The following is a 71,569-nucleotide window of genomic DNA, read 5'->3' on the forward strand; positions in this document are numbered from 1 at the left end:
CATACCAGGTATGTTCAGAGTTGAAAGGATCATTTGTTATACATCTTGGTCAGTCAAGTATATTGGAATTACTAAGTGCCTCTCAGTGTGAATAAAAGCAAACATTTTTGCTTATCATGCCATTGAGGCTGGCATGATACCTGTCATGTAAAAAAGACCACAGATGAAGTCATTCATTTGTCCTGGGAAACAGTTGCCATGAATGTTTGATGAGACAATATTTGTCCTGTTCGCTGTTAAAGGAAAGTGTATTCTCTCACTAATCAGGTGTATTATGTTGTTTAAATATGAAATGATGCTAGTGAGGTCACTGAGGAAACTGGGAGTGTGACAGGGGATTGAATAGACAACTACATGTAAGTAAGTGTGCTTGCTAAACATGCAAGTGGCATGGAGGCAGGCTACCAGCTTGCCAGTGGACAGCAGTCAAATTCATAATGGTTTTAACAAGCCAAATAAGTTCTCTAAAAAAAACCTATGATGTGATTGAGTTGACATACATGTATCATTCCCCTAAAAAATGTAGCAGAAATCATCTGTATCAAATGTAGAGATGCAGAGCAGGAAATGCCAGGGTTGGCAACAGTATGATGGATAAGTGTTTAGGGCAGTAAATGAACATAACCCTGGGTAAGTGTTTGTATAGGAATTTTATGCCTAAATCACATGAGCTAACATTCTGCTCTGTCAGATGCCTCTATTTGAATACTAAGTCATAAAAAACAAAATCTGTTGGTCCTCTATGCAAATTTCCCTTACAGTGTTGAAGCTATTTATTTTCATGTGAGGCAGGATTTTACTGTCTTTGCTGTTTTTACATACCTGATGTTCATTAACACTGTTCTACTGTTTTTCCTATTTCCTCCCAAACTTTTATGGACTAATCCATCTACAAATTGTCTTTTGTTTAAAACTTTATAGTCATCACTGTTACCAGGATAACTGTGATGTCTATAAAGGTATAGGTTAAAAACCTCTTTTATCCACTGCCTATTAGTAGTGATAGAGCAGATTACTATGTATAAATAAGATGTAGCCAGACATTTCTGTTTAATAAGTATTAAATAATACTAGAACTTGATTTTAATAATTATAAATGAAACCTAAATCCTTTAAAAATACTGGATCATTGTTTTCACTTTTGTCTTGAGAAGTCATAGCTTCTTGTTATTGCTGCTATCACATTTTTATAAAAAAAATTTAGTAAGGGCCTGAAGACTTGTTGAAGTGTTCTGTGGAATAAAGCTTGACTGAGTATTCATTTACAGTAGAAGATATGCTTTCATTTACAATAAATGTATTTTGCTTCCTGAGAGCCAGAAAATCCAGCATACCTTCTTTGTATCTCAGAAGTTCATGTCAAAAATATAAATCCTTCAGGGGAATAAGTCTGGGTGATTGCAATCCACTGAATTACTGCATTTCCAGTTGTCTTAACAGGAAAAACATATCACTTTTGACAGTGGAACAAGAAAGGGTGACTTGGACTGATCACGTTTCTCCACTTTAGCCATCTTTGACACCCATCGACTGTCTATGCTATGAGATTAAACAGTGTGCAGGGACAGGCACCAGAAAACAATTGCCTGTGCTGTTGAAGAGTTGGAATAGGCCAAATTGCTCTCTGCTAATTCAAATGCAAATGCAATCCAAGGCAGTAGAATGTTCCAGGGACCATTTAGAAGAGGCAGTTTATATGCAAGACCTTTTGAGGCCACCACTGTTTCCCAGGGTAGCTGTAGGCCATTCCAAGCTAATCTCTATGCTCAGGATTATTGCTTTGTGTTAGTTTACTAGTATTAGTGTACCTAAAACTCCAGACTATTCTCCTGCCAAAGCTTGTAGTATAAATTGTCTAAAACAAAGACCAGCACTGGTTTGTGTGTGCATGGGACCTAGCAAAGTGTGGTTTCTGGTTCCTCATTTGAGTTTGGTGCTGTTCTAAGGTGTCTGTAGCTAATAATGATTTCTTTTTTTTCCATAACAGTAATATGGGAGGAGAAGCACCACCTCATAGTAGCTGGAAAGGAAGTTTGAATGTATCTTACAACGTTGGTCCTGGTTTCGCAGGAAATTATTCTACAAGGTCAGTTTTGTTTCCTAAGGAGAGTGTGCTTGGGATAGAGGAAAAAAAGGTAGAGCAATAGAATTTGACCAAAGATAGAGTAGCTGGCTTTATTTACATAACTCCTTTAATTTTGGCTATTTCCTTGGCTCAGATACGCTCAGTGCAAAGAATTAGTAAACTATGTCTTGATTTTATGGATATGACCTACTTCTTTAGTTTCCAGCTAGTCCTGAACCAGTTTCATTTGACAAGCATCTAGCCTTTGAAAAACTATTTGTTGAGAGTGAATTAGTGATTTTTTTTTTTAATTTTTGTTGTCTTTTTTAAATTCATGTGAGTCTAGCTTCTTGTCTTAGCTATTGACTTATATAAAGCAATATTAAACTGCTTTATATAAGCAGTTTTTCCAGTCATCAGGTTTTCCAGAAAAAGAGCTTAAACTACAATGTCAATTTATTGCTTCAGATTGTTTTTAAACTGAATTAGTAATTACAGTTTAGGACTAAAGTCTATGTGTTTCAATGTTGTCTGAGTGCAATGTACTGACTTCATATGAACTGTTTAACTTCATATTCAATTGTTCGTACTTTTTGAACTTTATATGAACCCTTGGGGCTGAGTTGTTACACCTTCAGCTGTGGCACAGATAAACAACTCTTGATGTTATAGAAAAAATCTCTTGATGCACCTCAGGTTGTCTGATTTTATGCTGCCTGAGATGCTGCAGTAGTATTGATTGTGCTGGAGTGTTCTTGTTTTGGCTGGGGTAGAGTTTATTTTCTTCACTGGTGGCTGGTATGAGCCTGTTTTTCGTTGGTCATGAACACAGGGTTGATAATACAGAAATGTTTTTGTTATTGCTGAGCAGGGCTTACGCAGAGCCAAGGCCTTTTCTGCTTTTTGTGCTGCCACACTGGCAAGGATGCTGGGGGTGGCTGGGAGGAGACACAGCCAGGAGAAGCTACCCCAACTGCCCAAAGGGACGTTCCAGACCATATGACATCATGCTCACTACATAAAGTGGGGGAAAGAAGGAGGAAAGGGAGACATCTGGAGCGATGGTGTTTGTCTTCCCAAGTAACCATTACACATGATGGGGTTCTGCTCTTTTAGAGATGGCTGAACACTGGCCTGCTCATGGGAAACAGTGAATTAGTTCCCTGTTTTGGTCTGCTTGTGTGCATGGCTTTTGCTTTATGTATAAAATTGTCTTTATCTCAACCCATGAGTTTTCTACCTTTTACCCTTCTGATTCTCTCGCTGCTGGTGAGGGGGTGAGCAAGTGGCTGTGTGGGGCTTGGATGCTGGCTGGGGTGAAACCGGGACATGGAGTCAGTTCTGATATGCACCAAACTGGAGAAAATTAGAACTATTTACCTTTTTAACATTAGATGTTTTCCATTTTTCTTGCACTGTTTAAAAAGTAGCTGCTAGCAAAAGATCTTTGGAGTTCTGATCCCGTTATCTATATAAATATTGTTGACATCAGAAATATTACATAGCTGTCGTGGGCTAAATGCTATTCTCATTTGCACAAGTATGAATCCAGAAAAAACTACACTGTAATATTTTCAGGTTTACTTTGGTTTAATAGGAGATAAATTTGGTCAAAATGCTTTCCTTATCATTTATTTTGTACACTTTTGAAAGGCGTCAAGATGTTTGATTATCTAATCTGGCGGACTTTCTTTTTGTATTTTCTTCCCAATACACTAGAAAGGTGAAAATGCACATTCATAACAACAATGAAGTAAGAAGGATTTACAATGTGATTGGTGCCATCAGAGGCATGGTGGAACCAGGTAAAACCATTTGCCTTCAGCATAATGTGAGTGAGCAGTGACCTTCATGGTTAGAAGGGGGACATGAAGAATATAGTTTTCTCTGAAATACTGCACTGCATGATCTTTGGTGTTGAAATATTTATTGCACTGGCTTTCATGTGGTTCAGGGTATGTCAGTACTTTCACTGTAAATGCTAATTTTCAAAGGGGAGTCATAACCAAGATGGAAATACTTGTCTTCAGGCAAGTAACTTTGCAATTGAAAGAATATTCTTAAGTGGATATTGTTCCTTAATAAACATGGCAATGGATTTTGCATTCCATTGGAAGACACTAGATCCACCACAATTGACTTTTTGTCTGTCTTACAGTCTCTTGTAACCAGTGTGATTTTATACTCCAAAAAACCAGATATATAGACACCCCTATGAATGATGATAACAACTTTTATCTTCTAACTGCAGCACTTTCCTTTTGCCTAAACCACAACTATTAACCATATTATAGTAGAACAGAGACCTAGTCTGAATTTTATCTCAATAAGCGTATCTCTGCCATGATTTGGACAACCCTTTTTGTGATTGATTATATAGATCCAGAGAGAAATACTGCATTCAGCACACCCTAATGTTGTGAATTTGTGTGCTGTACAGATACAATTAGTGTGTCAGCTTCTCCGTGAAACATACTATTGTGAAGTATGGAAAGATGCTTGTATCTTTAGAGTAAACCTGTAGTATGTTTAATAATAGAAGTAACAATACAGAGTTTGAGGTTTTAAGTCGTGTGGGATCCAGTTATTGGGTTTGACAAATTCTTCAGCACTGACCGAAAATACAGAGAAATGTCTTCAGAAATTTAAAACGTTTTTTACCTTTCTATCCTGTATTTTATAAACTTTTAATCTCTGTTGCCTGATACATAGGTGGAAAATTAGAAATTACTTCAAGTTAACATCTCTATGTCAGGAAAAAGTTTTCCTAAGTAAACCTCCAAAATTAATTTCTCTAGACAGGTATGTCATCCTGGGAGGCCACCGTGACTCATGGGTATTTGGTGGCATTGATCCTCAGAGTGGGGCAGCTGTGGTTCACGAGATTGTGAGGAGCTTTGGAAAACTGAAAGAGAAAGGTAATGTAATGAAAGAATAAAGCACATCAAAGTAGCTGCTCTCAGCTGTGCCCATTGATTTCTGTGAGATTTAAATATGCTTGAAATTAAAAATGTGTTATTTCACTGATGTCTTGAATAAACACACTGCTGTGCACCTTGGTACATGTGAAGTACTTCTGCTCAAGAGATAGTACACCTAGAGGGAAACAAAACACACAATGGGGGATGCTGAAATAAACACAGCATTTAGGTACAATTGACTGCTGTGTGTTTGAGGCTGTTCAGACTGGATATGTCAGTGGTGTTATAAAGGTGACACGGTGGTAGACTGATAAAGGCTTCATCAGGGCAACACTGAGAGCCTTTTCAGCACTTGACTGTTGCTGGGAGGCATACTCAAGAATAAGTGAAGGATGTCAGTGTAATGCAGAAAATGAGCTGTGCAAACGTAGTAGGAGGTAGTGGTTAAAAATACCTCATGCCTAGTTGCATTAGAATAGGAACAAATGTCAACTGCACCAAGTTTCTGTTCCTGTCAGAGCAAATGCTGTCTCCCTATCTGACATTTCATGGAGAGAAGCTCTGACATAAACACTATGCTAGAGAAGTGTTCTTTGCCTGCCTATTACACATAAAACCTATTGACATTTAGTGTTATTTCCATTTCCTCCTGGTAACTGAATATCAGGGGAAGCTGTCTCTGGAATGCAAATGGGAAAAAAGTTAAAAGTTAAAAAAGAAAGGGAATAAAAGATGAAAAAGTTCCTGTAGCTTCAAAGAAAACTTTGGGCTGAGACACAGCAGAAGGGCAATAGAGCCTGTTCCATTTGGCTTGGGTTTAAATTGAATGGAGGACTTCAAGTGAAAGATTTTTCTTTTGAAGGTGATCTGTCAAAGTTACAGGGAATCTCTTAGGTTTTGAAATCTGTCATTTGAAAGACAGGTCAAAGAATTTCTGTAATAGATATGAAAATATGCCACTTTTCAGTCAGAGTAGACACTGGTATACAATGTATACTAAACAGAACCGACCAATAGTATTAGAAAAGCCTTCTTTCAAGAATTTGTGCACAGCACATTATTTTTCCTTGATCAGTTTTAGATTCTAGAAAATTTTCTTGCATTTAAAGGTCAGAGATGCAAAGGAATACATTATTTGGCACAATATTGAAGTAGAGGTGAGATTGCCACAACAACAAATCATTTCTTAAATTAGGTTACTGAAGTTGATGCTAAAGTTCCTTATAAATATCTCATTCCCCACAGATCATGGTAAAAGATGAGCCCCCCAAAAATGCCATATGTTTTCACATTAGTCATGTAACAAGCATCCTTTATTTTTGTAATACAATTTTCATGGTCTCTCACTGCAGGATGGAGACCAAGGAGAACAGTGATATTTGCAAGCTGGGATGCAGAGGAATTTGGCTTGTTAGGATCAACAGAGTGGGCTGAGGTAAACCAATAGTGTTCAAAAAGAAATTTCCATGGTAGCTGCTCTTTGAGAAATCTGCACTAGAAAGCAGCACTTCTTCCCTCCCTCCCCCTCTTTTCCTCACACACCACATTCTCTCTCTCCCTTGAGTTTCCTTTTGAACTACCAAGAATCTCTAGCTCCTTGCAGTATATCTTTGAAACATCTGTTTCTTTCGTGAATGGGAAAGTAGTTCTGAGGGAAAAAAAGTTTATCAGCATTTTCTTCCTTTTTCTCTTTCTCACAGGAAAATGCCAAAGTATTGCAAGCACGGGGAGTGGCTTATATCAATGCAGATTCTTCCGTCGAAGGTACATGGATTTGACTTGTGTTTTACAGGAATAGTGATGGTATGACTGGGAGGGATTTTGGCTGGGAGATTTATAAGACCTTAAGTGTGATAATTTTTGTTGCATTAATTCAGAAATGGATATGGGAAGAAACTGTGACCTGGAATCATAAAGTATCCTTCAGATATTCCTGTTGTGTCAGGGAAAAAGTCCTTTACAGTAGCTACACTATTTGGGAGGTCATAGGAGAGGCAGGAAGTGTTATGCCATGAGTTCTGTGGCTTTAGAGTCAGCTTTTTCTCTTATAACATGCATAATAATCATGGGGCATAAGAAAAGCTCTTAAGACTTGCTTCAAAAGCTGGGCTGTAATTTATCCCAGCCAACAGAAATGCACTGAGAAGATCACAGGAAGGCTCTTGTCAGCTTGCTTCTCATAAAGAGTGTAGCTCCTTAATCCCTTTCTTGTTACTAAACAATGGCATGAAATTTCAGCTGAGGGAACTTCCTTCTTCAAATAAATAGCTTTTCATGTTTTTTCAGGAAACTACACACTGAGAGTGGATTGCACACCACTGATGTACAGTCTGGTGTACAGTCTGACTAAAAAGGTAATATCACTTGAAACTTTTAGCCAGTATGTTCAGTGCTCACTTACTTGATGGGGCTCTGTCTGTAAAATATGGTGTGAGATCTTTATTTTCTGACCCCTTCTAGGTCAATAGCTAAGGAACTGGAGTTTTTTCCCAGGAGGGATAAGGGGATTTCCAGCTTATACCTTTAAATTATTAGCTATTCAGGATTAGGGGATTTTTCCACTCCTCCTGTGAAAGCATTACTTCTAAGAACAAAAGAATAAGGGAATGCTGTGAACTAGAGGACAGAAACAAGCACAAACCTGGCTGCCCAGATCAACTACTAGAATGCCCATGGTGGTGGGAGACTCTGACTCCCTTTAGGCAGGGGAAGAAAGAAGGGTGGCTACCATGTTGCTTTTGTGTGATGTGACAGGCTTGGTCAATGTGCTCAGCTTCAGTGTACCCTGTTAGTAATTCATTGTCTCTGACCATGATGCTCTCACACATTCGTGTGGAACACGAAATTAAGAGGTAGGGACCTTTCTCAGGAAATAGCCACAACATCCTAGATGTAAGATGTTCCTTGCTCTGGGAGTGGGTCTTAGAGGCTGGCATTTTATTTCTGAGGGTTTTTTTTCCTTTCAATTGTATCAAACAATGAACATTTAATTAGTTTTTGTGTATGTTTTAGATGCCAATGTAATGTATATTCAACTACTGTGTATATTCTGTGATCTGCTTTATGTATTCAGTCATCTGTCTTTTCTTGGGTTGATAATTTATTATCGCTTGGAGGCTGGCATTAGACTGGTGCAAAAGTAAAGGAAAAGTAGTAAATCAGTATAGCAATTTTCTGGCAATTAAAAGACAGCAAATAAAATGTAACTCTGTTAAAAGTAGGTACCCAGATAAAGATATTTCTGTCCTGAACTCCAGAAGAGTTGATCACCTGCAGTTTCCATGGTAACCTGTGCTAAGTGAAGGTGTTCAGAACTGTCAGGAAATCAGGTCAGCAGAGCCTCAGTTTGGACACCAAAGAGCTGTCATTAAAATGTTGACCTAAATACCAGTAAAAATGCTTGTGTAACCCTTCTTCGAGCTGGGAAGCAAAGGCTGATGAATGCATGTAACAACAGCTTGATGGTGGCTGATGTCTGAAGAGAATGCTGATCACGAAGCATGTCTCATGTGGTCCCATCCAAAGTTAATCTGTGGTTAAAAGTCTTCATGGTGATAATTCTGTTCTATGAACAAGTTCCTTCATGGACAAAAACCCAAATAAATTAGTTTTAATTTGATTCCTATTGTGGAGTAATTTTTAGATAGAAGATAGGTATATTAATAATAGAATGTATATTAATAATCTTTAATAGATTCAAAATAGTAAAACCTCAGCAGTCCATCAATATAAAGATGAAAAACCATCCACAGTGTTTAAGCTGCTCAGTTACCTGCAAATTAGCCAGTGATAGGAATGAACTTTAGAATGATCATGATTTGTATGCCCCTCTAGCAGCTATGATGACATAAACACCAGGTACTGTGCACTTAGCCCTTCTAAGGTGCTTCTGCATCCATAAACATATTTTTTGTGAATTGAAACAAGGTAGAAACAGTTCTGGATTTAAGTAAGACAAAATTGAAATTTCCTGCCAAAGGAAAGCAGATTGTTTTGGTTTTGTTAAGAGGTTTCTCTGCTGAATATTTAAATTAAATGGCTGAAAATCTCATAAAGAAATATCAGAATGTAAATATTGACTTGAAATGTTTTGCTTTCCTTGTGTTTTCTTCCCTCTAAAGTTACCTACTTTTTAGCAAATAAACTATTTTTCTGGAAAATGCTATGCATTTGAAGTGTTAAAATGGAAATGCAGAAAGGTTGAGGGACTTAAGATGATTTGCTCATTGCCTAAGCCATAGGCTTGGTGTGATAACAGGTTGCTTGGTAACATTTAAAATTGTACTTTTTGTCTTTTTCTAGATACCAAGTCCTGATAAAGGGTTTGAAGGAAAATCTCTTTATGAGAGCTGGTATAAAAAAAATCCATCAAGTGAATATAAAGAGGTCCCCAGGTCAGTGAAAAAAGGAAACAAATTATATACCAAACATTATTATAACTTGTGGATTGTGGGTTTTAAAGAAATACTCCTATGAAATGCTGAGTGCTGAAAAGAAATGGTATGATTCTCAGCTGGTATAAATTTCAGAGTTGCAATGATTGCAGCTGATACCCTATTGTAACACAGTTTTGTGAACATGCCTTTGTAGATGAACAGGAGGCTTTATATACGAAAGTTTATAGAGATTTAGACAAATAACGGTAGTATGCAAAAGCCAGTGGCAGGTGCACAAGATGTTAACTCAACAGCTTTCCTTTGCACTTTTTTCCTGTCTCCTGGAAGGCCTCTGAGTTCAGGTGGCTGGGGAGCACACCAGGCAGGATTTTGCAAAATTGTCCTTCAAATTTACCAGGGTGTTTCTACAGAATCTCAAAAACTGATATTATTTCACGAAGCCATGCTGGTACTGCTGTGATTTCTCTGAGTTGAGAGCTTGGGATAGTGGAAGTTCAGCAGAAGGAAGGTCATTGGTTCTTGTCAGTGATAAACGACAGTGAGGTGAATTCTCCTCCTGAGAACTGGGTGTCTCTGGCCTGGAGAAAGGAGACTGCCCCTCTGAGAATGCAACTGATGAGGTGCAGGTAATGTAGGAGTCAGAGGCAGTTCATGGTGTATTGACTAAAAAGAGCACACTAGGAAAAGTGTGTAGTGACTGACTCCTGAATAAATAACTGCCATGGTATACTTGAAAGCAAACTAAAATTATACTTTAAGTATTGTCACTCAAGACATTTTCCTCTTTCTTTAAAGAATAAATAAACTGGGTTCTGGCAATGACTTTGAAGCCTTTTTTCAACGTCTTGGCATCGCTTCAGGCAGAGCACGTTACAGTAAAAATTGGGTAAGTCTGTGTCTTTGGAGTTTGGTTTCCCTTGTAACTGCCTGAATAACATCACCTGTAAAGGACCCTTTTAGACTTCCAGCTTTTTAGGATAGTTCAGTTCAGTGTGTCAGAGTGGTGTTAATTACTACAATTGTATGTGCTACCTCAACACAAATATGTAATAAATAAGAATGATTAACTTGATGTTAATCAGATAAAAGACTTTTGCTCAGGACTAATGAATGTGCTCAAAATTATCTATGGTTGATGAAGGCTTCTGAGTAGCTTATGGTGACTTTTGAATGATTTGTAACACTTTACAAAGCTTTGAGTTCAAAATGGTTTGTATTTTATTGAAAATATGGGTTGGGCTCTGGAGCTTATTGTGAGAAGAGATTAACTGAGAAATGTTCAAGGAGCAAACTATTCAGTGTGGTCATTTCCTCTGAAAAGGAAGAAATATCCAAAGACACAAATGATTGTTGAATCCAGCAAGAGAGGAAGTCCAATCTCACCTGGATTTAGCCAACTGAGAGTTACGTGTCTGTGCTTAGCTACCTTCTTGGGGCTGTGTATGTGGTCAGTGGAGAGAGATTTCTCCAAATGACCATTCATCACATCATAGGTTAGTGTCTAAGAGAACCACCACTGACCAGTTTTTCTCCTTCGACTGTCTATAGTGACTACATAGGATTAGTATGACCTGAACACATAAACTTTACTGTGCCTTGAATCCCACAGCAAAGGTTTTCAAGCCACACTGAAATATTCATAGCTGAAGAATGGTTTTGTTTTGGTTTGGTTTCTTCTGTTCCAGAACGTAGAAAAATACAGCAGCTATCCAGTTTACCACAGTGTCTATGAAACCTATGAAATTGTGGAACAGTTTTATGATCCCACTTTCAAGAATCATCTGACAGTAGCTCAGGTACGGGGAGGGCTGGTGTTCGAATTGGCCGACTCTGTTGTGCTTCCTTTTGACTGTAGAGATTATGCCTCAGCTGTGAGCAGCTATGCTCACATCATCTATAATTTGTCAAGGAATCATGAAGAGGAGCTGGCAACATACAATGTATCCTTTGGTACGTACAGTCTTTCATCACATCCTTCCTCTGTTAATGCTAACAGTGCCTTATATTAATGGATGTCTTAGTCACAACCTGGTATTTACCTGGTGCTGTATGAACAGTAAATAAAACAAGAGCAACACCCTCCATTAATTTGAGATGGGAATTATTTGGTCACTAGAATGCCTATGTAGGGACTATGCCACCACTAAATAGAGCTAACACTGATAGTTGCATGTGTTTTGACCTGCGTGTAATTTGCCAGTGTTGACAACAATATATCATTGCCATGTTTCCTTAAAAAAAAAAAATCACACAGCTTTGCAGCTTATAGTGTTGGGTAATTCTGTGCCTGAGAAGCGTTTTTTTAATTAGCAACATTATAGAGTATTCAGTTTAGGATTTGGCTGCTAATGACGAAGATCAGGTACACGTGCATGCGTGTGGACACACACGCATGTTCTCAGTCTTTCTCAAAACTCTGTGTGGAGGGATGTAACAGTAACACACAGGTTGCTGGGATTTATAAAATCTACACAGTCTGGTTCTCATTCCATGATCCAGTTTTTGATATTTCTGTATATTCTTCAAGTAGCAAATAGTAAACAATATTCACAAAAATACTTATTTCTATTGTTTCTAAGAGAGGTTTTCACACAGAATTACATATTTTTAATGTAGGAATATGGGGTCACCTTCTTTTCCTTCAGTGAGACTCCTTAAGTGAGACTTTTAACAGTTCATGATCATGATCACAGTGGAAGATAAAGCTTTAATTGAAGAATTTGATTTGTTAAATGATATCTTCAGAATCTGAAGTTAAATGCTTTCTTCCTGCTCCCTCCAGATGCTCTGTTTTCAGCTGTGAAGAATTTTACAGAACTTGCTGCTAGCTTTCATGAGAGACTGCAACAAATAGATACCAACAAGTAAGTTTAACTCATTTTTTCTTCCAGTCAAATACTCCATGTAGTTCTCTGTGCTCAGGAGGGCTTAGTCTTGACTTGGTGCCACTTAATTGAAAAAAAGAAAAAAAATGAAGCTGCAGTTGTGGCAAGCGTTTTGATGAGCTTTCAAGAAATTCTATGCACCACCTATGCCAAAAGGCCTAGTTTGCACCTGACTTAATTCTTAATGTATTCTTTGTAGGCCATGCCCAGAACGACAAGCCAAACTTCCTTTTGTATATACATATATGTATGTTCCATTTCTTGGGAAGAATCTACTTTAGCCATATGCCTACCCTTAGGGAACACTAACTGAGAATAAAAGCCATCTTTTTAATGGCAGCAACTTTCAGATAAAGGAGATAACAGTAACCTCTTATGCAAAAGACAACATTTATGACGTATGACCTGTATGTGATATTTTCAAAATGGCTTTATTGATGGATGGCCAAAATCTATGCTTTAATTCAACCAACCAGTTTCAGTTTCTGCTTGCACCACTGTAAACTTGAAGCAATTTCCTTAGTGATAGTAGAATTAATCCAGGTTTACTGTGATATAAATTTTAACATTTTTTATTGTTGAATGCCTTTGAAGGTCTACAAGTTACTTTGGATGTAAACCACCAAGCCCACATATACTCTGTATAACCTTCTTCACAGTTCTTTTATTTGTTAAGCATCGACAGTATGCTCAGGGCTATTCAAAGCACACAGACACAGATGGTCTATGCTCTAGGGAATTTAAAATCTACCATCAGAAAAACTCAATCTCAGATGGCTCAAAAGATGATTGTACCATCACAGGGTTCCTTTTTCTGAGATGTTGTGATTTTACATAAAAAGAAATGCAACTTTATTGAAGTAGTTTGTGGCTGGCTGGCTTTGTGGAAAAGAGGTTCCTTAGAAAACTGTTGTACAAAAGAAGAGAATGCTCTGCCTAAGCATCCTCATGAAAAGGAAATAAAGGAATAAGAGGCAACATGAGACAAAATACCTGAAATGCTGTCTTCTTCAACACTATCACTTGGCCTTTAAAAACAGCTTTAAGAGACTTTCCAGTTACGAACCAGACCCTGTCACAGGATAGATCAGCATAATTCTGTTGTGCAGGTTGGCTGACACGGGCTATCTTTTGTGGGCTACACTTAAAGTTCAACATCACAGATCTGCTGTCCTTCATAAATACCAATGTGTATGCCAGGATAAGAGTAGGTCAAACACACTGTAGTTAATGTATTCAACATATTGCGTTTTTTTTTTTTTAGCCTGCTTGCTGTCAGATCACTAAATGATCAGCTCATGTTTCTAGAAAGGGCTTTCATCGACCCTCTTGGATTACCTGGCAGGCCATTCTATAGGTGAGAAAGGCTTACTTTTCTCATGGAGTATGCTATGAGAATTCCTTTAAGATTTACAGGTCTCTAAATGGAGTTACAATGATTTTATTCACCACACTAAAAGTAGATGAGACAGGAGGAATAAGACTGAAAAGGGGAAACGACATTGGGGGAAACTTCAGTGTGACACACTCTACAGAATGAGGAAGAGTCTTGTAGGAAGCCCATTCAGATAATTCCTCTTGGTTTCATGTGACTTCTAAACAGATGTAAAAGTTTCGCCCTGGAGTCATTTTAAGTAATTTTTGTTGTAGGGACTTCAGGAAGTTGTTCTTATTATTTGAAAGTGAAATAGAGTATAATTGAAGTACCTACAATTTAAATAATTTTAAGAGCACAGTCATGGTAGCAAATGTAGTGTGGAGAGCAGTACTGAAACAGCTGGGAAGGAATTCAGTGGTCCTCTCATCCAGTTCAAGAAGTAAATCTTATTTAAGAGGCAGTGAATTAAGTCTAGCTTTTTGGTCCTTTTACCAGTCTGCATAATTAAGAACAGTAATCTCTCCACTAAAAACTAACTGCAGAAGGAGAAATTAAGATCTACAATCTTTGTACCTCTCATAGCTCATGGTTAAAAATCTACTGAGAACAGTCTCTTGTTAAAAGTCTTTCCTACCTCAAAGCCTGCCTGTATCTGATGGATACTGTGTATAGCTCTGAGAAAAAAAGTTGGCTTTTTTAAAATCTTTTAATTTCATCTAAGTTGAGGGAAAGGAAAATACTTTAGTTAACTTTATCTCAAGTAGCTAAAAGGCTGTGGAATTCATATGGCTTAATGTAGCTTATGTTATTTTCTTGCTTCATGGACTTTAGCTACTATTGCTGCAATAATCTTATTTATTTACATCTTCAGTGTCAAGAGTTTACAGCTGGTATAGAAACAGACTAGTTTTATCCATAAAATAGTATGTTTTATTTTCCTAATGCATAATACTGTTATTTTTTTTCCCTCAACTTCCCCACAGACATGTTATCTTTGCTCCAAGCAGCCACAACAAATATGCAGGAGAATCCTTCCCAGGAATCTATGATGCCATGTTTGATATTGAAAGCAAAGCTGATCAACATGAAGCCTGGGAAGAAGTGAAGAGGCAGATTTCCATTGCAGCCTTCACTGTGCAGGCAGCAGCAGAAACACTGAAAGAAGTAGCATAAATATGAACAATATAGTTGTCAATGAACACTAAATGTGACAGTTTGCAGAAGCCTTAAAAGTGGAGCATTTGAAAACACTAGGAGGATTATGACAAAGAATAAAAAATCAAAAAAGTCTTGGTCTTTGCAAATAATATACCCAAGTGGAATGCATTTAGTAATGTTAACAAGGTAATGTACTCCATTCTGAGAGCTCAGGATTTAGATGTCTTCTGAAGTGAGAGTGAAAATGTTTCAGGTTTTCTCTCAGCTTTGTATTTTAATAGTTGCTAACCACTGGATTTATTTTCAGAATTCTGAATTTTTCTAGCTTGATTATTATAGTGAGCTTCATAGTTCTTCAGGAAAAAAGAACTCATTTCATGTTTCTATCAGTTACTAATTTTGTTGTTGCCTTTTTGTTATTTACCCTGGGATTGCATAATTATACTTCAAGACAGACCTTTCAGCCCTCCTTTTACACAAAGATTCATGGATGGAGATGGGAAAACTGTCACATACCATGTGCGGGATGTATAATAATCATAACAAGTTTTGGGCAGCCAGCCCAGAATACTCATCCATGACATTCTTTTCCTCACATGCTGAACCTTGCAGCTGTTTGCAAATAAATTTAAGCAAGAAGCTTTTAGTCACTGGAATTAAAACAAGGCAGTACATCTTGTCAGACATATAGTCATCTCACAAAATGTCTTTCGAGATGAAGACCCTATTGTTACTCTTTTACCCAAATTCCACCCATGCTATGCCTTGCCCATATAAAGGTGTTTTTAATATGAAGACAGAAGCAAAGAAAATTCATCATGTCCTTAGTTTGAAAGGATATCAAATTATTACCATTTTTGTAGAGTCTGTATGTCAGGTTATCATGTGCTGCTTGCTCTTATGATGGACCGTGGGACATCCAAGATCAGACAGAGAAGACTCAGAAAATCAGATCCCTTCATCTGACATTTTGCCACTGGAGGATTACTAACCTCTTGCAGAGCTAATATTTTGTGTGATTTGATGTGCCATGCTAGCTGAGGACTCTACCATGTCTTAAAAAAACCATGATCTGATGGTTTTCAGTATAATGGTAGATTATTTTATTTTCCATGAGGCTTCATTTATTCATAAATATTTCTATACTTCACATTAAAACCTTTTAGACAAGTTATTACAATTAAGTCATTATCTTGCTTAACTGTTGGTCTTTCTGATAAAATAATCTAGTTTGCCAGATAATGGGAAATGCTCTTATAGTTATTGCCCAGTTATTTTCACATTTTTTATTAAACTGATAGGAGTAAAACCATAGAGATATCTTCCCCCAAATCTAGTGCTGATGGGAGACATTGCTGACTCTGTTTTGTCACTGATGGCTGCTCCACTGCCCCACTTTTACCAGTGGAGAATTCATTATGAATGTCTATAATCCACCTCTGAAAAAAATTAGCCAGGTTAGTTTAGTTATCTTAACCTAGAGGATTTCGTTTGCAGCAGTCAGGAGATTGATAAGCAGAGGGAGGCAACAATAAACAGCTCCTGTTGACCAGCTGGACACAATCACAGTATTTTTCTATTGCTAAGGAGGCTGAACTGAAGTGCCAAACTCCAAAATTGTGGAGATCTTTCCACATGTGTGACCTGTATGCTGCTTCAGGAACTTTTTATTTCAGTCAAGAAGACATAATTTTTTAACCTCTGGCCTAAACACAGCATTGTTTCATTTGAGTTTAATTAGGGCCCTTTTTGTTAATAGTTAGCAGATAATATACAATGTCAGGGCCCAGGACCACACAAAATAGAGAAGTAGTCACACTTAAACTACAGCAATATTCATGAAAAAAAAATCTGTTGCCTGTTCCCTAATCACTGCAAGGAACAAGATACAGGAATAGAAGTTCTCTCTCTCCTGTTGAGTACAAGCTGGAGACATAGGCTTGTGTGAACCTTACAAACTTCAGTGGGGCTGAGGGCCAGGTGCTGCTGTGTCAGGGAAATTCCAAGCACAGATCCAAGGTGGGCATAAAATGGATCAAAACTAGCCCTAGGGAGAAAGATCTGGAGGTGTTTGTGGATGAGAAGCTCATCATGACCTGGAAAAGTGCACTTGTGGTCCAGAAAGCCAGCTGCATCCTGGGCTTCACCAAGAGAAGTTGAAGTTCACCATCAGGTTGAGGGAGGGGATTCTGTCCCTCTGGTCTGCTCTTGTGAGACCTCACCTGCAGTGCTGTGTCCAGCTCTGGGGTCTCAATGTAAGAAAGGCCTTTTGTAAGGAGTCTAGAGAAAAACCACTAAATCACAGGGCTGGAGCACCTCTGCCATGGAGCCAGGCTGAGAGAGCTGGTGCTGTTCAGCCTGGAGAGAAGAAAGCTCCATGGAGACCTCAGAGCACCTTCCAGTACCTAAAGGGCCTAAAGGAGGCTAGAGGGGGATATTTTATAAGGATATGCTCAATAGGACAAGGATGAATTGCCTTAAGGTAAAGTGCACTGTCCTTCTATTCAGTGCACAGTCCTTTACTCTCTCTGCCTCACTGGGTACATTCCTCCTGTGGAAGAAAGGGTCAAAGTTTGCAAGCTGCACTTGTCAGCAGTCAGCAGTGTAAACTTTATTTTAGTTGGAATCTGATAATGGTCTCCTGAAGCTCAAAATAACAAAGACTCCAACTCAAGGCATCAACATCTACTACCATTTTAATCTGATAGAAAGACAGCAGAGGCCGTGAGAGAGTTCAGGAGACTGTGCAACTGGCAGAGTCAGAAGGAAACTACTGATTTGAAACTGCGATTGAGCATTCCCCTGTTGCCATTTTTCCTGCCAGAGCTGTCTTTCCCACAGACCAGGGTCCCTTGATCTCTCAAGCCACAAGTTCAACCCTTAGTCAAACAGTAGGTCAAGCAGCACAACCGTAGTGTATCTTTCTTGCTGCAGATATTAAGCTTTAGGGCCCACTTGCTGAGCAGCTACAACCTACAAGCCCTGGCATCCGTCCTGTGTTTCATGTACCATTACTGGCTTTACTAATTGGCTGAATAGCATAATTATGCATTCAACACAAAAATGCATGCTAGTTTTGCATTTGGCATGTGTATCCTTGCCATTCTTTGAGCTTTTTTAGTTTACCAGGGAGTTCTGCATTTTAAGTGAGTAGAGGGTATGTAGCTCCCTGCAAGTGCTCCTAGCTTCAGCTGAGCTTCATTCTTGTTTTCACTATCAGAATGAGCAAGTCTCACCACTCCTGAACTCAGTATGAGGCATATGTGGTAACTGATAATTTTCCTCATAATTCTAAAAGTGATATTAATTTAAAGAAGTACTGTGCATTCAGGAGTTTATGGTTTGGATCTTTTTTCTCATCTGCGCTAAGAAAAGGAATCCTTTTACCCTGTAATCTTTTCACAATTTGTTTTGCATAATTTCTCTGACTACTTTGGGTTGGTTTTTATCTCCTTCCAGCTTCAAACCTTTGATTAAAATTAGATCAAAGTGTGTGTTTTCAAAATTGAGTAAAATACTCAGCTATTATCAGCAATGCCCTTGTAGAAGTATCTCACACTGGTAATACCTTAGTTCTAGCTGGAAAAGCCCAGTGTAAAAGAACAGGGTGGCTGATGGATGTGGCTTTGATTTCGCCAGGGAAGGACTTAAAGGAAGATGAGTCTTTTGGGCTACTGATCATCTCAAGAGCTCTGAGGTCACTCTTTGGGTAGGAAATGAGATGATCAGTAACAGCTAAGACTGAGATGAGGTTTGGGTTGGAGCAGCTTCTTCCACCTTCTCACATATGTGACTTTGCATTCCTGACATGCTTTACTTTGGATCTCGCATGTCAGGCCCATTTTTCTCTTGACTCCAGGTATTCTGAGGAACATTTGTAAGACTTCATACGATGCCTTTGGCTTTGTGGTTGAGTTGTGTGTGTGTGTGTGTATGTATGTATGCATGCAACCACACCTCATCTCGCTTCTGTTTCACCCGGATGAATGGTAATTACTCAGCCTTCATATGCTGGTTTTCTTCCAAGGAGTTTGTAGGTGAGATAACTCAGGGATGCTTTTGCAACCTGTCAGCAAGCAATTTCAAAATGTTTGTATATAAAACAGATATGATCCAAGGGGAACAACTAAAATTCTTGTGTAGTAATGTCACTCTTTTCAGCGGCCTCCACAGCACACAAAGCTGATTCATAGAATAGAATAGAACAGTTTGGGTTGGAAGGGTCCTCCAAATACCATCTAGTCCTTTGTTGCTGCCTGTTCTGAGCTTCCCTTCCCCCCCCCCGAGACAAGCCAGCACTTGCCTCTGCCATGTGCTCTGAACTCCTTTGTTCCAAGCGTGGGCAAAACCAAATGTAACTCAAACTCGTCAGCAGTGTCTGATTGGCCGGTCACCCCGGGTCTGGCCCCAGTCCTCCCCTTTCCCCTTCTCCGAATAAAGAAGGGCCCAAGAGGGGGCCCACCCTCTTTGGCTTTGCACCCCTTCTGCAAACACCTTGTCTCTGTTTGAAAGCTTCTAATTGCAGGAATTGGCAACGGAAGGCTGTATTTCTGCCTCTTTGCTTCTGCTGGTGGTATCAGCTTTGCAGCTACCATTTTGCCGCTTTCAGAGCTACTGAAATGCTGGATTGCCCGTGCTACCTCTCTAGGCTGCCCGACGCTTTCTAAGGCATTGAACTACAAGCATAGCTGGTAAAAAGCTGTGAGTATTTCCACAGTCCTTTCCCTCCCTGCAGTGAGCAGGGACATCTTCAAGTGGACTGTGGTGGCCGGTTGACCTGTGGTTCAAGAGACAGAGAGAGTTCTTGGTAAGACAGTCGCTGGTGCCAAAGACCTACCGGTTATGGTGATGGAAAGGAGCCTCTCCCAGGATGCCTTGTTTGGTTATGGTAATGTATCCCAGCTATGCTTCCCCGGTTGGCTCCTGGTGTTAGCCACACCCCTGTACTTAAGCTCGAGCTGTCACGTGTTCAGGGTCATTTGCCTCTAGAACCCTTCACAAGTTGTAGCAATAAACTGCTTTCGTGGAACTCTACACAAGGACCCTTCTCAACTCCTTGCCATCGGCTTAATATTACTGAAGCCATCCCTGTGTCTGTGTGCTTATGCATGGGAGTCACAGAACCCTAGGGGACTCAGTAATAGTGGACCAGGTGGGTCACAGCCCTGTCCAACATGACAGTGAATGTTTCCAGGGATGGGGCATCTACCACCTCCCTGGGAAACTTGTGCCAGTGGCTCACCACCCACATTGTAAAAAATTTCTTCTTTATATCTAGTCTGAATCCACCCTTTTTTAGTTTAAAACCATGTGTTGACCTATTGCAACAGGCCCTACTAAAAAGTCTGTCCCCATCAGTACTGGGTTTGTGTGGCAAGGCTTTGGTAGCAAGGGGCTACAGTGATGGCTTCTGTGATGAGCCCTGGAAGCTTCCACTGTGTCTGACAGAGCCAATGCCAACCAGCTCCGAGATGGACCCACTGCTGGGCAAGGCTGAGCCCACCAGTAATTGCAGCAGCACCTCTGGGACAGCAGATTTTAGAAGGGGAAGAAAGTTACTGTGCAAAAGCAATTAGAGCCAGACTAGAGAGGAGTGAAAAATGTGTGATACGAACAGCCCTGCAGACCCCAAGGTCAGTGCAGAAGGGTGGAAGGAGGTGCTCCAAGTGTCAGCAGAGATTCATCTGCAGCCCGTGGTGCAGGCCATGGTGAGCACCCTGGCTGCCCAGAACAGTATTCAGTTGTCTGAAAACAGGCTCTGCAGTTTCACTTCAGGTGTTGGGAGAAGTCTCACCTGTCCTGCAGCTCTTACGTCAGAGCTGGACACAAGTGCTGCCCTGTACTGGTTTGCTCTGTCTAGAGGTTTTGGACACTCCATGAACTCCCAAATGGCACTGGCTGTTTTTCTGTTAGGAAACAAACACCCTCAGTACAGAATAATTCAAGTGCTTAAAGTTAGGTGCTTATCACACTTTAGGATGTCTGGCCTGATCCCAGGATGGCCTCTGTGTTGCATATGGTAATCCTATGGCAGTGAAATCGGCAATGAAGAAGGTTAAACTGAAAAAAATAGTTGCATTGTGGGAGAAGATGTCAATTTTTGGCTTTGTTTCTCACTATCCAAGTCTATTTTAATTTGTAATAAATTATTTTTCCCTAAGTGGAATCTGTTTTCAGATTGCCATATGATGGTAAAGGGCAGATAATATCTCTGTCTTCACTTCAACCCATGAGCTTTTTCGTCTTATTTCCTGCCTCAGTCTTGTTGTGGAGAGCATGTGATTGAAGACAGATTTACACTGTATGTTACACTTGCATTTAATTGTAACATAATATACTCCACCTGTGGCCAATCCATGGCGTGTAAGAACATGTCACAACTAACAACTTACAGTAATAGGACTGTATTTTAAGTGGTAGAAGCCACTTGGCTGCTGCTCGTTGTTCAACCTCAGCATTGCTAGTGCCCTTGTCACTTTAAAAAGACGTACGCATAGAAATAAATGCATTTCATACATTCTTGCTGTTGCTATTCTTGCCTTCTTCCTCCACTGATGTTATTATCATGTGAGGTCTAATTTTGATAGTAATCTCCAAAAGCCCTTGTCACTTTGCTGTCTATTATGTGCCAGTCCTACACCTGTGGTGCTATATAAATGCTAATAATACATCAATATGCTCATTCTTTTTGAATTCTGTAGGTGGAATTCCATCTGGTTTGTATATGTCAATTCAGATGCTGGTGTGAAATGTCATTGCTGTTCAGAATTTGTGATGGCTTATGAGCAGTTGGGAAATGACAGGAAAAAATCACAAAACTGGACGTGTTTATCATTTGAACAAAGACATCCAGCCCTATGCTTAAAACAGTGGCTGTGACTGGTGCAGAATACCCAAGTGGTGTAATTTTTCTCTGAAAAGCCTTAGTTTAAGTAATTGGGACATTAACCAGTCTTTTCTGCTTTTTCTGAATATTTTCAGCTCATCAAAATGTATTTAAGAAAATTTTGATACTCGGAGTACTGACGTTTCTTTCACAAAATGTATCTACTTTGTCCTTTGGGAGTGAGTGGTAGGAATTTGGAGCAATCCCAGGCTCCCAGAAAAGCGTTCCTGCCTTCAGCCATATAACTGGTCTCAAATGGGTGAGTCCTCCGTTCCAGAAAGGTCAGTCTTGGCTTCTGTGTCCCCATGAAGGGACTCAGCAGCAGGGAGTGATGTGCAAGGTCAGAGCAAGTTTGTGCAAAATGTAACGATTCTATGAATGTATGTTTTGACTATTCCTTGGGCTGCAGTTTTTTCCTTCCCCATGAGGTACTGATGGATTTGAATAAAGTAGACTAGGAAAACTTGGTCTCGAGAACCTTGTAATTCTAAGTGCAAGTTGCTAGAGAACACAGGAAATAAATTTGCAACTTTTCCCAGTTGCAAATTGGATGATATCTGGAAGTGTTCTTGCTGGCCGATCTAAATTCTGTTCTCAGCTGCTCCATGTACACATTCCTTGCTAACGATTAATGTTACCATGGATTAAAAAGGGAAGCAATTCAGTGTTTCATTGGTAAAGAGAAAACAAGTTTTCCCTTAATTTCATCTCTTGGCCACTTCCACTGGAACACATTGTGAACAAGCCTAAAACAGGAACTTTCAAAACCAGAAACTCCTAATAACTAATAGAAATTAGCCTCTTAAGTAGTATATGTGCATTGTGTGGTGCACAGCCTGGATACATATTTGTTACAGAAGATACACATGCAGCTACACAGGAGCTGTCTGGTGGGGTGAAGCTAAGAAGTGGAAGAGTTTTGTTTCATTTGGAAAATTGTATCATCATCGCCTAGCGATTAAGGCTGGTTAGGCAGCGTGAGAGTTGAGAAGCAAAGAAGACAGGGACAACCCTGGGGCTGTGGGTGGAAAGGGGAGGAGGAGAAGGAGGAGGAGGAGGAGGAGGAAGGCAGCTGCTTGCCAGCCCTCAGAGCCTGCCAAGCTGCCGGCCAGTGCTGACCGTATGGCCAGGAGCAGGAGCAAGGCCGCCCTCCGTGCGTGGCTCGTGTGCCCTGGGCTGCTCGGCTGTTTCTTGCTGGGCTTTCTTACAGGTGAGTGCAGAGACCCAGGGGCTCAGCCCCCGGCTTCTTTCCCCTGCACATACTTGTGTGCAACGCCTGATGTGATTAACTCACCATCAGGGAGATTATAGTGCTCTTTAGCGACATGGTAAAGTACTTGTCCCACTGCTTTTCTAAGAAGTTTTTCTCTCAAGCATTTTTGGTCTTTAGGGAGTGAGGAACAGAGTGGTTCCGTGCTTCAGCTCAGGACGAGCCCTGGTGAACTGGCAGCTTCCCGAAACAGGCAGCCAGGCTTTCAAAGAGGAAAGATTAATACAAGAGTTTGAGACTTCAGCGATTGCAAGATCTCCCAGATTGTTTAAATTTTTATTTCCTGTTTTTTACTGAAGATATATTTAAATACTCCTATTCAGTTGCTATTTTAGAAATTAAGGGTAGAATGTAGAGAAGGAGGAGGAGTTTGACTGACAGCCAAGTTACTGAAATTTTCATCATGCACAATGAACTTTGCTAGAGATTCTTTTCTGATGTCACTTGCAGCATTTGATTTTAAATCTAAAACTGCACGTCCTTTTTAACCTTGTGTTGTAACACAAACCTAAGGCTAAAGCATGAAAGAAAAATCCATGAGGGCTATTAAATATATAAAATATTAGTTTAACTTAGGAGATCCCTGAGAGGCAAATTTCTGGTACTTGTGCTGTGCTTATACATTTCCCTGAACATCATCGTTTGGCCCTGCTCCAAAACAGGACACTGGGAAAAATGGACTTTTGGTCTGATCAAGCATCACTCTTCAGTTCAGAGAGTTACTACAATTGTATTTTAGTGTAACAGATCATATATACTGTGCATGTGACAGCACATATATTTGTCTTTCTTACAAAAAATTTCCCAGTTTGGGATTGTCTAGCTATAATAATAAAAGGATTTTTTTTTTTTGGTTGTTATTTTCTTAAGACAAACTCATACAGTTGATATACCCTCTCCTACTACTATTTATGGTTAATGAATAAACATTTTAAAACTGGATTGGGTGACAGTTAACTTTATTCTTTTAATTGTTAAATAGACTAAACCCACCCTTCCCCAAGTCTGTAACTATTACAGTGCTGTCAGGGTGGCTGTTGAGTCCTAGACCTTCCATTTAAATATGCTAACATATATGTTTTAAAATATATGCATAAACTAAATAAAGTAAATTCATCATGAGTATCAGGAGTTCAAACCTCACACTGCAAACAGTTAATTGAGAATTCAAACTATAGTTTAAAATTAATGAGAGACAAGTGCCTTAAAAAGGGGATTTACCAGGGATTTAGGGTGTAGTTTTTTCATTATGTTACTTTTAGGTATTTCAGTCAATGAAATATATGTTACTTTTAGGTATTTCAGTCAATGAAATATATTTTACTTTTCTGCTTCACTTCTCTGAGCCTACAGACACTGACAGAGGGTGCTCTAAGCTCTGCTCATCCTTGTGGTTTTAACTGTTTAGTACCACAGGTGGCACCTGCGCTCAAACATGTGAGGACATTCTTGCTAAGTCGGAAACTTTTCAAATGTGTTTCAGGATGGTTTACAAAACTGACGGAGAAAAACCCCAACTCTTCAGATGTCCGTCAAAATGTGAGACAGAAACTTGTGGCTGAAATGAAAGCAGAGAACATCAGGAAATTTCTTCGGTAAGCCTTGTGCATCCTGTTTTTTGAACAATGTTATCAGGCAAGAAAGCCAGAAAGTAATAACATCAGCTCCAAGGAAGGGCCTCTGAAAGCAGAGCTTTTAAGATGCTTTGGAAGTATTTAGTTTGTATGGAATGTCTGAGGGAAGAAGAGAGAGGCTTACAACTCTTCTGTTCCCCCTTCCCCATTTTTGAAGTTGCCTTTTTGAAGTGGCTGTACTGTCAAGTGTACTTCCCTCAGCTGCATTACTGCCAGTGCTTACCAGTCTTCATGATTTCCCATCTTCTTGGTTTAAAGAAGCATGCCTTTTTTTTCTTGCAAGTGTCTGAAGCTCTAACATCAGATACCTTTGCTTTCTTTCAGACTGAGATGATTTTACTGTATTTGGGATACAATGATTGACATGAATTACATCTGACTGATCATCTGCTCAGTGTCTCCTTAAACTTTCCATTTGAGCAGCTAGTCTGAGTAGAAAATTAATCTGTTAAAAATTAATGCTACAGATTTGCAGAGCACTGAGTTGCATGTATACTTACAGCTGATATTTCCTTTAGTGTGGCCATACTGGATAATGTGCTGTTAATTGGGAGCTCTGACATCCCATTATACCCTGTCTTCTGGTTTAGAGATAAAGGGCTCTGTCCATGGTCAGTGTGCTTGTACAGTTGATTAAGGTTTGCATGATGCAATTGTTAGTAAATAATCTTTTTTTGCATCCCAGTGCATCCATGCAGTTCTTTCAAAACATCTAAAATGCTAGGGATAGAAAAAACCTTTTTTTTTCCCCACAGAAAATGAAAAAAACACACATTATTGTGTATATTTATATTTTCTACAGAAGAAAAAATATATTTATGTGAAAAGTAAATATATACAAACTCTGGTTAGAAAAGTGTTGGTATTCAGCATGTAAGTCAGCAGCTGCAACAAGAACATCAAAGGATTACTGACAAATTAGATTTCTATACATTTATTCTAAACCCAAAAGGTTTCATACCTAATATCAATTAGCTTTTTAAGTCTACAGGCCTAATCTTATTTTGTATTTCTTGCTTTCAGTACATTGCAGAGTTCCTGAAAATTATGTTTGCGTGAGAATCTAGGCAACACAGCATGAAACAGCTCTGTAATTATGCCAAAGTCTCTTGGCTGTGGGACATTAATGGCTTCTCATTTGTCTGCTTGCTTTGGTGATGGGCCAAATGCTTCATGCTGATTGGGTTTTTTTTTGCCTAAATTCAAATAAAAATCAGGAACTGCAGAAAAATTGTATTAACACACTATCCAAAAAATTTGTTAAAAGCATAAAAAAATGTGAACTTGAGAATTTTGGTCCATGTTCTTAGTTTTTCACAGTACTAAATCTGCTTTTATCAAGTGGGGAAAAAATCTGTGAGTCTCAGAAAATGCAGACACTTTGGTCTTAACATTGTATCATAGCTCTGAAAAGGATTAAACTGCTTAGAAGGGAAAATGTGGAAAAAAAAAAAATCATCATGTGTGTTTTTCCTGACAGCATATGTAGTATTTAGTACACTTAAAGAATTAAAAGGTACTTAAAATGCTTGTGAGAATTAAAGTGCAAGAAGACAACAAGCAACAAGGTTTGGCAAAGGTTGCTCCCAGACTTTGGTGCGTACCCACACAGTTTAAAGAGCGGGGATGGCAACAGCGCAGAGGGTGTGGTATACTTAGAGAATCTGGATGCATTCAGATCTTGGGGCCAGGTGGGACTCATGTGAAAGACCTTGATATTATGATTGCAATGTTGCTGTAGTTGAGAGGTTCTGATGATTGAAGGAGGCCGCAGGTGGCTGAAAAAGGCTGATATTGTGCCCCTCCTTTAGTAAGGGCAACCTGGAGAGACCGTGAGCTGGTCGGCTTCAGATCTGGAAGGGCGACAAAACATCCTTCTGGAATCTGTTTCCAAACACATGAAGGACAGAAATACAGTTAGGAACAGTCAGCATTTAATTCCTATTTGTTTGTGTGATCAGCACGATTGCATTCTGTAAGGAAATGACTGGCCACATGCATGAGGCATTATAGTGGCTGTAACATCCTTGACTTCAAAAAGGCTTTGAATATCATTCTCCTTTGGAAGCTGAGGAAGTACACACTGCAGAACATGGGCTGAAAACAGTCTGAAGTGATATTAATCATGGTATTTGCTACCACTTATTAATGGTAATTAATAAGTAATTGCTGGTATCTGACATCTGTGGGGCAACCATTGACAAGTAGCCTGTTGGGAATTGGAAGCTGATGCTGAGTACCTGGCTGACTGATGAGCTTTCACCATTACTTACTTGTTCAGTGGGCCGAACAAATTGCAGACAGATTTCTTTAGGGTAGTCCAGAGGGACTGGATCCTGTTCCTGACTGTTTATCACCAGTATGTGTTTTCTGATATGGAAGTAAATGTTAAGAAGGATTTTGTTACTCAGGCTTTTGAAAAAGAAGAAAAAAGAGCAAACCTATGCAGATAATTTAATGTAATGATTTTCAAGTTAAACTTATTAGGACACTTTATGCCCACAGTACAAATCCATCATCAGATACCAGAATTTTCTGGAAGGCTCCTTTCTGAATGTGTAGCTCTCCTATATTTATTTCTGCTTCTTGCATACTGCTAATATTCTTTTGCTGAATATTTGACACTGATTTTCATTGCTTGTGTGTAGATGTGGCCATTCTTGTCATGCAAAGAGAAAAGTTCAGCTGACTTATTTTAAGGCCTGAGGAAAGATCCTCTGCTCTGACTATATTTTCTACATGTCATGAAGCAGACTCTGATGAGCAATCATGTTATACAGCTCAAACTTTAAGACTTTACTGTCCATGGAATGTGTCTTGAAGATTAGCTTTATACACACTGATCCTATTTCACTATTGTATCTCTCTGCATTTGATGCTTACTAGTGGTTTTCTGTTTTATTTTAGCTCATTTACCAAGTTGCCTCACCTCGCAGGAACTGAAGAGAATCTTCTTCTTGCCAAAAAAATTCAAGGCCAATGGAAGGAATTTGGACTGGATTCAGCAGAACTTGTTAATTATGATGTGCTTCTTTCATACCCAAATGAAAAGCAGCCAAACTACATTTCAGTAATTGATGATCAAGGGAATGAGGTGATCTTTTCAATGACAAAACTATATTTATGTAAAACCAAAAAAACCCCAGTGACTTCCTGTTAAAAAAACAGTGTCTTCCTCTGTATTCCTACCTACTCAGCTCAGCATGTGCTTTATATTATTAAAAAAATCCAGTGCAAAGGGAATTCATATTTAGAAATGGTTTTCCAGGCTATGCAGAAAACACAGCAGAGTGGCTGAGATCTCAGTGCCTCATAACAGAAGAGCAGGGACGTGTGGTGAGGCTGCAGTTAACACCAGTAAACCATAAGGTGTTAGAAGAGTTCAGCTTAAGGATATATCTAGGCTAATTTCCTGCTTCCATAAACAGCCTTAAGTGGATGCACAGGGACGTTTAAGAACAAAGAAATGTACTACAGGCATGCAGTTCTTCCCAGTGTCCTGCTGTTTTCAGCTCAGGGCTTTTCCAAATGTGCTGCAATTAGTCTCTTGAAAAAATCCTTGTTAGACCTTTTCCAAGTATTTATCCAGTCAGTGACCCTCATTACATCTCTCTTCCAAGTACCTATCCAAACCCTGCTTGAACATCTGCACAATATTTGCTTCCACAACATACTGAGGTAAGGAATTGCAGAGATATTGTCAATTTTATGTAGTATTGCCTTGTTTCCCTTGCTCTGAACCTGATTCCACTGGCTTCCCATGGTGTCTCTGAAGTTAGTGTTGGAAGTACTAATGAACTAGTCAGTCTATAGACATCTTCTCCCTTTTGAATACCCAGGGAAATAAAGAAGTAGATGTAGATTCTGACAAGGAGCCTGAGCAAGGAGAGGAGGTGGAACTGCTAGAGAAGCATCATAGCATATAGGTAAGGATGAAGAGCCAGGATAGAAAGTAAGGAATATGTGCTCAGGGATGACATGAGCTTAGAGGTGAAAGAATGAAGAAATTCTTCCAGAAACCCTGTAACAGTGTCTCAATTATAATCTCACAAGGTGACAAAAGGTGGTCATGAACTTTAAAGCAACATGAATTTTACAATACATAATGATAAAAGGCAATATGTTTAACTGGAGCATTACTAGAAGAGACATGAAGAGAATAATAATAATAATAATAATACAGGTGGGAGAAACCACAAAAGACACCTGGGATGGCATGGATGAACCAGGTGCGTTTTACTGTCCCCACTTCTTGGCAATTTTCAGTTACTTCTTTCCTTAGGTTTACGCAGTGGCTGATGAACATCTTCTGACACGTGATCCATCTCTTTGTATTTATATCTGCATTCTATTACAAAAGTTCAGCTCTGGATCCCTAGCTGTGTTTTTGTTTGAACTTGTGTGCTAGTTAGAATTGTATTTTTGCTAGCAATTTATGAAATTTATAGTTTAAAAAGCTAACTAACTTGGCAAAAGCCAAGGCTTTTGATATTTTTCATCCATAGGACTGCAGTATTTTGAAACAGTAATTATTTGACAAAGAGCCTGATGCACAGAAACTGAATAACTGTCTCTTTTGACTTTAGTTTAAACTATAACTAGCATTTGCTTAGTGTGTGAATTTGTGCCTGGAGTGTTTGACCAAAGACTACTGTTATTTTTTTGATAGGTTTTCAATACATCATTGTTTGAACCACCTCCACAGGGGTATGAAAATGTTACCGATATACTACCACCATATAATGCTTTTTCAGCACAAGGAGTGCCAGAGGTAAGAAAAGAAATTATGTCAGGGTACTATTACTTATTTTTTGAAATACTTTCTGGGACAGTTGCTCCAACTTCTCAAAATATTTGTTGTATTAGTTTTAATTACCATTTGTCTTAATTAAAGAACACTTAGGCACAGATAGGCCACATATTATGCAAAGGTTAGAAGTCTTTTATGACCAAAAAAAGATCTTTCTTAAGTTGCTAGAACTCTGAATCACATAACAAGTGAAATGTTTTTATCTTGATGGAAAATTTAGGATACATCTCAGATTGCTCCATATTATTCAGTCATATGTAGAGGAGTTGTTTAAGGCACAGGTAGAAGTAGCAATATTTAAATCAAGTTGGAAGACATTTCAGATTAAATGAATGCCTTCAAAGGCCACAAAAGTTCCTCACTTAATCTGCTAATTCATTATGAAGCAGGTCAGGGACAACATTGCATTGGATAAATAAATGAAATTATATAGTAGTGAGTGTTTGTGTATGCAAAGCATGCCACTGCTTTGTCACAGCCAGAGAAGTTTGTTGGTTTAGCAAAGTACATTGGTTTATTTTCCAGCCTGTTTCTAGGACTGTTGTTAAGTGTGGGATAATATCCAAACATCAGAAACTCGAGCCAAAGCTTCCTAAAGAATATTGTGGATATCTTTTGCTACTGTTTTTATGGGCACTGGATCTCATTTGTAGAAATGCAAAAAAAAAAAAAAAAAAAGAAAAGTCCTCTATGATACATTGTGAATGAAACTGCATTTCTGATAATGGGTATTTTGTTTGTTCACTGGCCAGTTGCCACGACGTTGCTTTTCTTTTCTGCCCAGGCAGATCTGGTGTACGTGAATTATGGTCGTACAGAAGATTTTTTTAAGCTGGAGCGTGAAATGGGAATTAACTGTACAGGAAAGATTGTCATTGCCAGATATGGGAAGATCTTCAGAGGAAACAAAGTAAGGGTTGTGTTTTAATTTTTCCTCCGTGGGTCAGGCACTTTCATGGTAGAGCTTGAGGGAAGCAGTGAGGGCTGTTTGTTGGAACATATGAGCAGAAGGAAGCCTGCAATGTATCCATTGTGACTGCAGTCTAAGAATAACTTCCAAAACAATAAAACCAGATGAATGTATTAAACTCCTGAGACAGAGATGACTGCAAACTCCCTAGGCAGTTCTTGCAAGAGAATAGTTTAGGCAACTGAGTAGTTTGTAGAGCCAAGGCTTTTGATACTTGCCATCCATAGAACTGCAGTACTTTGAAATAGGAGCGTTTTGACAAGGAGTCTGATGCACAGAAACTGAGAAACTATCTCTTCTGACTTTAGACAACAAATCTGGCAAAATTTGTGATAGTGGGGCAGTGGGGACAGTGCCTCAGTTTTATGAGTGAGGTTTTGTGCCTCAGTTTTATGTTCTGTGCTTTATTTCATAGCCTTGACCTATGACTAAAGGTTTGACACAAATAATGAACATATTGTGTTTCACTGTGCTTGGTCCTTCTGCTGAATCTGGGGTAATTTTCACTCTTTCACATACTCATCTTCTTGCATGGAAGCAAATCTCAACATTCAGATTTATTGCTGCATTAAAAAAAAAAAAAGCCACATCTTAAAAGCAAATAATTTCACAGGTTAAAAATGCCATATTAGCAGGAGCCCAAGGGATCATACTTTATTCAGACCCTGCTGACTACTGCGCACCTGGAGTAGATCCTTATCCAAATGGCTGGAACCTTCCAGGTGGAGGAGCCCAGCGTGGGAATGTTTTAAACCTGAATGGGGCTGGGGACCCTCTAACACCAGGTTATCCTGCAAAAGGTGAGTGAAAGTTCTGTAGCCTGGGCCATCAAGTACTTTATAAACTGGTGCTGAAAGTGTGTCACTAGAAATTCAATTATTTTCAGTACAGATGCAGAGAAAAATGCTGCTTGAAATTATTATTGACAGTGGTTAATTTCCTATTACATAGCAAGTTCTATCTGTGTCATTCTAACTGGTTTCAGTTAGGCAGGGGAAGAAAGTTCCTAGCAGAATCTTGGTATGGTCCCACCCTTGTGACACTTAAAAAAGCAGGGTGTGTAGGTTTACAGACTGAGAAGCAGCAGAAAATGACTGAGAATTTATAACCATTTTAAAATATCTGTGTTTCTCAAGAGGACCAGTTTAAACTAGATTGTACCCTACCATCAAAGAGGGCTAATAGCTTTACATGGAGGTATGTTTCCTTGCTGATCATAAATTCCAAGCAGAAAACCAGTTTAAACTCCTTTTTAAGGGGAATTAAATTCCTGTAGCAAAAATAATAGTAGCCCGGAGTCTTTCAAAAGTTGGCACCATGTGCTTGTCTTGTCCTTGTTGGCATCCTAAACTCAGTCTGAACTAGGTTGCCTGCCAGTGCTGTCTGCTGATGGGATGGCTGTACAGGGGTGCTTCTGGAAAGCTCATGGGCTTGTGTGACCGCTGTTGGGGGTGTAAGACAACCTAAAACCAGGTGAGATTGTGTGTGCCAGGCCTACCAGACTCAGAGGGACATTGCCTGTCTTCAACCCAGGTAAACGCATCTGTGGATGTTCTCTGTACCTTGTCAACCAGCTGCACAGGTGCCATCTTCACCTCACACACCAGCTTGGTTTCCCCACAGCCAGCCTAGAGGAGAAGTTATAATATGGTTGGACTGCAAATGTAAGCTTGCATCAAGCCTGGGGACTTCTTTTGCACAGCTGTGCAGATGCATTCCTGGGTTTGTGGTTCTGTCATTACAGTTTGGTTTCCTAGAAGCAGTATGTGAGAAATGATGTAAGAATCAAAAAGAAGCAAATATGCTTGTGGCTGCACTGCTCAGAAGTGTTTCCAGTTTGGCAAAAGTTGCTCAGAACACTATAAACTTGACATTTTGTTCTGGTTTCTCAGAGTACGCTTTCAGATATAAAGTTAACGAAGGTGTAGGGATTCCCAAAATCCCAGTTCATCCCATTGGATATCATGATGCAGAAGTATTACTGCGGTGAGTATACATCAGTCCTCCTCACCAGAAGTCAGTATTCCCAAATGTATAGATAAATTTTTCACAATAAGATGGCAAAATCTATGCTGTTACTTGTATTTGCTACTCTTTTGTAGTAATGTGTGCTTCACAAAATGTGAAAAATTCAAAGCAATCTGTTTTTTGCAATAATGCTTTTACGAATTTTGTAAAGCCATCTTGGTTTTGCTGCAATAATTATTAAGGGAATTTAAGATTTTAGCCTACTTGTCAACTACATTTGTCTTGGTTTTCACTTCACAGTGCAATGGGAGGACCTGCAGCACCAGATAGCAGCTGGAAGGGAAGTCTCAATGTGTCTTATAACATAGGGCCAGGATTCACAGGCAACTCTTCTACAAGGTCTGTTTTAATACTTGCCTGTTTATACAATATTGCAAAAACAAAAAAAGAAAAAAAAAAGAAAAAAAATCCCCCTGAAGGAAAGACTCTGAAATGATACATCTAGAGAGACTTGGGAGAAATTTGCTACCTTCTGCTACAGTTACATTTGGTGATAATTATTAGAATTTGAAAATAAATTACATTAAAAAAAGATCATAGATTAGCAGATCAGGCCACATGACAATGACATTTGGCAATAAATTGCAATAAATCTAAAGATCACTTTTGTGTGACTTTTCCACATAAAAATAGTTTCAGTTTACATGAGTTATTATTCAGTGAGGACTGGTAGAGGACCTCGATGAACAGGGTAAAAATGCTATATCATTATCACTACTCCATCTCCTGGATAACAAGAGTATGTCTGAATATTTAATTTTATAAAGACTTCATTTATCATTATTCTTTCCTGCTCTGCTTTAACACTAGCTGAAAATGAATAAAGTAGGAATAACTAAATAAGAAAGCATATTTGACATAATTACAGTGCTTTTTAGAGTATCTTGAAGAACAACAGTGAGAAAACAATATGATTCATCTGCAAAACTTTATTATTGAATTCACTTTTTAACATCTTCCTACTTGGCAGAATAACATTTTTTGTAAATATGGATTAATTCTGCACGTAACTTCTTTCTCAGAGTAGTTCCATATCAAAATGAAGCTTTTGATTCTAGGTAGAAAGTCACTTGCACATGGAAAGTGTGCACATATACGCATGCCCAAGGCACTGGTGTCAGTTATTTTCTGGGCAAAGATCCAGTGGCTGTCCTGAAGTAGGTTTTGATTTTGACAGCCATGCAGATCTGCTGCTGAAAAGATAACTTCAAATGTGAAACTCCTGAGGTTTTGCCAGACACAACCCCCCCATTGTTTGGTGCTTTGTTTCTCCTACAGGTTAAGGGGGACGAATACTGTATCCATTTTATCTCTCCCAGTACCTGGATTCCCTTTGTTTTTATGACATTTCACAAGTGGATTTTATTGGTGGGGGACAGGGAAGAAAAACCTGTGCTTCTAGTGGAAGGTTTCCTGCCTCTAATGGAAGATTACCTGCCCATGGCAGGGAGGTTGGAACTAGGTGATCTTTAAGGTCCCTGCCAACCCAAACCATTCCACTATTCTATGACTGACAAATCTTGGTCACTTAGGTCTGCTGTCCTAAACAGAGATTTCAATTTATTCCTGGATGAATATTCCTAATGAACTTTTCTCCAAGTTCTATATTATTACATGGACCTGTGCTAGAATATCAAAATGTATTCTTTATAAACATATGCATATCCACAATTATCATTTTGGTCAAAATGTAAATGTATTTTTAATTACTGTGCATGTTTTTCAGTTTACTCCTCTAGTACACAATTATCTGATTGGCTCCCATAAATAAAAATTCAACAAATTCTGTAAATCTTTGCAAATTTATAGACTGGACCAGCTTGTAGGGTTTTTTCTAAGGCATCACCAACAGGCTAAGCTGAAATAAAAAATGGGACTCTGAGACAGCATGACAATGCTGAACACACATAAAAAACACAAAGCAGGACAGAGGCACAAACTCTGGTTTATATGTTAATATTATTGGCTTTTTTATTGGCTTATAAGTCAGAAATGGATATTCCACACTGCCTTTCATTTCAGAAAAGTCAGAATGCATGTTCATACAAGCAATAAAATAACACGAATTTACAACGTCATTGGCATCCTCAGAGGAGCTCTGGAACCAGGTGAGCATCAGGTGCTTGATGACTTTAATTCCTTCTTTATTTGTGTTTGTTGAAGTTGTACTTGTGTTGTAAGAAGCTTAAAAATTTTTAAATGCCCATATAATATGGAGTCTTAAGAAATTCTTAATAGTTTTTCTGTCCTTCCCATCACACAATTTTTCATTGACATTCCCAAGAATGCATTTTAATGGGAATGTTACAATGGTAGATGTCAGAGATTTTTTTTTTTTTATGCTGCCTGCCATTTTACAGTAGGTTTCCCCTTACATCAGTCATACATTTTGCCTTTGCAAAATTTAACATCATCCAAATTACAGAAAACTAGTGATGATTTGGGACCTTAACATTATACTGTTGATACTTAGTAGCAGGTCATACACATGAAAGACTTTTGGATGGAAAAATATTTATTAAATATTTCTTGTCTTTAGTTGTATACCTCAGTAGAGTAAGTGAATGATTGCAGATTCCCCTAAAAAATAAACTTGTAGCACTGGTATTGATCTTGGAATTTCATTTGATACAAGTAAGGATGCAGTCAAAAAAAAATACGGGTAATCCATGTGCATTTTTAATTATGCATTGATGGTGTATGTTTGTTTCCAGATAGATATATTATTTTAGGTGGTCATAGAGACTCTTGGGTGTTTGGTGGCATTGATCCAACGACTGGTGCCGCTGTTCTGCAAGAAATTGTACGGAGTTTTGGTAAAATGAAGATGGAAGGTAACTTACTACAGGTGTGAAGTAATGGATATGGAAAACAGGAGCTTTGAGGGACAGTGTTTTCATAAGCTGCTGTATTGATTTAACTTTTCACCTCCAGAGAAAGTTTTATTTCTCATTATGAAAGATGCAAATTCATTGAAGAGATGCATATGTAGCATTGTGTGGTAGTTGGGTGAATTTATTCCCTCATGAGCGTAATGGTACCCTCTTAGCTGTGCAGAATGAAAATATTGGATTAAGAAGAAATGCCTCTACAATAATGTATTCCTCTAAGGATTTTGAGAGGATTTTTTTACTGTTATATCAGTTAAGTGCTGTTTTTAAAGCAATTTCAATTAACTGTAGTTAGTCGATTTTTAAGTTGCATTTTCAAGTTTAACTATGTGATTGCAGGTTGGAGACCTAGGCGAACTATTATTTTTGCCAGCTGGGATGCAGAAGAATTTGGATTATTGGGTTCTACAGAGTGGGCTGAGGTAAATAAAAAACTGTGTAAAGCAAAGCAAAACTTGGAAGTGTGTTGCAGGTGGCTGCAGTACCCAGCATCTATTCCTGGACTGCAATCAAAAACTTCAAGGTAAAATTGGAGCACAACAGACTCCTTCAGGTGCTGTGAGGCACTCATATATTTATATAAATTACCTACCTACCTACTGTCTTACAACATAAGTGCACTAACTCTTCTAAGATTTACAAATCTCCTTTGATTCAAAGCTAATATTCTGCAGTGGTCTCTATGTGGAAATCTACCCCATCATTTAACAGAATGATAGTATTTTATATAACACAGACCAGTCCGTTTTCTAACTCTCTATTTGAGAAATTCCTTAGTTTCTCTAAATTTAAGTCCAGGTCCTGAGGCTGTAATCCATCAGCACACCAAGCCCTTTGTATGAAAATCAGTCTTAGTGGGCAAAGCAAAGGATAGGTAATCTGTGAGTGAATAGCTCAAAATTCCTGTGAATTCCAGCATTGTAGAGTCTCAGGGGCAGGACAGTCGATTAATTCTGTAGGAGGATCCCTGACTATATTCCTGCCTGAGAGAAGAATGTTGGAAAATTCAGAAGTGAGGTTCTGAGTGTTTCTGTCTTCCTTTTCCTATTGGGCATGTTATTTTTATCTTCCTTTTCCTGCCTGAGAGAAGAATGTTGGAAAATTCAGAAGTGAAGTTCTGAATACTTTTATCTTCCTTTTCCTGTTGGGCATGTTCAGTTCTTAGTGGATTGTTCAACCCCAATAAGAAATATAGGTCTTACGAGAGTTTTCCTTGCTTTGTCTGTAAAATCCAAATTAGAAATAGAGCAGGCAGAAATTTGCCTGATGAAACACATTTCTGCTGAACTATGTCAATTTATTAGTATTCAATGGTTTAATAGAAATGTGTTGTCTTGTTCTTCTATTAGAATTTTATTTACAAGTTAATATTTAGCTATGTGGATAGAGTTTTCAGAATCTATAAAATAAAAAATTTTAATCTTTTTAGTTTAGTTTATTGGCATGTATTTCAGCAAATCACAAAATTACATAGCAAAATGGCACATGTCAGAGGAGGTAACAAACCCAGAAATAGGCTCCCAAACACCAAAGAGATTCCATCATTCTTCTGTTAACAAAACTGAGATTTTTATTCCTTCAGATTTGCACTAATTTTTTCACTCATAAGTTGTTTGTCTTCCAGCTGTAACAGAGTCTCTTCATCTTACTGTTGGTTTATGAAACATCAGAGGAAGAAAAAGTAATTTAAATTATTTTAAATCATTTACTGAGAAATTTTAAGGAGTTGGCATTAAAGTTTCATCCCACCTGAACTCTACTGGTGGCAAAGTGTGCTGTATATAAAACTTTATTTGTGATTTCTTTGTCTATGTATCTCTGCATACATTTACATGCTGTCAAGAAAAAACACACAATTGTTTTAATTATGAGGCATACAAAACAATGATACTTAAAGGATCAATTTCTCTTGAGCAAGTCATTAATAAATTAGGGAGTTTTCTTACGTTCTATTTGTTAAATATTGCTACTGCTGTTCTGTGATGAGTTTTGTTTAATAATTTGGTATCTAGTAATCTGTCATTCATTCTTCCATGAAATGGCAGCCGTATAAGGTTAGAAAACTGCAAGTGCAGTTCATATTTGAACCTGTGTTTTGATATTATTGTTTCCTTGCTTCATCTTGGTGGTGTGCATTACTACTCTTTTAGGCCTAAATTAGATTCAGTTTCCTAGAGACATTCCTCACAGCTTACATTCCTCTTCTCTGCAGCTGCCAGATCTGTCATGTATTAAATCTCGAGGAAAATTAACCCATGATATTCAACATCTTCTGTGTAACAGAAAGAACTGTGATTGTGGCAGCATCCTTTTGCTACACAGATGATCTCCACTGCTCATAAACAAAGGACTTTCTTTTGCTGCAAATATGATTTAGCATGCAGGCAAGGCCCCATGTAGGCATATACAGGCTTGCTCCCTCCCGTCATGTTCTTTTGCAGGGTCTCCTCTACTGTTTTTTTTAAGATATTAATTTCATTAATGTAGTGTGTAGCTATCAATTACCAATTAAAATTTTAGTTCCCATGACTTACAAATTATTAGTTGGGTTATTAATTGAATGAATCAAGTAACAATTGCTAACCTAATTAAAATATCTGTCACAAAGCCAAAACCTCGTGGAATACCACTTACTGAGTAGAATATCAATTTCAAACATAATTACATGTTTGCAAAAAAAATAAACAAGATGTGTGTATACATTTAGCATGAAAGCAATGCTTAGGGGACTCAAAATAGTCAATCAACTGCATTTTAGTAGGGAATTTCGGGCTTTGACTTATCCTTTTTTGAAATGGAAGGCTGTAGAAATGACAGGAGTGCTTGGTTTATCAGTGTTAAAATTGAGTTCAGTGCTGGGAGCACATATGAATAACTAGGGATTAAAAGCATGGAGGAATTCTGGCTGACCTCACAGTCACATCTTGCATGTTCAGAAAGTCCTGAAGTGCAGAGCTAAAATGCATGTAATAACCCTATTTTACCATGTTACAATTCTTTTCAATAATTTTCTTGTTCCATCTTGCTCCTGTGTGATGCAGCAGGCAGCACCTACATTTTGTGGATGTTTTCCACAACAAATTAAGTCCCAGAAAGGAATAGTGAATTTCATGTGCCCAGATCATTTACCCATCTTCAAACAATATAATTAGTAAGGTACACAGTAGTAATTATCCTGACTGAGATCTTAAAGGCAATGCTGTAAAAAAACAATGTACTTAACATGCTCTTGACTAAATTCCACTAATCGAAAGTAACACATTTACACATTTACAACCCTAGGAAAACGCCAAAGTCCTTCAGGAGCGGGCAGTCGCTTACATCAACACAGATTCTTCTATAGAAGGTGGGTCTTTTATTTTTAACCTTACCTTACTTCACAGATGTAATTTTTAATAGTTCTCTGTGAATTATTTATTGCTCGAGATAAGTATTGTGCTGTACAGAATAAGTGTTGCAAATACAGAATTAAGTGGAGAGAGAGAGCAGTTTAAATTTTGATGCTGCTTTCTTTTGCAAAGAGTGCCATCCATGAGCTGCAGTCCACATGTCTGAGTCAAGAACGTCTCCTCTGAAGGAGTTTATTATTCTGTGCTAAGGAACTGAGAATTCTGTATGTTAAACTGTCTCTTAACAGCATTAGCTCTAATTTACAATTGTAGTTTTAATATATGACAGTCTGCTCCTTGCCCTGATCACAGCCAGCTCCCTTCCCTGTGGCGTTATAATATTTTGAGACAGTAATTATTATGATTATAAGACCTCAGGCTTACACTTTGTGGGGGTGGGAGACGCTTTGGTGCTTTGAAACAGTGTGCTCACCTTTGTTGATTGCCAGGAGCAGGGAGTTATATATTTATTACAGCAGGACTTTTCTAGAAAAATAACCACTGAAGAGTGTCTCACAAAAAACCCTTATGCACCATTATCCAACTATGGTTGTCCTTCAGACTATGAGAAGAATATGTCATTCAGGAATGCTGCTTAGAAATTGGCCTTTTTTTTTGAGGGGGCCCAACACTATGATCTGTATCACAAAATCCTTCTGAAAATAGGCTGTGCTTTTTTACAGAAAGACCTTTGTTGCTGTTGTCTGTGCTGAAATAATAGAAGAGTCCTGTGAAGCTGCTCTGCATCATAACCTCAGTTATTCAGGGCATTACTCTTCCCATGTCAAACCCAACTTATTTGGGCTTCCTGCATGAGAATAAAATGGATATCAACAGGCATATTTAGGAACTCTTTTTATTACTGTCAGCTGAAAATTTTGTCTGTCACAAAAGGATTGGAAAGAAAGAAAAGCCAAACCCAGTTTCTAAATGCTCAGTTGGAGTTGGGGAATAAGGAGGGTTAGAGCTGTTTCTTCATTTATGCTGCCTACATGCTGTGTAAAAAGTAGAGCTGAATTTCATGCCTAGAAAATCTCACAAATGAAATAATGGCTTTACAGCTGCTTCATATTCTCACCATGGATTGTAACGCATATTTTTTAGTTGGTTTGAAGCCAACATGCTGCTGCCTTAAAAATTTTCTTCTAAATCTTGATTATTCAAACATGTCTCTTGCTTCATGCATTAAAGAAAATGTGAAAGCAAAACAACTGGAAAAGAAGTCTGTAATAAGGAAAAGAACACCATGTTCAGTGTGCTGGTTTAAGTACCTTGGACATTTTGTTATGATCCAGTTTTAAGGTTCTTAGAAATGCCTCTGCCCAAATTAAGGTGCAAACGAGACCATATGCCAGTGACAATACTAAGGGTTTTATTTGATGGTAAATATGAGAGAGAGAGAGAGAAAGAAAGAAAGAAAAAGAGAAAAAGAAAGAAAGAAAGAGAGAAAGAGAGAAAGAAGTAGAAGATAGGTGGGGGGGACAGAATAAGGAAAATATCACCACTCCGTGGATCCCAATGATGTTGGTTGATCCTCTCCAGCTGCTCTCTCAGTGGTGAAGGTCCCCCAGAAGGCACAGAGTCCCATGGGTGTACACGCTCAGGCTGGGTGGGCACGTCTGGCCATGTCCCCCTGGGGTGGGGTCAGTCTCTCAGGGCAGACTCTGGGTCTGTTGCACCACGTGCAGCCCTGTGGGGCCAAGCCTCTCACGTGAAAGTCCCGTGGATGTGCCCTGTGGGGCTGGGGGTTCCACAGCTGGGCCAGTTTGTGTAATGGAGGATGGGTGTTTATTGCCTCTCACCAGAGATTGCACCATGCACCCAAAACCTCCTCCTCCCCCCTCGGTTGGGGGGAGTCTGTGTAAACCTGGCTTCTGTGAGCTGTGCTCTCCCCTCACCCCAAACTCAGCCAGGGATAGTTGCAGCTGGTGGCTTTGGCCTTTTGTGGATGCAAACCTTTCCCTCAGCCTGAGATGATTAAACAATGGTTTCCCTTTATCTAATCAACAATTTGACTTTCAGTTCAAAGTCCCACTCTTCAGGGAAGCTTCTTCGGTTGTAGCTTCTTTATAATGAGCAAAACTTTATATCAATGTTTGAGGCATGAACTATTTTCAGTCTCTTGACACATCCCTCACCTGACTGAGCAGTAAAATCCCCTGTAGACACATAGCATCCATATACTCTTTTGAGATTTTGTTTTTTTTATTTATGTTCTTCACAACACTTCTTATACCACTTTTTGGACAGCAAATCATTTCTATTTATTGTCCTATGGCAATGAAAAGAAGCAAAGCAGGTCATTGTTTTAAGCACTTTTGTAACTTGAATTTCCAGTTCTCAAATTCTGACTCTCCTTGGAAGTGGTATTTTTTCCATCACCTTACTTTTTTTGCCTTCGGTTTAACAAAAGCTTTGGGAAGTGTATGAGTGACAAGGGCTTGTAGCTAATGAGGGATAATTAGGCATACTTTAGAGCTATGGGAAGGCTTAATTACATTACTGTGGATGTACTATACCCAGTACACCATCGTCATGTAGTGGCAGTAACTCATACAGTGAGACCATGCAGTCTATTTCTGTATATATTCTGAGGCAAGATATGAATTCTTCCCTTAGAGTCAAAAAGTTTATCTAAAAAAGGACTGCTGGGTTTAATCCACTAAGAAGATAATGCCACTGGTACATGAAGGGAAAATTTCCATGTCTTTGTTTTATTTTCAGGTAACTACACATTAAGAGTTGACTGTACCCCTCTTCTCAACAAACTGGTGTATAATCTGACAAAAGAGGTACAGAATCAGTCTATTTTTTCTGCATTTCTAAGAATAAGTAAGATTCCAAGTTTATTTGATGAAATTGGATTATTGAATAATGTCGGATTTATTTTATTGCTGCGCTGGAAGAATCTTGATCCCACCAAAATGAATAGCAAAACATCCCATTGGCAGTAAACAGCCCATGCTCACAGTTCCTCAGTATTCTTAAAGGGATTTAAACATTGACATAAGTGAGATCTTATTTGCAATATATAGTAAAAATAATAATAATAAAAGCAAGACGGCAAAACGCTTCAGCAAGATCCATTCTCTAAAGTGATAAGCATTGAAGGAAAGAAATTTTCACACTGGCTAGCTACCATTTTCTCTCTGTCTGTTCCCCTGAATCTCCTCCATATCTCACTGAGCCCCTGAAATATGTGATAAATACTGAAGGATTGAGAAGGTTTTGTAACAGGTCTGATGTATGGATTTGCATGATTACAAGTGCTCTAACCGTGACTCCTTTACTTTCACCTCTCAGGATACTTTATCGTAAGGCTGAAAGGTTGTGATCCATTAAAGCATGGAACTTTATTGGCCGTGTGAGGAGTTAACCAGATTAGGCACCTCTCATGAGCCACTGCCACCATCCTCAGATGTGGATTCATCTCAGTTAACAGAAGACAGCTCTGTCTGACTTGAGCGACATGGGCTCCCTGTAAAGGCATTGGGTAGAAATAGGTGCCTTAAGGATGAGATTAATTTGACCAAATGTGGTTGTCTACCTTTGTATGTGCAAAAGTAGACAACCTGTACTATTGTATAGTACTATATGTACTGTTTTCCCCCTGATCTTAAGGGAACTCAGGTCACTTGTTCCAGTGTAAAAATCTGCCCTGCAACAGGACTTGGTAGGATGACTCCAGGTACCCATCTCCCATCCTGCCAGATGCATTCATCCTGAGTTATTTTGAAACCCAGTATGCTTTTACCACCTGAAATGCCACGGTTTAGATCTGGCGAGATTTATCTATGCTATTCCCATTATTTCCTTTCCTTTCCTTTCCTTTCCTTTCCTTTCCTTTCCTTTCCTTTCCTTTCCTTTCCTTTCCTTTCCTTTCCTTTCCTTTCCTTTCCTTTCCTTTCCTTTCCTTTCCTTTCCTTTCCTTTCCTTTCCTTTCCTTTCCTTTCCTTTCCTTTCCTTTCCTTTCCTAAGGGCCCTTGCTGCAGGGCCCTTGATAAAATAATTTACTTTCCCCTCTTCCCTCTCCCCTCTCCCCTCCCAATTTTCCTTTCCTTTTTCCTTTTTCCTTTCTTTTATTTTCCAATCAGTTCTTTCTATCTTAATCTTTCATCCTTGCAGAGGGAAGAAGCTGTGCTGTTCAAATATTAGCTCTGACACTTGGCACACTGAAGAGAATTCTCTTCTGACTATAAAAATTTTCATGTCCTTAGTGCTGCAGGGCCCTTGGTAAAATAATTTACTTTCTGTCTGTAGTAAGCCACTAACTCAGGAAGACATTTTCCTGTGAAAGATAAACAAAGTTTAAAAAAAAATGCTCTGGGCTAAAAATAGTAACTTGCTCTTGATCTTAAGTCAACTATTCAACTATTGCTGGTTAGAGTAGAAAACTGACATTAAAGTACCATGCAAAGTACTTGAGACTGACTTTAAAAAAATTAATGCCATATTCACTGTCATTTTAGCTTTTAACAGTGGAAGCATGATGTAAACAATAGAAAACCTGGCATCCTGACCCCTGATTATGCATGTCCAAAGGAAAGTTATTTCTGTTCCTATTAAGGAGTCCAACATCCAGTTATCCAACATCCAAAGATCTCTTTGCTCTTCTTGTTTTTTAGTGAGCCAGTTCTCACCAGAAAGAAGTGCAGTGTGCACGTGAAGTGTTTCCTTTCAGGGAGTTCTCATTTAAGTGTGGTCCCCAGCATACAGATGGGACATTCACCTATTGACTGTCTTTTTGGCCCTGCTTTACTGCCAGGGTTTAGACATTTGGTTAGCACCAGAGAGTGTCTGCAATAGTTCAATTCCAATTCCCCTGTGATTATCACTTCTCCTTTTGCATTTATACTTAAAGAACTCTGCATCTTCCCTTGAGTTAGCAGGAAGCTTATGCTGAGCTTAGATTGGGATCTAAGTCAGGGTAAATATTATGTTTTACTATGCTCTCAGTGTTGTATGAAAAAGCTGACCAATGCTTTTTTTACATGACCAGAGCTGTCGGAATAACATCTTTGCCAGAGCATAGAGTGCTTTTGCTCCCATATGTCAGAGTTCAGCTTGCTCTTATTAATTTGCCATTTTCACTTTAGCCCTAGGACTTGACCAAAGTACCCTGAAAATGACAGCAGCCAAGCAGTTATTTCACAAAATTGTTATTTTCCTGCTAGCTGCTGACAGAATCTCAGAGGTCAGAACTCTTTGGAATTTCAATTTGGACTCTGTATGTTTTTCGGTGTCGAATTTAAGTCCCAACAATATGGTGGGACTGTGTATCTATCCATGAATATTTATGCTTTTTATTTTGGGGGAAAAAAAAATACATTCCTCTGCACATAGTAACTAATCTTATAGGTTTATATTTAAATTTAAATTTAAATAATTTTAAAGGACAATGTCTATTAAAGGTTCTTTAAGTGTAGGTGGAGACCAGGGCTGGAGTCTTGATTTATTTTCACTCTGCCACAGATTTTCTAAGAGCTTTGGTCAACTTATTTTATACTCTTTCATAGTTTTGTTGGCAGCATGATGACAGCACTAATACTTACCTTTTCCATCCTGGTTACAGAGATTTTGGGGGTTTTTTTAAGGTAAGGGTGACACCTACATTTGTACATACAGTGTCTTGCACAATGATTCTCCAGGCTTGGTTGAGTCCCCTTGGCACAGCTGTAATATGCCTGGTTTGGACCCTTCCTTCCAGTACAGTTCTTTTGTACCTTTCCTACAGAAAAAGCAGTCAAATTTTAGGTTTAGCTGTGTTGATAGAATATCGCTGCTGTGCAGGCCAAACAGGCTTGTGGTTGTCATCTCCTCATGCCTGCTGAAAGGAAAGCAGCTGGGACACCCTAGTTTCTGGAGAAGTCCCATAGTATTTTATATGCTGTTGTGTGTGTACACGCACATTCCCCCTGTAGTAGATGAGCTCCAGGTAGCATCCTAAAGTTTTTAACCTGTTCTTTCCTACTGTCTGAGGTTGGTTCCAAGTGCCTGTGACACGCTTTCCTTGTTGGGAATGCATAAATGTGTGAAAGAGGCGCCAATATTCACTTCCCTGCATGCAGCAACACTGCTGGTTAAGAACGATGCAGGGAGCTGTGAAGATGTCCTTTGATAACAAATCGAGCTAGAGGTACTTCCAGTGAGATCTAATATTTCCCTCTCCAGATTTTAAGCCCTGATGAGGGTTATGAAAATAAGTCTCTTTATGAGAGCTGGCTTGAGAAAGATCCCACGACTGAAAATAATACCTATCCCAGGTAAGCTCTTAATATGTTTGGGTTTTTTCCCCCAGTATTTTAATCATATCATGGCATGGCTACTCACCAGAATTTTTCGAGGTGTGTTACTTATGGCAGCAACACAAAACCTTTTAGCACAAGGTGACTCTCTAGCAATATCTTTTATAGTAAAATAAAATAAAATTTTATTATTTTCATTCAATGATGGTGACATTATTCCTGCAGTAAAATGAAACCTCATACTTTAAAAAGGCCTTTTTATTAGTAGAAATGCAATGTGGAAAGCAATCAAAAAAAAGCAGGGTGGGGAAAGAGCTCAAAACATAGTTTAGTCACCTACTAGACAAGATAAAATCAAAATTATTAGGATAATCAAATGCTCAGTTGAAAAAAGCTGCCTAGAGCGGTAATTAAAAAGCAGTAATTAAGAAACTTGTGATAATTATTCCTTGTTTATACAATGGGTGTAAATGTATTATATTACAAATCTATGTATGAGTGTATTAAGACTTCATATTTGAAGGTATTAAAACTCCAAATCACTCTTTCAACCTATGACTCAGAAAGGCTAAATCTTATTCACAGTGTGGCATTACTGATGTAAGGTAAACAGAACCGCCCCTTTTTGTGATCTGACCAAAATGCTCTGCAGGTTTCTGGCCCTGCTGAGTTTCTGGATTCATTAGACTCACCGAGATGTCTTCCTTTTGAAAAAGCTACCAGATCCGATCTTTCTTAGTTGATGCAAACAGCTCCTTGCAGAAATGTATACTAACTATGTATACTAACTTGAGCTGAACAGAAAAAACTTTTTTTTTTAGCTGAGAAACATTAATTATTCGCCAGGCCAGACATGTACACCAAAAACTGAACATCAAACGTAAATATTTGAAAATACTTAAGAGTATTACGTCTGTCTACTGCAGTTTTCCTCCCCCTGCCACGCCGCACCTTCCCACCAGATGGCAGCAGTGGCCCGCAGGTGCCGGGTGCAGACCGTGCCTTCCGCAGCGGGAATTATTTATCGGTCTTGGATTCTGCGGTGGAATGTGCCAAGTACACAAACACATCTGTCTTTACACACACTGCTGCCCAATTCGTATTAGTTTGGAAATAGACGATTGATGTTTTAAGACGGCAGAGACATGTCTGGTACAGTTTTATGGCTCCTGTGCATAAAGTGTTTGTTTGTATTTTTAATGTCATCGCTGCCATAATTAGGATTGCTACAATTAAAAGATCTTCCTAGCAATATTGGATACTGAATCAGAGAGTTGGAATAAAATCAGTTAAGTAATTAAGCTTGCCACGCATCTAGTCTTTGATCTTACTAGTGTCCCTGATGTGCCCTTCAGAAGAACTGACCTCAATTTCTCTGAAAAATCTGCATTTTGCATAAATTAGTACCGTACTGTTCAGTAAGTGCTCTCACTAAGATGTTGCCTTTTCAACATGCAGAATAAATAAACTGGGGTCGGGCAGTGATTTTGAAGCTTACTTCCAGCGACTGGGAATTGCATCAGGCAGAGCTCGTTACACCAAGAACAGGGTAAGTCTGACAGATTGCTTGAAGAAGTTTGATAGTGCTGAGCAGTCATCCTGTTAAAAGCATTTATTCATAATTAATTAAAAAGCTTCAAAGCATCTTTGAATGGTTTGTATATCAGTGACACTTCTTAATTTAGCAAGAAACCTAAATGTTTGGAGAATAAAACATGTTACAGTGATATGTATATCCTATAGGATGTCAAGTTTACGGAAAGGTATTTATGGAGTCTGACTGAAGGTGGATAGTTTGTTCCACCATGCTATTAATAGTCCTCTTAATATACAAATCTTCCATAGTTGTGTTCAGAAAGAGCTACACAAGGAAAAAAAAGGCTGTGATTGAGGACTTTTGCTATCCAAACTCCAAACTGTTTTGACTCTTGGAGAAGGCAATCTGTGCAATGGAACTGAAGGCTGGTCTGTGTAGGTAGAGAGAAGGAAGCCTGCTCACTTAATCCTGTGCAACAGTCCATGGATTCAGGTTGGTTTAATTTTTTAATAGGAACACACAAAAATGAAGGATAGTAAATTGTGTTTTGTAGCAAATAGCTTTTTTGATTTGGAAACCATAACGAAACATCAGAGTCATAAAGTGATCAATACATCTCCTAACTGCAGTCAGAATACAGAGCACTGACGAATTTTCTTGCTCTTTTCCAGAAAGCAGACAAATTCAGCAACTATCCTGTTTATCACACTGTTTATGAGACATTTGAGCTAGTGGAAAAATTTTACGACCCCACCTTCAAGAAACAGTTAACAATTGCCCAGCTACGAGGCAAACTGGTTTATGAACTGGCAGATTCCCAGGTCATTCCATTTGACTGTAGAGACTATGGAGAAGCCTTAAAAGGATATAGCAACAGAATTTATAAACTGGCCAAGAAGCATGAAGAACAGCTGAAACTTTACAAAGTATCATTTGGTGAGTTACAGCCACAAGATTATTTCTTAGGTGCATTAATTAGAATCGTGCAGGGACATGTTACATCTGTCACAGCTCTGCAAATTTATTCCTTTCTTTCCTGTTTGAATTTTGCCATCACAGTAAAGAGCCTCTAGTTTTTTTCCTAAACACAACATAGGTTTGACACACTGTCTTGATGAGAGAGTTATAACAATTTTCATGCATATTATTAATGACAGGCATTATTAGAGTGCTCATGGGCAGCCAAGGACCTCAAATGTAGGACAAAGAGGTATCTCAGCCTGCTTCTCCCTTCCTTGCTTGAAAAAGAAGACAAGTCAAGTGCTTATGGCAACTGCTTGGAACTTGAGGGACACGGGTGATCATTCCTCTTCAGCCAAAGACTTCATCTGACCCCAGGGAGCTTCACCATCCCCCTCGGTGCCTGGTTGCCATTTTTAGGCCACAGGAGCACTTCTCCAGCTCTCCTGCATTAATACATCCATTCATACATTTGCTGGGCACTTGAGCACATTGGTCTGGAGCACATAAAACTGGTCTAAAACAGCAGAGTGTAGCCAGGCTGGGATAGCTTCCACAGTCATTTTCTGTCTCCCCTTCTTTTCTTCTTTTTTCCTTCTTGCCTCGATCGCTCCTTGTGTTTCTGCACCAAGGAGATTATTCAGTCAGTCCTAATTCACTGGCTATCTGACAAACCCATGATTTAGAGACAAAAACTGCCTTTTGGAGATGCAGTCCTCGTTTGGGGTGTGTGAAACATTGTAAGTAACTCAAATTGAACCCACATTCGGGGGAAATTAAAAATTACATTTGAAACTTCATGTAATGGTTTAGGTGCAAAACTCTTGACTATTTTAAAAAGACACCCTTTTTTGTAAAAAGGCCAGTTGAGACAGAGGAAGCCTTGTGGGATGGATCATCTGGTCTGAGATTCTGCAAAACACAAGGAATTATTTCAGTATGTTCTAGTGTTCACTGCATCATGTCTTGTAAGATCAAATCTAATATTTTGCAGTAGTGGAATATCTATCAAAATTTCTGTGAAATAATTTATTTTCATTGTTTGAGTTTCTCTCTATTTTCAGATTAGAAGTTGCACAAACTACTTCCAGACCAATGCATCTATTCTTGTTCCTAGAATCTAGAAGCAATCTTTTTGATTGCTTTTTTTGGATCTTTTTGCTTTTCTTTTCACCCAGATAACACTGAAACTTCTCCTTAACAACTTTATAAATGTGTCATTCTGACCATTTTTTTACAAGGCATGTTTTTCAGTCTTTTCATTATTTTCATGGCTCTTCTCTGATGCCTGATGAATTTTAAATTATTTCTTGAACGAACCTATAATTTCTAATTTATTTATTCTATTGCACCAGAGTACATTAAACAACATAGGTGGTTTTTACAATACTGTGAAACTTAAAGTTTATTTCACTCAGCATTTTCATAGAATTGCTTATTGACAACACTGAATGTCAGAAAATTGTTAATTAAGTCTGAATAAATCATATAATTGTCCTTTAAAATAATAGATTAAGGTTCTTATTTGCATTTAGATTCATATTTTAGCTGTTCCTCTGCAACAATGAAGGCTGGAAACCTTTTTTTCATAAAATATGTGCTTGTAGCCATATGCTGTCAGGAAATAATGTTTTCAATTGGGGAAAAAAGAAATGTGATGTTTTCTAAAATAGCCAGCATTGACAACACCGAATAACTAGCAAACACAAACAGAAAGTTTCTTACATATTTTCAGATGATCTTCTTTTTTTTTTTTCTCTCTTAAATCCCCTCCTACTGCTTCTGAAATATAATCTGTTGCTGTGATATAGCCATGGTGTCAGCAGGGCAGAACTCTGCCCCTGGGAAACTTAGAGCTCTTGCCACAGGGTTGTGGACAAGTGTGAATTCTCACCCTCACGAGGTGATGTGTCCCTCTGTGCTGCAGTCCATAAACAACTTGGATACACAAAATCTGTGCCTCCAATTGCATCAACTAAACAACAGTATCAAGACAAGAAGAAGCAAGTGTAGGCTCGTGATGAATAAATAAGTTTGCTAGAAATAGAAGAGCAAATGAGACTGAGGAACAGCTTTCAATAGGAGTCCTGGGAACAGAAAGCCTGTCATGTGAAATTGGGTGATAAATGTATAAACAGTGAAGGGATAACAGTTGCCAACGGAGGACTGGATTTAGGAGATGATCTAATAGTATGTCCTATCTTCCTGTGCAATCGAAGAGAGGATACTCTGGTTTAGCTGAAGTTTTCTGAAACCTGTGGGCAAAATTTACAAGTCTTAAACTTTCCTTCTTTCTAATTGAGTTGAGTTTTGGTGGGGCCAGAAGTTAGCCTCATAACATCCACCTGTTACTTATTCTACAAAAATTACTTGCATAAATCGACACTTTTCCCAGGTCTGTGTTAAATAGAGCCTTCCGCAAGAACATCATCAGAGCTGCTACTGCCATTAAAAGGAAGGCCTGCTGCTAATAACTAAGTTATTCCACATGTCTTGAACGTACTGGCAGGGAGAGGGCAGGAAGAAGCAGCAGCCATTCCTGCCAGCCTGACTGCACACAGCCAGGCAAACCCCTGGGGTCTGAGTGGCAGCGCGGCGGGACAGCACGGAGGGCCATGGCAGCGACACCTCCTGTGCTGCAACTCCAGCGTGCAGAAAGCTCAGGACTCGGCTGCTTTAATCCACCGTGTCTGCCACTGTGTGCCACGACAGCTGTGCCTTTTGTGCCTCACCTAACACTGCTCAATGCACGTTATCACACTCTCCTGTTGTGCTGTGAATAGGACATCTTTCTCCTAGAGTGAAATCCTGCTGTTCTTCCACAGCCCTCTGGAACAGCTGGTATTCTTGATGGAAGTCAGGCTTTTTATACCTGAACACTGCAGGGCATTTGTTCAACAGGAAACTGAAGAGCTCTCAGTTTGCAATGACAGCCAATTTTTTCCTTGCAAGGCAGAGGGAAGATGTATGGTTGTGAAAGCTTTACCAAGCATTCTGCTTTACTGTTGGTTTCATTGCAAAGGGTACTTGCTAGTAGTGCAGCTCTTTAAAGTCTGCATTAGGGAAACCTCAATTATACAAAGACAATTATATAAAGACAAGAAAATTAATGCTATTATATCAGCAAGACAGACGTAGATCTTCTCCCACTGGGCTACTGAAAGGTATATTTGGCTTAGTAGATACTGTGAAGTTGTTGATGTAGTCCTTCCATTCCTAGATCCTCTTTTTTCTGCTGTGGTGAACTTCTCAAAGGCTGCTGCTGAATTTCACAGGAGACTTGAACAAGTTGACAAGAAAGAGTAAGTCTGAAAAAAAAGTTATATATGTATAATGTATATATTTACATCTATTTATATACATAAATATATGTATATATACATATATACATATATAGATGTATATTTATATACATCTATATATTTACATTAGGTACCCAGAGTGGAAGTTCTTTATGTCTTCTATTATACAAGGATTGTCTCTGATTAGTGTAGAACAGAGCCCTTGAACTCTGAGTTAGGCAGTGTCTGCTAAGATGAATTAGCAGCTATAAGAATGTTTCCTGTGATTGATAGTATGAGCTGTAGAGCTTATTACTAGTATCAGGTTGTCATTAAAATTACTGTAATGCATGGAAAGGCAGGTAGCAATGAAAGTTAGACTTGGACTGAGATCTCTATTTAGACACCTACGATTGAGTGCTGTAGGTGATGCCAGAATTTGTACTTTCAGCACACTTCAAGGAGAGGATGATGCTTCGGAGTATCTGAGATGCTTTCAAGCTTTCAAGCCTAAGGGCCCTGCAGGACTACTGTGCCCTCTGAGTGCAGTGACTGGAGGCCACATATGGTACCAGTTGTGTTTAGGCAGCTGAATCTCTTCCTTACTATGGTACTGTAAAGATTAGAACAGGACTATGGACATTTGGCTTATGGGTGGACACCAAAATTTAACTATCTTCATCTTGATGTATATCTCAGCCTTCTACTCCCCTCTCTTAGGTGGCATATTTCCAGTGCCATTTAATACTAAGCAAGTATCTGACACTCTCAGGAAGTTTCCCATTTTATTTTGCATAGTGTGAAATCTTGTTGAGTTTTCTAACACAAAAATACCAATGCATTAATATAACATGGATTCAGTATCTCCATTTGCAAAACCTCATGGTTTTTTGTGAACTGTAGACCGCACTTGTCTTTTTTTTTCTTTTCCTGCCAAAAAAAAAAAGAGAAGAAAAGTGTTTTAAATGAAACATGTTTCCCCACTGTGTGACATTTCTCCACCTCCCTCTCCTGCAGTTCACTTGCAGTGCGCATCATGAACGATCAGCTGATGTTGATAGAAAGAGCTTTCACTGATCCTCTGGGCTTGCCAGGAAGGAAGTTTTACAGGTGAGGCTAAAAGTTTCTTGACCTGCTGTCTGAGGCACTGTATTTTTGCAGCTGACTGATCAGCTGAATTGCTGTATAGGTCTCACAGGAATTACAGTTCAGCACATTGCTTTAGGTACAATCCAGTGAGTAGTGGACTTTGTTTATAAACCTTAAGGAGAACTCCTTGGCTACATCAGTCTCATGGAGCCAAATTCCTCTCTTTTTGCTCTCTCTATATTAGCACAACACCATCATACTCTGCCTTTTACTTGTAGGTGTTCAGTACTACTGCTGTTACAACGTGCTCTTGTGAACGAACATCTGCAAAGTGAGGACTGAGTGGAAAGTGAACTGTATTGAAAAGAAATGTGAAAAGAGGGTAGAGTAGAAGGGAGACAACAATGAGAACAGATGTGTAGTGAGGGTCAGTTGAAGAGAGAAGCCAAGAAGGGAGAGCTTGGGGAGAATTTGGAGAGGGAGAGACCTTTCGACACAGGACAAAGGCCCGTGAGCTGTGCTGCAGAGCCCCATCTGTTGCAGCTTTGGCTGCTTCTACAGGTGCTCCAAAAAGCTTAAACCACTAACTACTATATCCTTTCTAGAAACCCAGAGCTTTTATTAAGAATACCTGACGAGAACCCAGCTTTCAGTGTCAGGCATGTGACCACCTCACTTTGCTCTCAGTATCCCCCTTTTCCCAATGACTGGATATATCTGACTCACTGATGCATGGCTTTCACACCATGCCAGAAGTTCTCGTTCTCAGTTCTTCAGGTAGAACTGAGAATCACACTTCCATCCTCCTAGGATAAACTGTCATTCACACTTTGGGAAGAATGAAATAATTTCTTTCTGGAGTTCTTGTTGGGTGTTAGGTATTATTTAGAGCTGTATGGGATTTTTAAATTATTATTTCTTACTTGCTTGCATTTATTAATGTAATTTTAATGTTTCTTTTCATTTGGGAGGACTCTTTCACATGCTGTGAATGTGCTTCGATACTTCATAGTTAAAATCAAGTTGAGGAGATCTGTAGCTATTCATTATTTAGGAAAAAACCCCACACCAAAAAAATAAGAGTGATATTTGTGCCTTTCTGATCCAATATGATCACTTCTTTTCTGAAGAATTGATGCTTTTCTCAAGAATTCACCCACAGATTTTTTTCCTCTCCTTTTAAATTCCCTTCCCAGGTAAGTAATCTGCTGATCATCATGCACTACTTAGTTGTTTTTGAGGTTTCTGTTCCATTTCTCACAACACACCTATAACTAGTTTTATTCCCTGTTCCAGACTGCCAAATTACTTTGACAAGTTTGTTGAGCTCCCATTTTCAAAAAATGTAACATGGTTTTGTTCCTAATTAGACAAATGCGTCATTTCTTCCCAAGGAGAAGGCCACCTGACCTAAATCTGTGCCCTTTCCAATAGATTTTGCTCTTGGGACTGCTCCTGTCCTTTTAAATACCAGTTTCCTGTGTATTTAGTAAGTTCTGAACTTCCTGGGATTCACAGCTGCTCTATATAGCACACATACAATGAACACACACCCCAGTAATAGTTTCTTTTGTTTAGTATAATTGCATTTTCCTTCTTTCCCCACAGACATGTTATCTTTGCTCCAAGCAGCCACAACAAATATGCAGGAGAATCCTTCCCAGGAATCTATGATGCCATGTTTGATATCGAAAGCAAAGCTGATCAACATGAAGCCTGGGAAGAAGTGAAGAGGCAGATTTCCATTGCAGCCTTCACTGTGCAGGCAGCAGCAGGAACACTGAAGGAAGTGGCATAAGATGATGGCTTTGAAAACTCCCACAGCAGAGTCTGGCATGCAGAGTTATCAGGCTACTGCAGTGGTCCTGTCTCCCTGAGTGCCTGCTCACCTGAGTCTCCAGCATCCCAAACTGCATGGCAGGTGAGCAGAGCTCTGTGTGTCAGAGAACTCCTGAGCTAGGAATTGCTGCCTCTCTGGTACTGACAGAACTGTAGCTTTATGAACAGCCCTGGATGGAAGCAAATCTGGATGTGGGGAGAAGTGGGAAGCAGGGGAAGCAGGAACAATAATTTTCTGCGTAAAATTTTCTGAGAGATCTGCCAACTTTGAGGACCCAATATTTTGGATGTACAGTTGCAAAAACCATTACTTGCCAAGCTACCTGCAAATTTTGTCCATAGCAGTGTTCAACAGCACACATTTTGACAGAAAAAATGTAGCACTTGGCCTGTCCATTTGTCTTGTTCTGATAATTACTTTTATAATATTAGACACCAAAGGCATCTCTGCATTTCAGAATCTATTCTGCAAGACTGGTGAATGCTTTTTACACTGATTAGCTTGCTTTTCCTTTAAAAAAAAAAAAAAAAGTTACCCTCCTACTGATTCCCAAAGCAATACAGGTCATTCTTGATAATCAGGGAAAACAGCTGCTTATATGGAGAAATGCAGAAGCATGTTCTCAGTGGAGTGCATGTCCATCCCTCTGAAAGTCACTATGCATCTCCCTCCTTTATCTGCACTTTGGAAAATAAAGATTTTGGGGGGTAACCAAAAGCTGACCTCCCTGCTCTTTTTGGCACTTTCTCTTGTTCCAAACCCATGGCAGCTTTTGTTCCTATTTTTGTCTGGGCAATCTCTTTCATATTTTTTCCATCTGAAGGAGCTCGAGGACATTGTTACTATTGACATGGGGCTTGAGATAATTCTGTCTTCAACTAAGACCTGAAGAACGTTTCCCAGCAGGAGCTGATTTTGAGTTCAAAAAGGAACTGAAATGCATGGGAAGGCCAGTTGTACAAAACCATTTAATTTGTATAAAATGGAAAAAAATAAATTCTTGCTTCATTTGCCCTTTAGATGTAATTCTCACTTACATGCTTTAAAATGAATAAAATTGCTAGAATTTTACTGAACCACTTGTGGGAACTGACACTAACCAATTTCTTCTCTTATGTAAAATATACTACAGTTTTTCTCACAACCATAAATTGCACCAGGTTGTGGGAGTAAAATCCTCTTTGTTTTATGGGGAATAGAACAGATGTGGTACTAAAAAGGACAGAATTAGAGAAGCAGGACAGAGGAGTTGTTCTCATCTCAGATGCCTTGAATTCAAACAAGGGAACCAGAAATTACTTCCTGTGGGAGGTTGTTTTGGGGGATATATGCCACCAAGAAGAGAGGCTTTCACTGGCATCCCCTACAATAAGCCTTCATGGAAGACAAAGAATTGTGTACTTGTGGATGTTGTCCTCATAATTTACTGTTCAATTGCTTTTCACAAGTCAAGCCTTAGGCACATAAGGAGGAAATTGCACTTCCACAGTCCATGCTTTACCTCTTTTGTTGAGAAATGGAGTGCAAAACTGACCTTGCCAGCCTGCGGATAAGAGACAGGAGTAGTTGATGCTGGGGCACAGAACAGGTGATTCTCTCCCTCTGCTCTGGTGAGGCTCCACATGGAGTGCTGCTTCCAGCTCTGAGGCCCCAACTTAACAGGGATGTGGGCCTGTTGGAGCAAGTCCAGAAGAGGCCATGAAGATATCAGAGGGCTGGAGTATCTCTCCCATGAGGACAAGACTGAGACAGCTGGGATTGTTCAGCCTAGGATAGAGAAGGCTCTGGAGAGACCTTGTTTACAGCCTTCCAGTATCCAAAGGCTGGAGAGGGACTGTTTACAGGGACTTGCAGTGATCGGACAAGGGGCAATGGCTTCACACTGGAAGAGTGTGGGTTTAGAGTAGAAGAAATTCTTTACTGTGAGGGTGGTGAGGCACTGGCACAGGTTGCCCAGGGAAGCTGTGGATGCCCCATCTCTGGAAATGTTCAAGCCCAGGCTGGATGGGGCTAGTGGTCTAGTGGAAGGTGTCCCTGTCCAGGGCAGGGGGTTGGAACTAGAGGATCTTTACGGTCCCTTCCAACCCAAACCATTCTATGATCCTATGAACAGTGACTACATTTTTGTGGTTCTCTTTATTTTTACCTAACTGAGGACACTCACAGTTAATAAGTTCATCTCCACATCTGTAGCTGAACCTATTGTTTAAGGATATCTTGCAATGATGTGACTGATACATAACTGCACTGGCTTTTTTTTTCCCTTTCTCCGGATCGTGTGCCCTTCCTGCTCCATCATAACATTAACTGCAGTGGGCAGTACTGAATGTGCCCCCAAGGGAGGGTTAGGATATCTAGATGGTGGAAAAAAACATTAGTGCTCCTTCCTTATGAGCAGCAGCCAACCTTGAATCTGACAGTTGTTGCTGCTGTAGCATCATCAGAGTATAAGGCAAACAAGGAGTTTCCACTAGAAAGGAAGTATTTGATGAAACTTGCTTCCTCCTTCATTCACAGAGATGTATAAGGCAGTGAACAAATGTTTCACCAGTAAACATAGTCTTTCAGTGGTAGCTAGCCTTTGAGGTTCTGTACTGTTACCTTGCTGCTGCAAAAGAACATACAATCTCTCCTCGTTTCCCTGTGCAGTTTGGAGCTGTAAGAATAAATTACAGCTCACAACAGGCTGAGTGCACAGCTGGCATTGATCGCTTTGTTCCTCTTGTCAACTTAATTGATAACTGTGTGAATGTGAGATTCATCATAGCCAGCTACATCCTGAGAAGTATACAAAATAGATTAAATCTATTTCCATTCCTGTCTATTAATTTCTACTGAGGGAAGCGACAGCTAAACAAACACAAATAAGGAAACCAAACCACTTATAAACGGCTTATACTAACTGATTTCCACAAAATCCCTTACTCTTGGTATTGAAAGGATCAGTTACTCAGAGCTCCAATTGCCTTACCTTCCTCAATGAGTAGGATCTTATGTTCTATAGACAAGCAAGTAAGCCTCTGTTCCTCAGTCCAAAGCGTAGCTCTGCCTGCCCATAATTTTAAGGTGTGGGAAGGGACTTTTTCACACTCTCTTTACAAATGGATAACACTAGATCACCTACTCGGTCCTTCCCGAATTCCATTTGCACAGTTCCTTCACTCAGCCTGGCTGAAGCAATCAGTGAATCCTACAGCTGGGAGAAACTGACCCTTCAGCCTAGACTGGGGCTGCTAAACCATATGGCAAAATAAAACTTGGATGAACAACATATCACTTGGATATTTGGGTTGTCAATTGTCTCTTTAGAAAATCGGTTCCAAAGGGACAGTGCCTGGAAGTTTATTTCAGCCTGGAGACAAACTTTTTTGGCAGGACCTGTTGCATTAGTACAAGAGGTAACAGTTTGAAACTGGAGCAGGGTCAATTTAGATTAGATACAAATAAGATTTTTACAATGCAGATGGAGAAACACTGGAACAAGTTGCCCAGATTGATGGTAGATGCCCCATCCCTGGAAATATTCAGGGTGAGGGTTCTGAGTAACCTGATCTAGTTGAAGATGGCAATGGGGTTGGAGCAGATGGGCTTTAAAGGCCCCTTCCAACCCAAACCTTTGATCCCATGATTCAGATTCTCTTATGGTTGAAATACCTTTGGTTTGTCTTTGGAAAGAAATCTGTAACACTGGGTGATGGAATCTCCTGGTGACACTGTGTCAAACTTATCTGGGGACCTCTTCCTGCAGCTGGTAGGAACTGGACATACTCAGCATGACCTGTGTTTTTCCTCTAGTTTCATTCATGGGATTTCTATGTACAGCTAACAGTGCTATTGAAAAAGCTGAATGATGGTGAACATCATGAACTTCCCTATGGCAAAGCAGAGAAGACAACACTTATTAAATGGAATACAGAAATCTTGCTTCTGCTGTTCTGAGCAGAACCAAAGTGCTCTGTTCCTCACTGAACAGCACCTGCTCACAGGAAGTGTCCTTAGAGAAACCAGTAGGAGCTGAATTTAGTCTTTGTTAAGGTAGAAGATTGTTCCCATTACACCACTGAGACTTGTGCCAGTTAGAAACTATGAAGCCAAGGATGCTCCTGCCAGCATCAATACAGTGCTTCTCCTGATGGATCCTGCACCCTTAAACATCTTCTTCAGCTTGGGGAGCTCAAAGAATCTAGGAGGAGGAAGAGGAGGAGGAGGAGTAAGTGTGCTTTGTTAGGCACTTCATGCGGAAGGGCTGGACCTGATACAAATAAACTCCAAACACATTCCAACCTCTCAGTAAGGGAAAGAACACGAGAGGCAATAATAGAAAAGCATTTCACAGGAGGGTATCGGATAAGAATAGACTTGCTAAGTTCACATGGCACCTTCCCCAGATGTGCTTTGCTAGCTTGCTGACAGTGCAGCTGACATAGTCCTGATGCTGCCATCCACATTGCTTCCAAACTTGGCTGTACTTTTAGAAGTCCCAAGTCACAGTTGCTGACTGTTCCGACAACACACCCTTACGTAACCCATAAGAAGCAGGAGTTCAGGCAGAGGAAACATGCTCAGCTGTGAACACTGAACACTGAAAGATTTAGATCTCTCTGAGGTCACTCATCCTATCAGATATTTCTGGAACCAACACCTCCCTACTGAAGCACGGCTTTTGTTTCCTCAGCTCTCTCCCAAGCCATTATTTCCATACTCTCTGCCGGAGCCTGCATGCCTGGACACCTCCTGCCTGTGCTAAAGCTCTCTTCAGCCTGCAGCACACACCAAATTACTCTGGCACTACCCGTGCAGGAGTGTGGGCACTGACAGTAGGGCAGTGCTGCCCACTGCCACGGCAGAGGAGTCAAACACAAACATCCTGCCAGTCTCATTACAGGCAGAAAGAAACCCACTTCGTAAGTAAAGACAGGTTCATTGTTGGTATGCTTGAAATCATAACTGTGTGATCAAAGAATAGTCTCTATTAGAAAAGAAAAAGAAAGAACAAAGCAGTTATAATATTTATGAGCTGATTATCTTCCTGGGATCTCCACTATTCAGAAGTGCCCCTTCTCCAATCATCCCATGTCTGTGGTTCTCTACACCACATCCCATGCCCCAGTTTTCAAGGCCCCTGCTTGTAACCTTCTGCAACATGGCACTAGAATCAGAAGTATGTTGCTCTACACAGTAAACCTGCTTTAGTTTTAGTAGTTATATAAAACTATGTCTACACCAAGTAACTATAGAATGAGAAACAAGGTAAACCAATTAAGACAATAGTCACCTGGCCATGAGAAAAATTTAACAGCCAAACAAGCAAGAACAAAGCTGCAGGCAGGTTAAAAGAAATTCAGACAAAGCAAGCCTGGCAGGTTTGGGGACCCTGCAGAGCTGGAATGAAGCTTCTGCCATGCTGCCAGCCATGGGAATCCTGTGTTCATTGAACTGTTAGCAGAGATCAGCACTTGGGGACTACTTTGGGGAGGTCACAAATTTTTTAAAGAACAATCATTAAGGACAGCTACTTTCCATAGTCATATATACACTTAGTGTTCAGTCCTGGTAAACCTGAGAAATGGATGAAACGAACCCAGCTTTTCTTTCTGTATTTTCAAACCACCCCTGCCCATCTAATTCAGTCTGACTGGACTCTGGTTTTGCAAATATTCTTGTCATCTACAGTCTGATAAAGAACAACTTGCCTGAGGACCAGATATTTATATAGGATTCAGAGTGCAACTGCAGAACTCAGCACTTGCCTCTCAAGCAGCTTTACACTCTTAAAGCACAATTACCAGAAGAGAACAAGCTGGAGGAGCTGGCCAAATCTATCAGCTCTCCCACAGCTACTGCTCAGTCTGCACAAAACTCTATTTACAACTTCAGGGAAGAACACCCGCAATGCATGGAGAAAAAGGGAGGACGTACAATGCTGCAGGTTGCAATATATTCCTGAAGAGTTATACGTATTTAAGTACCCTCATGGGACAGTTTAAGGTAAAACATATGTGCATTATATAATACAATTATGAAATACAAAAACTCGTTAAAATTACACATGGTTTAGCTTAAGAATTATCCACTCAGCATTTGGGTACTGCCACTCAACCACACTGAAGTTTTTGGCCACTTTCCATTGTACAAGTCCCAACCATACCCAAGTCTTCAGGCAATGTGTGGCAATACAACTGTGTAATAATAAATGAAACAAATTTAATTGGCTGTGTTGTAAAGTAAAATGTTGACGAAAAATAACAGCAAAAGAAGTGCTGATCAATGCCACGGTGCTCACACAGCAAGGAGATGAACTCTTACAAAAGTATGTGAGGAAACTATGAAACACTGTCAAGTTTAGCAATTGGGAGTTGTTGCCTTGTGTTATCCTTATCATGTTTTCTCTCAATTATCTCATTTTTCTATTAATATGTGAAAATCTTTCTCTTAAAAGCTTATTTTGAACTACATTTCAATATCCTCCATTCATTTTACCAGCCTTCTCTTCTTTACAGTTGTTAATTGCTCTTGGAAAGCAGAAGCATCCCAGTTAAGTTACTAATCCAGTGAAGTAAAACTGGTAACAGAAGAGCTGACAAGCTTCCAGTTCACAAAGCTGCAGTTAAAGAACTTAAAACTACCTCTTTATTGTAGGTTTTGCTCATGAGTAGACACTCCAAATCTTAACTGCTTTCACTATAGGCAGAACACTTAAAATTTGGAGTTTTATGCATATAATGATATAACCTGATTACAAGGCATTCCCTTAAAAAACCTCTAAAATTAAGTCCCCTGGGGTACAGAAGCACAACTCTGCCTCCTTATACACAATTTCCCATTAAGGAGGAACAAATTAAGTTAAGCACACTGGGCACATTAGGTTAGTTTTCTCCCAAGCATGGAATTCAGCAATAATATTGCAGTATCAATATTTATCATAGGTTTAAATCACATTTCAGAGAACAAGGTTACTGGACTGAAAGTATTTAATAGATCATTGTAAGGTAACAGCTCTGCCTTCAGGTAGCTTTAAATGAATTTTGTTGCAATGCAGCTTTCATTAAAATTTAACAAGTAACTAATTTTCCAAATACTTGTTTCCAGTAGGTAACAACAGTATTTTATTCAAAAGGATGCTTCCTTTTTTGCTTAACACTCATTTGACACAGTAACCTGTGGATTAGTTGGTAGTATCTGTGACAGTACCTTGGTTACCTGTAGTTAAAACATCCACCCAACTTTGGGAAAACACCAAGTATTTATTACCATAGAAGATAACAGGCTTCAAGAGGTGAACCCTTTTTCTACACTGAGTGAATGCCAGAGGTTTTGAAAAGTATCTTTTTTTTATCCGAGCAACAATATCTTCAGCAACTTTAGAAACAGCTGCTGTATCTGGAATAATTCCACTTCCATTAAGTTTGTGACAGCTCAAAATTCTTGGACTGAACTATTTCTGTGAATGAGAGAGGCCCGCATCTCAGTAACCACACTCGGATTTCTGCAAAACTCACATATCCTGACTGGGCTGTAGCATTAGAAAGCAACAGGCAAAGAAAGGACATACACATGGGGAAAAACCCCTTGGCGATGCAGTTTCCCTCCTATATAAACTCACATGTGGAAAATGTCCACTTACATTTTATTTCAACAACCATGTTGCAAACCGACAGGGAAGTTCTCACCCATAACAAAAGAAGTCAAAAACCAACCCCAAATGCAACCAGCATGTAATAAGAATTTTATTGAATACATTTAGAAAAAAACTAGAGCATGAAGACATGAGATTAATTTCTGCATGTAAGTTTTACGAATGTGCAGAATCAAACAGCCATGCAAAAAGTCATCTCCTCTTCAACTGCAATTCAAGACTCTTATCATGGCAAAATTATTACCGCCCTAAAACAGTGTTCCAGACACATAATTCATTACTTTAAAAAGGATCTCCTTCCTGGACAGAGGTAAAAAAAAAAATTTGTAGCAAATTCTGAAAGAATAATGATTAACAGGTAAAGTATTTAATCAATACTCATGCCATGTTTAGAGAATGCAAGCCAAAAATGCATCATTATGTAGAATAGCTAGATTTTTTTTTCCAAGGCAAAGTTCCTAGTAAAACTAATTCCTAAACTACTGAAATGGTGACTTGATAATGTACATGATCCAGAATACCATCCAATGGAAGATTTTTTTGTCAGGTTGTATCAGTGCCATGTATGAGCTAAGAGTCAGAGTAGCTGAACAGCCCTGTGCTTAAGTGTATTAACATTTAACATAAATTCCAATTCCTCCAAGAAATGTTGTTACAGATACAAGATCGCAGAATTGTTAAGACTGGAAAAACCTCTAAGATCACAACCACCAAGGCAGCACCACCACTATATGTTCATTAAACCATGTCCTTAAGTGCTATATCCATGTTTTTTGAACACATCCAAGGATGTGCAGACTGCACTGCTTCCCTGGGCAGCCTGTTCTAATGCCTGACAACCCTTTCCATGAAAAGCATTTTTCCTAATATCCAATCTAAACTTCCCCTGGCACAACTTGAGGCCGTTTCCTCTCATCCTATCACTTGTTACCTAGGATGTAATGTTAGGGGTACAAAATGTGTTATGTTAGGTAGGAAAATGGGCTTATACACGAGGAAAAAGATTAAGATTCCTGTCATAAACTTGTATACTCATGCAATTTTCCATATTATAAAGGGATTATGAAGGTAAAGTTTTATATGCACCTGGACAGTCAGTTCTGACTTGTGTAACATGCTTGTCTACACGTGTAACACATAAACCCATACTGAAACACACTACAGCTCTTAAACACTTATAAAAATATAGCTAGACTGTATCAACCTAATCAATTTGATAAATACAGCACAACTTTTGAAAACACGAAAAAAGGATAAATTCAACACCAAGTACTCCTGTTCATACTGGTTTGCAATTTAGTGTCATATTAGACAGGTGAAAGACTGTGATCAAAAATCACTTTGCTTACTTGACAAATCTTGCTTTTGGGAAAGTATGATTAGTACACTACAGCTGGCCTCGCCTTCTCTCCACACTTACTAATAAAAGTTACAGCCAAGCCAATATTCCATCAAAGTGTCTGCTACCACCATGCATGTCAAGATGTCATTGCATGAAATACCAGGATCACCATTTTCCTTGGTATGTTGAAGCCTGTTGTGAGCAACTGCTCAAAACACACAAATTCACTGGTGATACAGATCTTGCAGCTTCAGGACAGAGGCAGACATATGGTTATAAAAAACTGCTAAGAATTGCTGCAGTTAAACAGACAGTTTATGGCAGTCTAGGCCATGTGAAGGTTTATCTTTCTATTTTGAAAAGGATCCCAGGCCATAGAAACTATGCTATTATTGTAAAATCAATACCTTCTTGCCTCACCAAAGCTGGTGGGGGTTTTATGGGTTCTTTAATTTGTTTGCTTGCTTTTTTAAACAAGATAAGTTTTAGATGTGGTTTTATTGCCACTGGTAAGGAGAGTCATAACAGAACATCTGAAGTATCTTTAGTTTTGTGCTGAAAGTATAAACAACAGGAGAAGAGCAGGAGGAATGAATAAAAAGCAAAACCAGAATTTGGGACCATGTTTAAAGGAGCTTTCTCCCTCCACTTATGGCCAAGGTGACTCAACTACCAGCAGAATGTAGTTTGGAAGGGTGTAACAAGTAGTTACAGGATCCCAAAGCCTGCAGGAGTCACAGCAGATGGTCCATTCATCCACATTTCTCTCCGTTTAGGGTACTAAGGCAGAATATGACTCATTTCAAAACAGAAATTCTGTTTTCCCAAGGAATTCCATTTTCCACGTAGTTCTTTAAAATGGGTTTTACATTATGTAAACCTACTGCATGTGAGGATGCAAATTAAGTGAAAATTATGTTTTCCACATTTTTAACATATTTAGGATATTTATATATCCATATGGATAGACACATTTGAACTTGCTTGAACTTTATTCTGGCATTTAAGCACTACTAATTTTGCTGTCCAAGTTCAGAGTTCTGCACACACAAACACAGATGGCATGCTAGCAGCTACAGCTATCTAGAATTTTTCATCCACTGATGTTCTCAGTGTCATACTAGTAAGTGCCCCACTTGTTGGTTCAGAACACATCAGAAAACATCTGTTCAATTTTCAGAGGACTGCTTGGCAGGCACACATTTTATAAACTTGTACCCTATCATTCTGCAGTACCTGACATTTTCAATTAAAAAGAAAAAGGAAAAAAAAAAAGGCATTATTAGAGGTTAATACAATCTATTCAGCAGATCTTAGAGCTGGAATTTTTAAAAAGGGCCCAAGGGAGTAAGCAACCATGCTCAAACTAAGTGATCGAGGAAAATGGATCTTGAAAAGAAGGCAGAGAAGCACCAAAACAAATTTTATGTATGTGTGTATATATACATACATGTTACATTTGTATCACACCGGTGTTACTTTCTTGGTGATCAGGGATGGTTTCTTTGGTAATATATTTCCTACTACTTTAAGCATGAAGTAGGACTTCAAGTACTGTTAGAGACAGAAGTCTGAGCTCAAGTCAAATTATACCCATTGGAAAACAGCAAGATTCTTAGAAATCTGTATTTCACTTCAGAATGCCTTTACAACACCCTGTATTTTTCTTGGCACTATTCCAGGTTCGCCAAGGCTAGTAGGTGAGCATCCATCATTTTCACAGTCCACAAGACCTCTTCTTTACATATACAGGATTAGGCACAATTAATAACAGTGTGCATTTTGTGTTACTTTTATAGGAAAACATTTTAATTTCAGCTGCAAGCCAAAATTAAGGAACTATTCCAAGCAGAAAGAAAAAGCAACATTACTGCATGTGTTGCTGCTTGGATAAAAAAAAAAATAAATCTCATCTTTACAACTATCCTGCTTTCAGCCACATACCTTTACTGATGAACTGAAAACAAAACTAAGGTCTTGATTTCTAATTACCTCAAGAGATACAGTATTTTTTTAAGTCTTTTGATTCAAAGGTACAATTACAATTTGAGACAGACATTTTAAAGCATGTTGTTTCTCCTAAGATTTGTCCTGTACATAAATGCAGTTCTTACATTACCATCCTCAGAGTCAAAAGATATACACATCTATGTGGAAATTATTTTACCAAGACACCTACAGTGTGTCCTGGCTTCTCCTACTACACATATCCACCTACTTTGAGAAGAGTCTTGAGATTTTCAGTGTTGTAGAATAGGATAGAATATACATTCTAAAGGCTGTCAAATATATACTTTGGCAATTTTATAATAGTTTGCTGTTTACATACTCTTCACAGCTGAAATGCTAAGTTATCCAGCCATTTCACTGTCCATTTGCTTTTTTATTTAACTATTCAAATAGCAAAAGTAAAGGAGTTAAAAAAAAAAATCCCTTCTTGCCAATTTTTAAAATTTTAACCTGATCTGCTTTGATACATGAAAGACAGCAGGAGTCAGCAAATACTAAAATCCTTGGAATAATACCATTTATTTCATCCCTCCATAGCCAACAGGTATTGAAACAATCCTTCGTTTCAGAACATGGAAGTCTATGAGAGTACAACTTCATATTTCTGTTTATGTAACCTTTTACTCTAGATGTGGAATTGCATGCTAATCAGTTCAAACTCTGATTTTTGTATCTGCATTACCGTATGCTTCCTAACAGTGTTGGATTTAACACGGGCTACTGAATGCATCCAGTCTAAACAGAACAGCTGAAAAACAAAGACACCCACTGTGAACAGAGAGCACATCTACTGGGATAGTCAGTGCATGGCAGGGAAGGTTGCAAGCAAAGGGCAATAGCTGTTTTACTCCAAATTCCCATGGAGACACTGCATCTAGCATAAACATACCCATGGGAGCAAGAGCAGAAATAACTGTTACCCTTTTAAGTTTACACCCCCATTTACTGTGCGTCAAATTTCTTTCTAGAAGGGAACAGATGATCTAGCATTAAAAAAAAAAGAAATCTATACAAAAGTTAAATATTTGATTACAGTAGCAAGTCACCACTTCATCATGGGAAATAACTTGTCTCTTGGAATCGTTATTGATCTGAACCTTCCTGTTTTGGTTGTGTGTTGGATACTGGTAATTCCAGACTTGCCCATAGAAGGGGCTCTGCTTTTCTCATAGTGAGCTCAATCTTTGTAGCAGTCATGTTCACGTAACTCCTCTTTACATCGATCACCTGCAACAGAAAAGGTATTTCATGCTTCAATTCAACAGACTGACAGATATTTGGGAATCAAGTTAGGGAGTTACCCCATCACTAAATTTCAGTAGATGTTTATGTAGATGAAGATCCCTCTGGTATCTTGAGAAGTCAGCTCTTTCCCATTCCCAAGCTATGGAATGCTTATGGCATAAATATGTGCCTATGCATATCTAACATATACATTGGCTAACATACATAAGCATGAGTTTTCTGCAACACCACTACCATGGTGTTGGGACCAGAAAGGACCTTGGAAGGTCACCTTCTGTGCAAAGCAGCATCCATTATGATGTCACACTGGATCTCCTGGGGCATTATATTTGGATTTAAATGTAACTACTCAATGTCATGCAACTGAAATTATTTCAATAAACAGAGTAATGAGGAAAACCAAACCATTTTGAAAGAGAGGAAGCTAAAGGCTTATGTTCTGTTTTCCTTCTGGGATTTTTTGTTTGATTTTTTTTTCTTTTTAATAGAAAAAAAAATTTTATACTTACTCCCCATAACTTAACACTGCGATGAAACTCCTTTTCTCCTTCAAATACAATATGGATATTTATCTTAACAGGAAAAACAACAGAAGATTAGAAAATTTTATCATGTTAATAAAACATTTGACACCTCAAGCATGTTTAAGCAAAATATACCATGTAAGGGCTAGGATCCTACAATGACCAAAGTAATGAAAATGTCCCTCAGAAACAGAAGTGAGTATCTATTTTAACAGATTCTGACTGAGTTGCAGTCAACAGTGGCCACTGGTAGCTTATCAGTTTAGATTAAGAAATCAGAGAAGCATTTTAACACCTGTGTAATATTAGTAGCTGTGAAACAGCACACAATGAAGAATGGTATTAAATTCAATTAAGTCAAATACAATTAAATGATGAATCTATAATTATTCACACATACGGTGATGCAAATCCATCACGCTTGGGTTTTAATTATGGAAGTCAAATTAAAGTTGGTTTTTTTTTTTGGCATACTGTATTGAGGATTTTAAAAAACCCACACATTAAAGTGCAGATGTCCAAACAGAAGGGAGAAAAAAAGATATACATACTTGAACAAATGCAAATGCCAAGAAAAAGCAGTTACTCAAAAAAGAGTCTTATGCTATCTCCACCTTGTAAATAAAGCTGAGCAGATTTTCCTAAGTTCAAGTTGCTGATCTTAAGGTAGAGCCTCACCATTGTGCTATTAGCTTCTACGTAGCTCAGATCAGGGACAGAGTTTTTAGCATACACAGAAATAGTCACTTCTCCTCCAGTCTGGTGCCAATCATGCCTGCATGGAACTACTTTCTTACCCTATATAAGGAAAAAGGTACAGAAAAAAGGTACAAGATTAACAGCATAAACTATTTCTAATAGCCAAATGGCATAACTAATAAAGGACTGTATTTCATCTTCACAGGAGACTCCACTTGCAACTCTTCTTACTAAGTATTTCAGTATCTGCCCCTTAAACAAACTACAACAAAAAAAGTGTTACTTGGTGGATCAACTTCCTTTCCAAGACTACAGTTAGCCAACAGTTTATAGAAAGGAACTGAATGAAGAAAAACAGTGTCATGACTCAAAGAATGCTTCATATTCCTGCAAAAACATTTGTTACCCTCTGTTCTCTGATGCAGAAAAAATAAACTATGAAAAAAGCCCTCAAAAGAAAAACATAAAGCTAAAATAAAAAACCCCTTGTTGGACAGAAGCCCATTATCTCAATACACATACAGTTAATATACACATAGTTTCTTTAAATGTGGGTAAATTCTTTACTCTCTTTTTCTACAGTCTCCTGCTTTAGGCTCACAACTTCAGCTGTTTTTTAATCCCTACTTTCTGCACTTGCAAATAATTCTTGAACAAAAATATAAATCTTCAAAGCAAGCAGCAATTATAAGATTTAAAGGAAGTAAAGGATTTGTGAATTGCTCTAGAATAACTACACTTTTTATCCCTGATGTTTGCAATGTCAAACCCATTTTGCCTCAGCAACAGACAATATACTCATAACAAGAACTTTGTGTTCACCTGTATCCATCCTGTCACCACATAATGTTTTTCAAGTGTTTTGTTCCATTATTATATTCTATAATATTCTTAAAGAATCAAGTATACCTGTACCGCAGACTACTTCACACTCCATTTCTCAGTTTTCCTGCTGTGCACAGTATCCTCCACATTATGTCAGAGGTAGTAATCTGTAATAGCTTAGCTACAGTAATAAGTCAATCAAGCTACAAACTGCATTTCAGTATTCAAAACTGAGAGTGGCCAATTACAGAATGCAATCTTAATGCTACTTACTGCATCCTTTTTAGTCCATACGTGTGTTCCTCTTGTGCAGCCTTCTTGAGCTAAAAATGTATTGAAGTCAGAAGTTTTTCTTTTACAACAGCTCCAATACTTCATCCTTGAAAGTTTGCAAAGTAATTAACAAACAATGTTTAGGACACTATTTACGGTGAACATTTAAGATCTTTCCTTTATGCAACATTACTTTTGCTTTTGTATACCCTCTTCAAGCATTGCCATTTTTGTCTGAAGAGGGAATACAGAATAAATCAAGGTAATATCTACAAAGAAAGCATGAACACACAACAGATTAGTCAAAAAAACCCTGAAGGTAACTAAATACTAACCCTTCACAGAATATAGGTACAAAAATGGAAGTTAGCTGAATACTAACCCTTCATGGAATATAGGTACACCAGAATGGTATATACATACTTCTTCTGTGCTGTGTGGTCCTTCGTATGTCTGGTGGGACAAAGCATTTAAAGTATATTACTGTTACAGGATTTGGAGCAAGGAAAAAACAAAAAAAACCCACAACACAAACCAGAAATACTGACCAAAGTACGACAAAGCTTTTGGGTAAATAATCTAGATCTAATGGCTTGTCCTAGCTTCTCCAAGTAACCATTCAACCTTCATTCACAGAACAAAGCCACTGCTAAGAAGCTGTACTTCGTGTTAGTTCAATGGCACACATCAATGGTGACACCATCTGTGATTATAAAGGTCACTTTAGATCCTCAGAGATATCCGTGTTTAAAATACTCTGAGCATTCAGAGGAAACAATAACTTACCTTGAAAATAAATTAAATTTATCATTCATGAAACACATGAATTCTCAAAAGAAAGTAAAATAAACACTACACAACTTAGCCACTGAATATCAGATTAGTTCTTCCCAACACAAAGACTGCCAAAGTTCTCCTCCCACCAGAGCTTTGATAGGTAATGCAAAATCTGTCAGGTAAAATAGCTATTTAAATCCTAATGTCCCATTTTGCACAACGCAAGGGTGTCAGTGTAACTTTCACTTACAATGACTATGTAATATAATGACTCATTTTGGTGCTGGAAGTGTTAAAACACTGACTTTTTAATTCTTCATTCAGGAAGCATGAACTGATAAGATCAGTAGATGCTTCTGATCTATATACAGATTATCAAGACCAACTCAAGTGTTATCAGTAAGCCACCTCTCACCAATTTTATATTTAATATTTTAAGTTGAAACATGTAAGTAGCATGGATTTGACAAGCTTACTAATTAGAAGTTCATGACAGGTTTAAAAAAAACAATCTTAAGAGTTTCTGCAAACAACTCACATTTGTCCATTCTAAAGCATGTTATCAAATGTGCATTTGTTAAACCCAATGGACTTTGTGCCTTTTCCAAATCTACTTGTAGCACACAAAAACTGCTGTTAAAAACTCACTTAATAGCTGAGCAGCTGGATTTAGAGTACAACTGAACTACTTACTTTTGAACAGCCTGCATTTTTACATGCCGTCCCAATCTTGATTTCATCACTATCTTCCTCTGTAAACAGAATATTACAGAAAATAGAAAATGAATTGTGTAACCTACTGAACACTTTGCTTTTATTAAGAATAAAAATGAGCCAAGGAGGAGATTAGAAAAACCTCCCTCTTCAAGCTTCTATTTTCTGTCTGGCATTGAAATCTGCCAGAGAGGTACAAAGAAACATTCTCAACACTGTATTACCTAAGCATCAAATTCTAGGCTCTGTATCTTTACACATTTTAAGTGGGGTAAATAAAAAAAAGGTAAAGACAATCATTACAATCACAAGGGAAGAGAACAATTGTTCACCTTGTTCAGTTTTGTAGAACTAAGAATGTAAAAGGCTTCAACTGCTGTCTATAAATACACACAAGGAAATAATCTGGGTACCATGGAGAAAGAATAGCTAAATTAGTTTGGCACAAGAACAAAAGAGCATAAAATAGCCAAACCGTAGGTTGAAATTATAAAGTTTCTTAAGGAGCAATGTAGTTCTGGAACCTAATTCCAAATAAAATGTGGGAGGAAAAAAGAGGAAAAACAGATGAGGGAGAACCAACTAGTCTTCAGAGGGATTTCACCAGTTTATGAAGGCTTTATATGATACTGTGTCTGCAGCAATAGGGAGTAAAGTTCATTTCTTGGTAACTCTGTCAGTCACATATTCAGAAATGGATGTTCCCATTACATCCATTCTAACCAGGAAATCTTAGAAAAAACACAGTTCAAATAATGTTAAGGACAATGTACTGCTCCTGACAACTAAGTCTCCATGTTAACCACATTTTAACTGCAATCGAGATTCCCTGGACTGGAAGGTAATTCCCAGATTAAGAACATAATTACATGAAACTATCACTTCAGAAATTACAAGATCACCATTTCATTTATTTGTGTGACAACTAGAATCACACACCTACCTAATCTCCCTGTTTCCTTACCTTTTTTCCCTTCGTTTTCTGATGACAATTTCAGTTTATCGAGAGCTTGTTTCAAGGAAGCTGACACTTTCAGCTGCAAATTTGTCATTGGCTCATCTGGGCTAAAAAAGTCCATGCATTAGTGTCAATTCCATGAAAAACAATTTATAGAAGACAAAGTAGTAACTTGTAATCTTCCTACAAAGCTCTTCCTTTCAAACCTCCCTTCAGCAAACAAACTACATCTGTAAACACTAATCCTTATTGTTTATGAAAAAAGAGACTAGAAACTTAGAAGGCAGTCTTGGCTTTCAACTGGAAATCCTAAACACTCTACAAAAATAAAAAAAAATCAGAGATACAAAATAATCTAAATACAAGCACCCCAGGATTATTTTTATTAGTTTAAACCACTAAACACAGTTACTAGTGGCATTTTAAGCTATGAGGTTATAAACCTAAATTTTTACTTCTTGGGATCTCAGTGCTGAGAGATCCAGTACTTCCTTGTCATAACCAGGATTCTTTTCTCTTATTTTGAAGCTTAAGAAAACATCATCACTGCTACCAAAACTAAGGTCTTCTACATTGTATGAAATGTGCAACATTGAATAACCAAACAAGCTTTAACTTGGCGAACTGACTACAAATTTGGAAAAACTTCAGTTTCATGTACCATACCTTGGCCTTTTAATTGTTTCCAATGGTTTTGGTGCCTGAATTATGTGTTCTTGAAATCTGGGTTTCAGTTCAGCTAGCTCCTTTCGTTCAGAGGTAGTTTTGACTTCTGGTTTAACAGGCTCAGGAGGTTTCTCGCTGTTATGGAGACCCTTTGTACAGCCCTATTGTGGAAAGCATATGTTCATAGATATATATAGATATATGCAGTGTACTTTGTGTGCATTAAAAATTAACAGAAACTGCAACAAGTTTTCTTGACTCATTTC

General features: G+C 38.7%; 3 protein-coding genes across 6 annotated transcripts in view; 2 read left to right on the plus strand and 1 right to left on the minus strand.

The window, feature by feature from the left end:
- The window catches only part of LOC103616750 (glutamate carboxypeptidase 2), a 26,894-nt gene extending 10,915 nt beyond the window's left edge, over positions 1-15,979 (plus strand). The window contains exons 8-19 of the mRNA XM_017736014.1: positions 1,988-2,086; positions 3,785-3,870; positions 4,864-4,983; positions 6,339-6,421; positions 6,687-6,750; positions 7,273-7,340; positions 9,289-9,380; positions 10,179-10,269; positions 11,069-11,333; positions 12,166-12,247; positions 13,533-13,625; positions 14,630-15,979. Of these exons, the coding sequence (XP_017591503.1) occupies positions 1,988-2,086; positions 3,785-3,870; positions 4,864-4,983; positions 6,339-6,421; positions 6,687-6,750; positions 7,273-7,340; positions 9,289-9,380; positions 10,179-10,269; positions 11,069-11,333; positions 12,166-12,247; positions 13,533-13,625; positions 14,630-14,819 (1,333 nt within the window). The 3' untranslated portion in view covers positions 14,820-15,979. The remainder of the gene's footprint in view (positions 1-1,987; positions 2,087-3,784; positions 3,871-4,863; positions 4,984-6,338; positions 6,422-6,686; positions 6,751-7,272; positions 7,341-9,288; positions 9,381-10,178; positions 10,270-11,068; positions 11,334-12,165; positions 12,248-13,532; positions 13,626-14,629) is intronic.
- Positions 15,980-22,761: 6,782 nt separating this feature from the next.
- On the plus strand, positions 22,762-54,710 carry LOC103616717 (N-acetylated-alpha-linked acidic dipeptidase 2). 4 transcript variants are annotated; one of them, XM_017735989.1, is made up of 20 exons: positions 22,762-22,900; positions 24,444-24,555; positions 27,502-27,688; positions 29,264-29,365; positions 30,189-30,314; positions 30,988-31,174; positions 32,267-32,360; positions 32,643-32,741; positions 34,425-34,510; positions 35,117-35,236; positions 35,633-35,715; positions 38,576-38,639; positions 41,407-41,474; positions 44,854-44,945; positions 46,386-46,476; positions 47,136-47,400; positions 50,645-50,726; positions 51,157-51,273; positions 51,723-51,815; positions 53,403-54,710. In XM_017735989.1, the coding sequence occupies exons 1-20, from the start codon at positions 22,813-22,815 to the stop codon at positions 53,590-53,592; spliced, it is 2,346 nt and encodes a 781-aa protein (XP_017591478.1). In that variant the 5' UTR covers positions 22,762-22,812; the 3' UTR covers positions 53,593-54,710. The 4 variants fall into 4 exon arrangements, with proteins under 4 accessions (XP_017591478.1, XP_017591480.1, XP_017591479.1 ...); XM_017735991.1 differs by having other exon boundaries at positions 34,494-34,510; XM_017735990.1 differs by having other exon boundaries at positions 29,300-29,365.
- A 6,627-nt stretch (positions 54,711-61,337) lies between these two features.
- Positions 61,338-71,569, minus strand: part of CHORDC1 (cysteine and histidine rich domain containing 1) — a 23,571-nt gene continuing 13,339 nt past the window's right edge. Inside the window, exons 5-12 of the mRNA XM_017735848.1 lie at positions 71,304-71,464; positions 70,644-70,744; positions 69,659-69,717; positions 68,571-68,641; positions 68,189-68,294; positions 67,070-67,189; positions 66,377-66,439; positions 61,338-65,849 (exon numbers count right to left, since the gene is read on the minus strand). Of these exons, the coding sequence (XP_017591337.1) occupies positions 65,706-65,849; positions 66,377-66,439; positions 67,070-67,189; positions 68,189-68,294; positions 68,571-68,641; positions 69,659-69,717; positions 70,644-70,744; positions 71,304-71,464 (825 nt within the window). The 3' untranslated portion in view covers positions 61,338-65,705. The remainder of the gene's footprint in view (positions 65,850-66,376; positions 66,440-67,069; positions 67,190-68,188; positions 68,295-68,570; positions 68,642-69,658; positions 69,718-70,643; positions 70,745-71,303; positions 71,465-71,569) is intronic.

The sequence above is a fragment of the Corvus brachyrhynchos genome, unplaced genomic scaffold (assembly GCF_000691975.1).
Source record: "Corvus brachyrhynchos isolate BGI_N302 unplaced genomic scaffold, ASM69197v1 scaffold44, whole genome shotgun sequence".
Taxonomy (NCBI): Eukaryota; Metazoa; Chordata; class Aves; order Passeriformes; family Corvidae; genus Corvus; species Corvus brachyrhynchos.

Bases quoted from the DNA above. Each gene is read 5' to 3' on its own strand.
- LOC103616717 (XM_017735989.1), top strand. From the start codon at position 22,813: ATGGCCAGGAGCAGGAGCAAGGCCGCCCTCCGTGCGTGGCTCGTGTGC. The intron at 32,742-34,424 runs GTCTGTTTTAAT...CTTTCATTTCAG, and splicing joins ACAGGCAACTCTTCTACAAG to AAAAGTCAGAATGCATGTTC. The intron at 35,716-38,575 runs GTAAATAAAAAA...TTACAACCCTAG, and splicing joins GTTCTACAGAGTGGGCTGAG to GAAAACGCCAAAGTCCTTCA.